Source organism: Lactuca saligna, chromosome 9 (assembly GCF_052625555.1).
Source record: "Lactuca saligna cultivar CGN05327 chromosome 9, ASM5262555v1, whole genome shotgun sequence".
Lineage (NCBI taxonomy): Eukaryota > Viridiplantae > Streptophyta > Magnoliopsida > Asterales > Asteraceae > Lactuca > Lactuca saligna.
The window spans coordinates 9809620-9881708 of record NC_136425.1 but is presented as its reverse complement, the minus strand read 5'-3'; the positions used below and the strand labels follow the sequence as shown (position 1 = coordinate 9881708).

Sequence of the window (72089 nt, the reverse complement as noted above, 5' to 3'; positions counted from 1 at the left end):
TATAATAGTAATAATAGCTAGACTATTAATTAGTCTCGGCGAATAATAGACTAAAATCTATTGGTGATAATACTAGGTTTCGTCGAAGGAAATTATTTTAAAGTAAACGAAGCGTTGTCCGAGTACCGAGTCACCACCTTCTCAGGTGAGTGCATGGTCCCTTTCATCTTACACATAGATATGAAGTATTTATTATATAATTTACGTGTTGTGAGTGCATGGTCTCTTTCATATTACACATAGATTTGAAGTATTTTAATATAAATTACGTGTTATGTGTGCATATTGTCTGAATACTTGTTGTCTATGCTGGTGAAAGATTTTTATACATGTTTTAAATGATGTAAAATATATAAAGTATTTTATATCTACAAAATATGTTGGGTAAAACATGGGTAGATGAATGATGATGGATAAAAGCTGAAATAGAGGAACATTAGTAGTACAGACCTAGTGCCCTCTAGGTATACATTGGCAGCAGTGGACCTAGTACCCTATAGATGAGCACTGGCAGTTGCGCCACAACCCGTAGATGATTTAGATCTACGGTAAACATCCTAGCAGCTGCGCTCAAAGGATAGTATCGGCAGCTGCGCCTAATAGGGAGCCTTATGACCATGACAGTAGTGTTTAAAGGTCAATACCGGCAGAAGCGCCTCATAGAAAATGTCCTAATTCTGGCAGCTGAGCCTAAGTGACAATATTAGCAGTTGCGCTTGACCAATGTGTCATTGGCAACAATGGACTTCATGTTGTTTCCTTAGGATGATCCTTAGGAATGAATGAATGAGAAATAGCTGATTCTTAGGGTAGATCCTTAAGAATAAAGAAGATAATGGGGATGGGTAATTGGGTTGATTGTTTGATTGTTTAAACATAATAATTATATTATTGTGGGTTGAAAACCCTATGTACTCACCAGGTTTTCCAACCTGACCCACTCAGTTTATTTATATCACAGGTGTTGATATGAAGTGACATTACACTAAGAGATTTAAAGAGATGTAGATCACTAGTGTAAATAATTGTAAGTTCTGTTTATGCTTATGTTTCTGTATTAACGATGACGTCCCAAACGTTTTACAATGAAATAAATACGTTTCTTCGAAAATGTTTTAATAACGTATTTACCATGTTTTTCTGGGAACAAATTCCGCAACATTTTTATAAAATGAAGTACTCTGATTTTTATAAAGCATAAACAAAATCGGTCTTTTCTGGCCGTGAAAATGGGGATGTCACAGCCTCATAGGGAATGGATTTGCATTTTAAGCTTAAGGATGATGGAACTCGTTATTTCATGAACAGGATCTGGACACCAAGGTTTAGTGACATTAGAAGCTTAGTCTTGGATGAAGCTCACAGATCAAGGTATTCAATACACCCTAGATCTGACAAGATGTATTTGGATCTGAAGAAATTATATTGGTGTCTGAATATGAAAGCTGAGATACTGCTTACATGGGAAAATGTCTGACTAGTTCTAAAGTCAAGGCAATGCATCAAAAGCCCTTGGGATTACTATAACAGCCTGATATTCCTGAGTAGGAACGGGAAAAAAACTGCAATGGACTTTATCATAAAGCTGCCCAAGACCCCTATTAGTTACGATACTATTTGGGAAGTGATCGGCATATTAACTAAGTCTACCTATTTCTTGCCAATCAAGGAAACTGACAAGATAGAAAAGCTTACGAAAACGTATTTTAGGGAAATTTTCAAGTTTCACGGAGTTCCAATTTCTATTATCTCTGATAGAGATAGTAGGTTCACTTCTAGGTTCTGCAATATCTTCAAAAATTCCTACTTAGATATGAGCATGGCTTATCACCCCTATACTGATGGTCAAAGTGAACGAACCAATCAGACACCAGAAGATATGTTCCGGTCTTGTGTGATCGGCTTTAGCAATTCTTTGGGATACTCATCTACCATTGATTGAGTTTTCCAATAATAATAACTATCACACCAGCCTCAAAGCAGCACCATTTGAAGCTTTGTACTAATGCAAATGTTGATTGCCTATATGTTGGGCAGAGGTCAGAGATACCCACTTGGCCCGAGAACACATGAATGACACACTACATACTAGGCCAGAGATAATCCATGAAACGATAGAGAAGATCATTCAGATCAAAGATCGACTTAAGGTCGTGTGTGACCGTCAGAAAAGTTATGTTGATGTAAGGCGTAAACCTATGGAATTCCAGGTTGGAGACCATGTGATATTAAAAGTATCACCCTGGAAAGGTAGGATTCGTTTTGGAAAAGGAGGAAAGCTAAACCCAAGATACATTGGACCTTTTGAAATACTTAACATAATTGGTCCTGATGCTTATCGACTAAAGCTACTTCAAGAACCGAGCAAAGTGCACAGTGTATTCCATATGTTAAACCTGAAAAAGTGTCTATAAGATGATACCAATGTAATACCTCTTGATGAGTTTCAACAAAACACGAAGATCCACTTCGTCGAAGAACCTGTGGAGATTATGGGTCGAGAAGTAAAGCGTTTAAAACAAAGTCGTATCCCTATCTTGAAAGTACAATGGAACTCTCGGAGAGGGGCAAAACTCACATGAGAATACAAGGTTCAAATAAACAAAGAAATAACCCCATTTTTTTAGTGTTATCCTATTTTCAAGTTGAATTTCGAGACGAAATTCTTTTAGGGGGGGAGAATGTAACAATTGGCAAAAATACAAATGATTGTAGGATGCCATATTATGATTTTTAAGAAATTATGAGTATTTTATAAAAAAAATGGTTTGAGGAATTTAACACAATATACTTAGAAAGGGTCTTGTGAAAATAAAACTAGTGACTAATGATAAATTTTGTTACGACGTATTATTCTGAACTAAAAACGTTCGTGAAATCTAGAAAATAACGTCATTCAAACGCGAAATTTAATTACTATTTCAACATGTCTCCGGTTGATGAGTAATTTAGATTCTATATTCAAACTTGTGCCTAACAGTTGTGAGGGGTCGGAATCTGACAAGTGTACGAACCAAAACAACAGAACATGGTTAATGATATTTTTCAAGCGGTTAAATATCACAAAATTATACATTGGTCAATCAATCTTATATTTAATTTATGAAAATATAAAATAGATTATTATGATTCATAATTAAAATGTACCCAAATGTTTATAAATAAAAGAATCAAATATAAACATTTAATTTCCAATACATAAAAACTACATTGCTATTTTATATATGTACACATACATACATACATACATACATATATATATATATATATATATATATATATATATATGATGTAATAGGAATGACAAGGTGTAGGAGCAAGACTTGAAATGATACCATGTAAGGAATAATGTGTATAACTCCATGGGATAAGATTAAAAGGTAGAAATACTTGAGGTAAGTATCAAATCAATCAATTCAAAACTTATCTTGTTAAGACCTTACAACATCACTCTTTATTGCACTCTCATTTTTGTGACCTCTCTTGACTCTCCTAAACTATCACATTTAACTAATAACTAACTAGTAACTAGTTAGTTATCAATATCTATCTTTAACTAAATAAGACACCAAGTTGAAAGAGTAAATCTAAATCAAATCTTCAATGATCACATCAAATCATACTAAAGATTGGTTCTTATCCTCACCTCTCCTCTTATAAATCTTGAGCTCTCCTCTCTCATTTGTTCCTTCCTTTTTTCTATCAAAAATTGTCAAGAAACGCTCTAAAGCATCATCGTTTTTCAACCCCATACACCCCCTTCGAACCCCACTAAAACCAAGAGCAAGATGAGGTTTGCTGCCCCTTAGTTTTCAACCACCATTTCAGCTCTTTCCACCTTCCTTTTGCTAGGTATTTTCCCCTCAAATAACCTCTAAAAGTTAGTGGTTTTTCTGCACCAAAATGGGCTCTCAAAATAGTAGCTAAACCACACTTTTTCTTACTTTTTGCTGGAATTTTCGAGATAGCAACCACCTAAAACAGTGGCTATTTTCGAGCATCAAAAAAACCCACAAAAGTCTTCCATTTTGTCGGCCATTTTTAGAATAATGGCAACCTATAAGTTGTTGTTTTCAAGTACTTTAAACTCTAAATAAAGTTACCTTTCATCCCTCAAAAAGCTTGAGTTTCAACCTCCTTTTGGCAACATACTATAGATCCAAGTAAAAGCTAGGTAATTTCTTGATTTTACTCTTTCCTATTGTCATAAAACTCACTTGCTTTAAGTGAGTTACGGCTTGATAAAAGTCTAACTTATTTGTAAATGTATGTATGTATGTGTTAAGACATCCCCAAAAGTACTCATATCTGAAGCTTGGGTTGAATTGGAAACCTCACATATCCTTCTCAAACCGAATAACTTCACGCGACAAAAGTGAGTATCTACGGCCCCATTCTGTTGTTTTTAAACATTTCGAGGGGGGGGGGGATACACATAAAAAGTCGATATAAGCTTAAAAGTTTACTATTTAATATATATATATATATATATATATATATATATATATATATATATATATATATGATGTCATATTGGGGTTGTGGTAACTTTGTGTTTTGCATGTAAACTTTTGTATCAAATAATACCCTTATTTATAGTTAGTGCATGAAAAACCATCAAATATGTCATGAAAACTTATGATTTGAAATCAAACATTTCATAAAAACTTATAAGTGATTATAAGTGTTTAAATACATAAATAAAGACTTGTTATAGATAAGAGAAACACAACTTATCATCTTGTTCAATCCACACACTTTAAGGACATAAATGTGTTAATTATAATAGTTGTTCATAAAATATCATGTAAAAAGTCTTATGGTATAAATGATTAGAAATGTGTTGGTTATGGTTACTTACAGCCGGACTGCTATCAAAATTTGGATATGAAACAATTTTGATTTACTTTAAAAGTAACTAAACTTTTAAGACAAGTTTCTGAACATAAACAATTAAGAGTAGTAACTAAAATGTGGGATTGTTGTGGAAGTTTCTCATTCATCAATCTAAGGCACCAACTTAGTGAAGTCCTCTATAATAATAATTAATCTTTTGTGAGCGAAGAATGTGTGTATAGATCTATACGGGTTGACACATCCGTCTATGGTTGCTAGCTACAACTTAGTGAAGTCCTCTATAATAACAATTAATCTTTTGTGAGCGAAGAATGTGTATATAGATCTATACGTGTTGACACATCCGTCTATGGTTGCTAGCTACAACCAGCGTTTGTTGAAACAAAATTTGATGACAACTTTTTTTTTTTACTCTTTTTATCACGACGTCGATGAAGCATCATTAGGACAACAAGCACCAATTTTTTTTTCATTGTACTTCACGGAGGTGGGTTCAAGTCATATAGCTCGGTTATTGTTCAACAAAATCTCGGATACAAAAATACTAATACAGACTAAGATAAGGTTGTATGTAGTATAAGGATTCACATGTAGAATGTTAAACAAATTGTTAGTGTTTATTTATATAAAATAAACACTTAATATTGCACTTCACGAAAATATGTTAATTTTTACTTGTTTATTTAAAGTAAATTAACATGAATACTTGTATCAGATTACAAGTATTGGGTCTCATACAAATCATATCGGTAACATTGTTGTCTATGATTTTGCACAAAATTTCCCGTTTAAACATTCTATGTATTACAAACGTTTCTTTTTATAAAACTCATGGAGTCAAAACTTGTGGAACTCATCAACAATTTATATTGGTATATTTTAAAACTTATATTCTCAGGTAACTAAGAAGCTGGAGGTGGGACATCGATTCTAAGAAAATTATATTTTCTCTCTTTTGCGATAAATTTGATATGTTTTATATTACCATTTTGTGTTTGAATTATGATGATCTAACTAGATTACAACCCGCGTTAAACGCGGGGAACGCATAAAAGCATACAAATGTCTACAACATAATAATTATAAAAAAATTATTGTTATTGGTATTATCGAAATGTATGGAAGATATATTGAAATCAATAAATATATATAATCGTTGAAGGACCTCTTTGTATATAACATTTTTTGTTTTATTAGTTGAATGATTTTTCCTCGTCACATATGATTTTGATATTGTTGTACAAGCATAAGTTTTCTAATGATATGTTCCTTCATAATAAAGTTACTTAATTTAAGTCTATATTGACAACCAATATACCGTTTTTTTCACTGCATCAAATATTGACAACTATTTCATTTATTCAAATAAAGTCATAGAGTATAATTTATGAAATGTTAAATGTTATATAAATTTAATTTTAGTATATCATTAATGGGAATTCTTTTCTAAATCGTGATTGATTTATTTAAATTGATTATAAATATAAGAGCCAACTTTTATGTTTGTTCATATTTATTTGGTGCTCGCAAGAACTTTGCATTGGTCTTGACGATATTTCGAATAATTTTAGTATATCATGAATGTAATTTGGTATATCTTTCAATTATATGAAATATCAAATAATGACATTTCATTACTATTGTGATAACTTAGTTTATATATTGCATTTTTATTAATCTTAACGATTTTATTTTTTTTCTAATAACTGTAACGCTTTTACTAATTGTACTTACAAATCTCCTAATATCTTATATTTTTTATCTTACTTTATAATTTTTCATAACTATACTATTTTCAAGATTGACTGTCTTAATAGTTTTTTTTTTCAGTCTATTCAATTTTATATTTCATTGTACAACATCATCTTTTGTATGTATTCTAAAATTTCATTTTAAAAATGTTTAATGTTTACATCTTATTTTTTTTAATAAACTCATGTAATAATTATGGAATATATAATTTGTTTGAATTAACATTTACTTCCTTCACTAAATTAAATTCCTCATTAAACGGATATATTTTGGAAAATAATAATTATAATGGGGCAACATTATCTAAGATATAAATGTTTGATATACTTTTGGAGAGAAAAAATCGGGATCATTAAAAAAAATTATATAAAGAAAATACAAATTTAAATTAGGTGGAATTATGGATGAAATTACCGATGCAAATTATTTTGAAGAGAATTGTATTTTGTAAAGTATAATACTATGATAAAATTAGAAATATGTATATTATTGTGTAAATTTATTTATTTTATTGTTACTATATAAAGATAAAACAAAGTATCTTGGTATGTTAAACAAAAAAAACAATTTCAATGAACATATGTAACTAAAAAATCAAATTTGAAGATACAAATTTAAAACTTAAAAGTATAAAGACATGTGATAAAAATGTGTGAAAGAGCTCTAACCACATTTGACCAATTTGTTAGTGAGAAGATCATAAATGAACTCTCTGATAATTATCAACGAATTATTTCATGTATGACAAAAGGTAAATTCTATAATTAGTGGATTCGAAATGTTTTAAGTAATGCTAAAATAAACATGTATATTGAAGTGTAGATAAACATGTCCTTGTCATGTAAACGACATGTTTCATGGTATCATGTAGAAAAATCCTTTAGTAAATAAAATGTTTTAAACACATATACTTAACTTAGATCCTGATCAACCAAGTTCATCAACCGTTTCTCCATTGAATTCTCAATAATCACTTTCATGGGATTAGTCAACACAATCTGACCAAGAAAATCTAGAACAAAAAAATGGTTGTTGTATTATAACTGTGTAATACAAGAAATATTTACGTATAGATAAGGTAGAATGTTAAAATAAAATCTTACCAAATGCAACATGAGTGTCGAGATTCCTGACTATAAAATCCTGAAAAGTCACAAAGTTATAAGGATCCACCATAACAGCAAAATCATTTGATATACGAACTTTGATTGTTTTGTAGAAATTATTCTTATGCTTATGATTAACCAGCATGTAATCTTCTTCATTTCTGGTCATACCAAATTACATACCCTTACAGATTTTTCAACAAAGAGAGCTTCAAGCAAACTAATGAGATTTCTTTTATTGTTGCTTGTATTTTAGTGCCATGTAAGTGAAAAAAATTGGTTAAGTTTAAAATTTTATAAATTAAAAGCAACATAATAATAAAAATAAAATTATGTACCTAGTCGTCAATTAAAATCATGTCCAAGCTGCTAAACGTGTTTGAGTTGTTCTTTAAGTTTGCTTCCAAAGCAAGAGTACTTGAACACGAATGCTTTTGGTTTCCTTGGATGCATTGATGTCAGCAACCTTATTAAAGACAACCGCATCACGATAGTTTTGTGCCATAGGTGTAACATGAAAGAGAAAACAATTAGAATTAGAAATAACTTTTATATGAAATAAAAAATACGTATACAATGTATTTATCTATAACGAGGTTTGATTTATAAAGATGTATGAAAGCTATTATAGTTGAAAACAAAATTGTTTACATACTTAATTTCAAAGGATGCATAAATAGATTATATATTATTTCCTATTAAATAAACCTAAAAGTGTAATACGATTATACCAAAATATTTTAAAATCATACCAAAATTAAATTGGATTCTTATGACATAATAATTAAAAAAAATCATAATCATCTCTAATATATAAAAATAACATTTTCCTAATTAGTGTTAATTCCAAAGATAGTTAATTTTTGTTTTGTTAAAGGTATGAAATATCTTTTCCTGTCTATTTGAAAAGTTTCAGAAAAGTAATTAACCGATTTCATGTAATTGTAACAAAGAAAGTCAAATATATGAATATATATATTTGATATAGGAACAATAATAATAATAATAATAATAATAAATATAAAAACCGAAAGAAGGTACTAACCTTCTACGACACAACAACGAAGGTTTGAAGCAGAGAATGATAATGGAAGTTATAAACAATAAGAATGATGTTGTAGAAAGAGATTTGAAGAAAAACAACGATTGAAAATAAGTGTGAGCTGCGAATTAAATGATGAATCATATATGTATGTGATAATTTAAATCTGATTTTTTGGTATGAATGATTTCCTAATAAAAATGGATTTCCTATTAATGGTTTACTAATATAAACGTTGTTTATATTAATGGTTGATATTAATACCTTAATCGAAATGGTTTGTTACTAATATGTTTTCAAAGTTGACCATACTAAAACTTTTATAACCGGAAATTCAAGATTTAAAATATGGGAAGATTTTATTGGAATTAAATACATTCTATTTCAACGGATGTAAGTTAATTTTGTTTGACAATTGGAAAGCTTTTATTGGAATTAAATACATTCCATTTGGGAAAAATGATGTCAACAATTTGATCTAAGAGTTGAAAACATTGGATTGAAATATAATCAAGGACCTAAATCGTTTAAGATGATGTCATAAAGTTTATTTTTTAATAATATTTAAATATTTGGTTTCCAAACATAAAAGTTTGTAATATATTGATTTAAATATGTTAATTGTTCTGTGGTTGATTGTGATTTAATTAACGTCGTAATCCTAGCGGAAACCGTTGGACGGGGTAATATATTATTTATCACGGGACTTGTTAAAAAGCATTTGCATACCCATAATCTTTCTTAATAAATGTATATTGCATGCACGTGATTGTCAAATAAAAATAATTATGTGGGGTTTAACTAACTTTCTGTAATTAGTTTTTTTTTGGAAAGGGAACTTCCCTAACGAGGGTTTCCGGGTCAGTTTTCGCGCACCGACTAATCCCCGCTGCAAACATAAAGCTTTGCTTTATGCCCTGAAGTCACTGCAGGCGAACCTCCATGGCCACAAGGGCTAAGTGGTGCTAGGATTTGAACATGGGTCAATAGGTTATCCACCATATCTTCCACATGCCTTACCAAGTCACCACAACCCAAGTGGTTAACTTTCTGTACTTAGTTAAATAACCATATAGTGTATATCGTGTCGTTTTACTTCAAATCCCTTGATTCATCTTGTATTATTTACTTCAAATGTGTTCCATAAATTAATCAAGCAAGCTGAAAGGTTTAAACAAATATTTTAAACCATGTTTCGTTTTAACACTTTTGACATTTTTTTTCTTATTTATGTATCCTACTTTCTATAATGAATTTACATATCTTTTGGATGTCTTACAATATATTATACTCTTAATCTTTTATCAATACCTAGATTGCAAAAAATCCTATCTCGCCCCACTTTATTCTCAATTTGTAGAATCTTACTTCAATATGGTCACACATATGTAATTATGATTTTAGATGGCATTCCTCATTTTATAATTTACATATTGTTAGCCTCTTCCAAAATACATGTTTTACCATTTTTAAGCCCTTTTTTCCTTATTCACTTAGGTAGTGTTTGTTTTTTGTCTGCAGATCTGCGAGACGTCTTCTGTCTGCGCCGCGCAGACCACGCGCAGACATTAGTCTTCGCAGATTGTTTGTTTTTTTGAAGACTGCAGACCTAAAAATGTCTGCGCGCCCTCTTCTTGGCGCAGATGTACACCAGAGTCTTCTAACATCTTCAGACATCTTCTAGCTTAAAAAAACATATATATCTTTATTTTTTTTAAGTTTTTTTTTTTAATTTATATTTTTTCCAACTTTATTAATGATAAACAATATGAAAAAAAAAATTACAAAACTTAAAAAAAAAACATTTGACGATACAAACATGATATTTTTAACAAATTTATAAATAAAAATTTATTATAATAATAGTCGTTGAAATTGTTTATATAAATATGAAAAAAAAAATCAAAATATATTCTTATATTTTTTTACCAAAATTTTGTAAAACTTTATTTAACAGAGTATCATCAATTTGTCGAGAAAATATTTATCGTACGTTTTTAATAGATTTATTTGAAAAAATCGAAGTTTATTTCTATCTATTTATGTACAAATTCTTTGATTACTAATTATAATATTTAGTTATAACTTTGCAATCAAAGTTGTTGGTTTTTATCAAATATGTATATGAATTAATACCATTTTTATTTTTATTTTTTATATAATAATACATAAAAGTTGATCTAGATTCGTTATATATTTATAATAAAGTCGTAAAAAATATATAAAAAATTCGCTTTGAAGTTCTAAAAAATCAGTTTATTTAGATTTCAGTTTATTTTAATAACCCGCAGATGTTAAAAAAACAAACAGTCTTCTTTTTTCAGATTGCAGACGTTTGATCCACCTCTTCTACTGCAGAGGTCTACAGATGTGATCCGCAGACTGCAGACATTTTGCCTCAGAAAAAACAAACAGCAAATACTTGTATCCATTCAAAAAACCAACTTTTCATCTCCTTACCGTTAACATGTTTCCAACATATTTAAAAGTTTTGTGTGTACCACTTCGGGTACTCTTTTTAATTACATATAGACTAAAATTTTGTCCAATACAAGAATTTCGCTTCTTTATGAAAACTTTATCCTTTAAATGTATATATGCGATCTAAGCACATTCCATCATATTCCCATAAGTGTGCGGAAATTCTTTGATTCATCCTGCATATTGCAGTTCTCAATAAACATTATATAATGATGAATGGAATGTAGTTAAAAAAAAATCTGATATTATTGTTATGTAATACTTCAGTGATAAATAAAAAATAATCATTTTTAAAATTTACATAATTATTGAAATACATCGTTGACATGCCAACGATCTTCATCTTCCTGAAAAATGTGGCTCGTTCTAAATAAATTGTGCGCTTCATGAGATCTAATGCAAGTATCTTTGTCCAACAGCTTGGTATCAATATCTGGGTCTCACATATTTCTGGGGTTCAAGAGAAGCGTGATCCCCTCGATCCCTAAATTATGCAAAGTTCCTGTGAGAGTTTTCTTCCGATCCATAGGTCTTACATAAAACACAAAGCTTTACTCATTTGGGTACCAAATTTTGGTAAGAAATGAAGCAAAAATAATCTTCAATCTTATTGCTAGAGCCTAGAGTTGAAGATTGGGCATTCAGTGTATTACAACCCATAAGTAACCAACCCTAAGTCCCATGCATATTACTAATGAAGAAGTTGTCTTTTTTCATCTTTTCACCCTGTGCACTCATGAGGAGGGATAGGATACCTACCCTTATCGGTACAATAGTCATAATTCATATACTTTTTTCTTACTTCGTCGTAAGCTTTCTGTTGTTTTGTGTCCAATTGCCAGTAGGTTTTGGTGTTCCACCAATAGTTTTGGGCAAAACAATCTTTATTAGGATTATTAACTGGCGAGAGGCACCCATCAATCTTAAAATCTTGAAAATGGGCTTCAATTGGTCCATTTGTCCAATTGGCCTTCGTTTTGCCCCCATCGGTAGCCCAAGAAGACCCATCCCATAAGCTCACTTTCACTTGCATTGTATTGTTAGGGTATTCTACACCTTTTTTTATGTTGTTCTTATATATCCTTATTGGTGTGTCGTCCACAAAAAATCTGAGAAAAAAAACACAATCGTTAGGTGTTATTCGACAATCTTTATATGTTTAATGGAAAATTAAATTGAGAGTAAAATCCTATTATTATCAGGTAACAAAGTTGTTTTATTAGTCGAGTTCCTTGAATTTTTTGTTTACTTCCTTACTAGTCAATTCTTAATACTATTCTTTTGGGTGCTATTAAAAACACACAATTGCTTTATGTTTTTTTTTCTCTTTTTGAAAATGGGACAAAATATGATATTTGGCAAACCAATAATATTTTGTTCAATGTAAAATTGTGATTAAACTTAGAGAAAAAACTTATCGAGTCGGTCCCCTTGATCAACCCTACAAAGTACAAAAAATACAAATATTATGGACGATGCTATTAGCGGCGAACACGAGAAATACATAATTTTGTGCTATGGATATAAACCGGATTTCTTGTAGTGCAATGCACAAAATCAAACAAAAAAAACCGATATTGATGTGGTATATTTATCTTTTTTTTTTTTAATGACAAAGTTATTGAAGCATGTGAGATTTATAGGTTAATTTTAATTTGAAGTGTTTTATACGGGATGATCACTATTAGGCCACATTGATGCATCAAGATGGCCTAGTAATCATCAAAAACTCCAAATTGGACTTAACCCAAATTCGAATCTCACATGTTTCAACCTTAGGGTGATTTATACCGTGATGATGATGCATATATTTTTTATAAGATAAAATAATTAAGTGTATACACAATCTGATGGTGGTTCCATAACAATTTGTAGTAATGGAAATCAGTTGCGGGATCAAACCAAAGAGTGAATTTTTGCTCTCTACCACCAATACTATTCGCAAATACATTTGTTTGTAAAGTAATAGGTTTGCCTGGTCGATTTCCCAAGAACTCGAAGTCCAACTCATCATGCATAGTTGTATTTAAAAACATCTGCATCGATCAAAGCAACATAATTAAAGAGAGACATATTGAAATATGTATGTAATTAACTAATGATCGACACTTAGGAGTTGAGAATGGTGCTAAACATTTAGAACTATATATTTCCAACCTTTATATGCATACATAATACATATTAAAATACACACATATAAATATAAACTTCTTTTTGGAAATCCAGGGTTGGAAAATCAGTACAAAGACCAACCCCATTTAAGTGTTGTTATCGTCAAACCAAGTCAAGCTTGAAATTTTATTCTCCCTCTCATTTTGCTTCACAAGGAAATTAAATCAGTTTTGATTTGATCCAAATGGTTGATTTTTAAATAGCTCATGTTCATCATATATATTCACACTAATCTTTAATTATACTGCTTTGTTTAAAAATATATAAAAGATCAATATTGATCTACAAGTTTCGCCCATGCATACATAAAAAGCAGTAATCACACCACCAGAATCCTTGGTGGGTAGCTTAATCTTCATCTGAAAGTAACCAGATCCATAATAAGATTTCGATGCAAATCCAGCACCTACAAATTATATATTCATCATGAACACACACATTATAAAGTAATCAATTGTACGCCATATATGCATACATGGACATGAACATACTTGCAATAAAATGTTAAGATTAACGTAATCAATACAATTTTCTTATACAAGAACATGCATATCTACATATCAAAGATGGTCATTCATTTATTATGTTTTACAAAATTTTGATTACAAAAACGAATTGGTATCATTACAATTAAAATAAAATATTATATATCATCAGGGTTGGTAATCAAATAGTAAAAATATAGAACCTAAATATATAAAAATGAGAAAGAGATAGAAGTATATATAGAATACCTGAAGATTGATCCAACGACAATTGAACCTCCTTTCCTTGATTAAGTAACTGAGCGTGATGGTTTCCCCAAGTTACATTATAATTTTGATCAAATGCAACATTCTTTTGATCAAAACCTCCAATGGTTCTTGTTGCATCTGCACTAAGGAAGAAAAAAAAGTCCAACAAAGCGACCATTACCGACGTCGTTATCATCCATGGAGGAAAACTCATTTGACTAAACCCTGAATATTGCGAAAACAAACCCACAACAAATTAATTTGATTGTATATATATATGTATGTATCAACTATTGGATTAATGGGTCGTCAGAATTGAAAATGATAAGACAATGCAGAGGTTGTTAATAGAGAGTTCTAACATGCATAGACATATTTAGAAATTAAATGTGAAAACGCGTAAATATTGGTAAATTCACAACTACTATTAACCAATAATTTTTTAGCGGTAAAGAAAAAGACACATTTGGACCAGAAAAACTTGTGCTCAAAACTATCTTGTTTTTTTTTTTTGGAATATACAAATTTGAACGGTATAAATTCAGCTCACGTACTTTTTAATGATATAATGAATAAACACCAAATTGACCACGTTCTATAAATACAAATTTCGAAAATGACCTTTTTTTTTTTTTTTTTTTTTTTTTTTTGCAAATTTTGGGAATGGCCATTCGATTAGACAAGTCGTCTATGTTAAGACTCAATTGCTATGGTGCCCACCGAAGGGTTATTTGTATAGGTAGATCCGACAATTTGTTATACAACACGAGTTTTCTTTATATGGGTTTTAAAAATCCATGTTTCTTGGTGACAAAAATTTTAAATTCGTATTTTTTGTCTTATGTGTGTCAAAAATGAATTTATCTGTAACACATATGGATATAAATTAAATTAGTGGTTGACACATGACACGCATAAACACGTGACAGATGACACTTGCAAACATGTATAAACACATATAAACATGTATAAACACGATTGAAATTAATGTAAGTTTGTGTTTATTTGTGTTTTCGAGTAACACGGTTAAAAACGTGTATATTCGTGTTGTGTCACATATCACACATATTAATTATGTATCATGTTCGTGTTAATATTTGTCAAATTCGTATCATGTAAATTCGTGTCTGACACGTAGTTTTGAACAATGGTGATGAATAATAAGTTTGTAACATTGCATTATATCATGTTCTAAATTCTGTTTCTAACAATTTTTTGTTGTAATTTATGATTAATTGTTATATATTGCTTTGTAAGTGCCATAACATGTTATGTAGTGGCATATTGTTTACGTGTTACTACTCTAAAAAAGAAGTTTAAAAAATTTTGTGATGGTTGTTTTTGAGACAACTAATGTTCACTTATGGGCAATTATATGTTGCATTTTCAGAGTTAAAAGTAGAGATGAATTAAAAATATTGATTTTAGATATTGACGATAAACTTAGCAATATAACATCTAATGTTATTGTTAGACGTGTCAAACCCAACTAGGGATGAGTGTGGGACGGAACTGGTACCGACTCGTCCCGTTTCCGATTTCCCGAATACCGAATTTGATTGAAAGTGAATCCCGAGTACCGAATTGAATTAACATTACTGGTACTGGTACTGGGAATGGTACCGATATTCGGTACTAATACCGGTACCGGCGGTACCGATTCCCGAATTTCATGTATTTGGAGTATCAAGTATCGTCCCGTATTTTTAAATTCGGTACGGTTCGGTACCGGTTCCAGTATGGTACCGGTATGGGATCGGGATTTGGGACAAACTGCTCATCCCTAAACCCAACAAATGATAGGGGTACGATATACTCCAAAAGAATCCCACTATATTTCACTAACATGTAGTACAAGGCAAGTAGGGTCGATCCATAGAGACACGGGCCAATCTGTCTAATACCTCTTTGCGCAAGGTACTTGTTCACAAAAGATTAAAGAGGGGGGTTTTGAATGCAATGATTAAACAAACAAATTAGAAAGACAAATAGTCAGCTAAATGAGTGAATTAAATTCAGATTTTGTAAGGACTCCAACTTCATGTATGACAACTTAGCAATGTGACTCAAAGATGACACAACATTCGTTCAGTTCTATCTAAGTCAGTACTTGAAAGTGTTAATAAGCTCTAACACTTCCCATTCACCACATTAATTAACCAAAACAAGCTCTTTGATTAACCCTAACCTTACTAACCTAACCTAAACAAGCTCTTAGAATTAGATTAAAAGATTGCATGAAGCTTTATGTGAATGTTCCCAACAACACCCAATACTCCTCACAAGCTCGGTAGTGTAAAAGTGTGTGAATAAGATTTACACTAAATTCATTCAATAGAGATCAATTTAATGCTTGTTACTTGTTCAATTTCACAAAACAATTACGGATTTTGTAAAAGAGATAACTTGAATGACCTAACCCTAATTCAAATGGCCAATAAAAATCACAATTAGAATCAAACATTCGATTAAAGCAAAATCAAATTCACTAGATAGAAATTAAGAACAAACATCATGTCATATGATTGAAGTCACTACCAAGAAGTCAAAAATTGAAATTGGAGAAACTAAGGTTTTATCCACACATGGCTAGAACAAGATCACAAGTTTAAAATATGGAAATAATGTGAAATTACAACTTATAAATACTAGAAATAATGTTTCCAAATGATTACTGATCAAACCCTTGCAAAAACCTTCGCTATCCCCTCTGAAAATATGCTATGATATGTTGTGTGTGTGTAAAAATGACCCTCAACCCGTAATATGAAAGATAGGAAAAACTGTCAAAAGTTGGTTTTTGGGTCGAACACGGCTCGTGTTGGACATAAGGTAAAAATGACACGGCCTGTGTTCAGCATGGTCAACATCTTCTTCTTTTCTGGTCAACACGACCCGTGTTCCTTCGTAGTGTAAATCCAACACGGCCCGTGTACCTCTCTGACTCCAATTCCAAACTTGATTTTTCCAACTTTTTCGTTCTTCGTCCGATCATCCCGAAATGTTCACCAATGCTTCCCCGACACCTCCCAAAGCGCATTTCAAGCTCTGGTTTACCTAAAAAAGAGATGTAAGTATGAAAATAAGGTTGTTCTAGAGACTAACATGAATATAATGAAATGCAAGAAAAAAGAAGAACAATTATGCTAAATAGATGCATGAAATGGGACTAAAAGGTGTGCAAAAAAGTGCACAAATTGCATCTAACAGTTATATTCAAATAAGTTTATAGAAATTTGTGATTCATAACAATTATTTACAATATGTCAATAATCTTTAATTACTTTAGATTCAACTATCCATTTATTCATGTTTTTATTGTATTTATTTTGAAAGCTTATTTTAAAAAATATTTAATTTTTACACATTGATAGTCAACAAAATTATTTAAAATATATCAATAATTTGTTTATTAGTATATATTGACATAGTTACTTATTTATTCATCATTTCGTTTGTATTTATTTTAAAATTTTATTTTAAAAAATATTTAATATTTACACCTTATATTTATTTATTTTTTTAATCAACTCGTTCAATACATAGATTTCACAACTATTAGAATAAATAAAATACATACAACCATTATAGATTTATGGTTCATTAATATTCAAGTGTATTTTTTTTATAAAATTAACAAATCAAAACACATTATTATTTAACATAAAAAAACATATATAATAAGTATAATTAATAAGGTCAGATAAAAAATAAATAAATAAATAAATAAAAAAAGGTCAAAATTCATGATTTTTTTTACAAAATAAAATCCGTCCACGCATCCTCATAGCTAACCTAGATATCATTTTATCTCCCGCATTTATTTATTTATTTATTTATTATTATTATTTATTAATATTTTATGTTAAACAATCAAAATTATTAGCCATTAAACAAGGAAAAAAAAGGGGGCGAAGTGTGGTGCGAGTGACAGAGAAAGCCGGCGGTTTCCCTCGCCATTTGCGCATATTCCGACGACAACTTCTTCTATTGTTTTTCACACTTTTAACTTTTAAGGATCATATCATTTCAAGGCACGCTTATGCTTATGATTACAGCAGGAAGAAGAGTGTAGTACTGAAATTATATCATTGAGTTGCTTGCAGTTTTAATTATTCACCGAAATGGACCACAACAACAATGACAAGTACGTGCTAGCGCTACGTTCTGCTTCTTGCAGTATTTTATTTGCGGGATTACATTTATAATACATTTGTTGTGATTTTATACTATTTCTTATGTGTTTGGGGTAAACTTCAGACAAATTATGCAAATTTTGTGGTGTTTTAGGGCATTTAAATGAAGGATTTGGGACTTGATTTTTGCTTGATTTCGTTAATTTTGCTTGCTAGCTTAGGGATTTTACTCTACTATTTTTATTGCTTGATCGTGTTTTCAAATGCAGTTGTTTGTGAGTTTATATGGTGTCTTATGTGTATTGGAAAAAAATACAGATGGATTTTATGTCAACTTTGTCTTTGTGGCGTTTAGGGCATTTGAATGAAGGAGCTACCTTAGGGATTTTGCTTTAATTGCTTGCTTATGTTCAGATGCATTTGTTTGTGAGTTTGTATGGTTTTTTATGTGCTTTGGGGAAAATGCAGATGAATTTCTTCTACCAATATCGTGTTGTTTACTTTAGGCTTTTAGAAGAAGAATCTGGGACTTGGATCTTGTTTAATTCCATGAATCTTAGTCTAATACTTTTGTGGATTGGTGAAGTTTTTCCTTTATTTTTTGGTGAATTGTAGCACTGAAATGTGGGATTGGGAAGATGAAGATTATGGTTTGCAAACAAGTGAGACTCAACACACAATTCTTTATCTTCCTTAACCATGATATATATACTATATAGGCTATTGACATTTATTATTTATGATTTGTTAAAATGGTTGTAAGCAGTTGCTTCTAACAGCCTATGGAGCAATGCAAATGAGAATGAAGATGATCTTACTTATGTGTTTAATGAAACTACCCCAGCAAAGTCCTTTGAGGATTTGGCTTATCAAGTCACCAACAATGGTAATCTTATATCTTTCAAAGAAAAAAAAAACATTCATTTTATATTTTTGTTGAATTTGTGATATTTATCACTAGGAATGAAAATGCAGAAAACATAAACAAGGGAAAAGAGCCATATAGAGAAGCCTATTCACAAGCAAAGAGACGCCGAATGCTGCAATTTGACAATGAAATTGTGGATGTGGACATGATACCCGTTTGTGGCAAGGACTTCTCATCCACATATCTAAAGTCAAAGGTTAGTCAAACATTCCCATTCCCATTTCAAATAATTATTGTAAGTCAAATGAATTAAATTTATATTCTTTTAGTCCCCGTTTGTTACACATGACAAGAGAAAGACAGAACAAGTTGTACTGTATTTGACATGCATCTGACTGATGTCAATGGGACAAAGTATTAAGTTTTATCTTTTAATTTCTTTTGACCACCAGTTATAAAATGGTATCCTTTTTTATTTTTTTTATTTTTTATGATCAGGAGAGGGAAGCTTCTTTGAATGGAGCTTTATCTGATATTAATCAATGGGTTGATGGATTCACAGGTTTGACACTTATAAGAACCATAATCCAAATATATGATAAAGATTATTGTATTAATCTGTGAAACTTTTGCATTGTTTCTCAGATGATATTCCTGCATCTGGATCTGGTTACGAGGGTTGGCTACATGATTGTCTTGTAGATGATACAGAGATGCATTTAAGCACTAATGATTTGTATGTTTTTTATCAACTTCATTAATTAACTACCAAAAGGATTTCGCTAATTTTTAAATGTTCATAACAGGAATCCATCTGTTCAGATTGAGCTTACAGGTATGGAAACTTTTTACTATTTCATAATTTTAATATTTTCACTAATCACATATATTTTTTTTTGTTGTTTATAGAATCGAAGAATTCCCAATCTAAGAATGATGAAGAGATCCCCACTCCTACTCGTAAAAATATCATCTTAAAAGGTGTGTATTGTTCCAAAAAAAAAAGTTGTTTTGATCCTTTCCAAATGAATAATACCATTATATTTCTAATAATTCTTGTAATGTTTAGGGAAAAAGTCTTTTATTAAGACTCGAACAACAAAGATAGCTTCATCGGTTGTTCTTCCATTTGCATTTGTAAAACCATGTGGAATGCAAGGAGCAGTTACTCTAAAAGATATAAACCAGAAAATACTGACTCCACCACCATCAAAATCAAAGAAATCCCATGAAAGTGAAAATGAAAATCCTGAAAAATCATATCCAACTTCAGCTTTCTCAAGGAAGCCTGTTGTTGGTAAAACCAAGATTCGTACAGAAGGAGGAAAAGGTAGCATTACAATCATGAGAACCAAGGGATGATTTATGTAAACTTATTAACCCTTTTTGTTAGTAATTTGCTCTTTCTTTTCATGGTGTCATCTAGAATTATTAGTTAAAAAGAAAAAAAGACAAAGAGCAAAAGTTAAGGGAGTCGATGGATGGGTAGTGTTTGTATCTTGATGGAGTGGTTTTATTTGGTAGATTCCTGTTGTTTTTAATATCTGAGATGACTGGAATCTATTAGGATCTTTTTTGTCTGAGATCCTTCTACCACCTTTTTTGTCTCTAGAACAACTTGTAATGCTAAAGTTATGTGTTCTTATTGTAATTTTGTATTGTTTTTGGTTTTTTCAGTTTGGTTTACTGGTTAAACCAAATAATACAATGTGAAAACAAATTAACAAGAACATTAGGAAAACTAAATCAAATAAATTAATAAGAAAGTCATGATTTTTTTTTTTTTTTTTTATAATTAAAAAAAAAAAATAGACATTAGATAGCACAACAGAGGAATTCGAAGCTAACTAGATAAGTGGGTTGTCCTATTTGGGCTTTATATGCTCAAAATGATTTTTAGAAACTAATTTAACATTTTAAATATAAAATATTAATTTATAGAAAAAATATATATAATTAAATAACTTATTCGATTTAACCAAAATAATGAAAATTTAACAAAACCCAAACCGGATAAGGTATGTATCCTTATTTGGCTAATCAAACCAAATTAACCCAAAACTGAATAATCCAAATCAATTGAACCAAACATCATTCGGTTTGATTTGGGTATTTGATTTTGGTTTTTTCTCACACCCCCCTTTATGTTAGTATGAGTAGCTGGAAGAAAATTGATTATCGAGATAAATATAAAAATAGTTGACAATTCGTAACTTCAATAAACTGTATATCCCTGATTATCTGTTTATGATTATTCAAGTCATCGTAGTTAGTTTATTGAAAAATCAGTTAACATCTGGCTCCAAATTGGAGTAGCTCTTTGTTTACTTCTTGTTTGCAAGGGTAAAAAGGGAAAGTGGAAAAAGTTGAATTAAATTCTTGATGGATGATGGATCATGGGTGTCTTTAAATGTTCATAATGGCAGTTCATGGATATTGGTATTTCTTTATTTAATAAGGTAAGTCCTTAAATTTAGTGCAATGTACAATTTGTAACGCAATAAAGTCCAAACTATTATTATAGGACTTGACTTAATTCGAACTAGTAAAACCCCAGCAATGGGATCGGATTTTTTTTTTTCATATTATTAACTGTTTTCCCTTAATGAATGTTATTAGAGAGGATCAGTACTTAAGCGACACCAGTTTAGTAATAGACAGGGACAGAAGCGACAATCTCCAGAAAGTGTGTAAAGTATGTATAATATACTGTTCATAAGGCGTTTTGTAATTTAATTGTATGTATAATATAATTCACTTATTTTTGGATGATGACAATTTGATCTCTTTTGGGGACAAAATAATTTGGTTGGGAAAAGTACACAAATAATATAATTGTTGTGCACAAATAAGCTCCCAGAGTAATAATGTGATATATTCATATACTGATTTATTTATTCATATACTGATTTAATGGGTAAAAGTTAAAATGTTTTAAGAATGTTTGGGTTTTCTAAATAACTATAGTTTAAAAGCTTGAGGAGAGAATATTGGTGATTTAAAAGTGAACACCTACATCCATTTCTCATAAGCTTGTTCTATGGGGAAAGAGATGTTGCTAGGCATACAATCATACTTCCACTTACTTCCCTTGAAGAGTAGAGATTGTAACACCGAGTTCTGATTGTGTTTTCCTCCTTTGATTATTGATCTTTTAAGTCTATCGTACGTTGAAGCAATGAGAAAGCCTTGATTGAATTATTTTGCTAAGGATTTAAGAATCAACATGGTTTGTGACACGGCCTATGATTCTTGTGGTGTGATTCCACTGTGGTCTGTATGAGCTTAAGCCTTAGGCCTCTGGATTTGGAAATATTTAAGGGTATTAAACCTAGGGTTCAGCATTTGCAGCCTCCTTGAGTATCTCTAATGAAACCCTAGCCTCTCTTGAAGCTTTCAAGCTCATCCTTTCTCCAAACCTCATTCTTGATGTTGTTTTTATGCTTTTGAGTGAAGAAAAGAGGAAGATTGATCTTGGAAGCATTTCAATCTGGAATTTTCAGCCTTCACATCATCTTTGGACCTTTGTAAGTTTCAAGATCCAAGCTTTATGTGCTTTCATCCATAGATCTAGTGTTGGTTAGTGTTTTTAGTCCCTTTTTGTCCAGTTTTCTTTGTGTTCTTGGAGTTGGAAGAACTCCCGAACCTTTGAAACAATTTTTTGTGCTTTTGGACTTGTTAGATGTTGGAAAGATGGATGTTCATGCATTCCCTTGGTGTTATGCAAGAGTTTTGGCCTTTTTAAAGTTAAGGTCCAATATTTGATAAGTTTGAGGCTTAGATCTGGATAAAGTTGGAAACTTTATCCATTAAGATCTTTAAGAGACCCAGATCTGAAAGGATTATCCTTTGGTTGAAAGGATTAAGGACTTAAGAAGGAAGATGTTAGACAGGATGTTGCAGCGCGGTGGTTTAGAGTATCACAGCGTGCTGACTGGCATATTCACGACTATTTTGTTGCGTTGTGGTTCGTGGCGCGATGGGTTGATTTTCATAACGCGGCCGTTGACTTTTGAGCACTTTGACTTTTGGTTAAACTTGGGGTTTTGAGCTATAGACCCAGGGTTAGCCTATGGTTGATTAGGCAGTTCGCGTAGCTGATTCGTTGGGCTTCGGGTAGTTGACTTCAGCTCTTTGATCAGGTGAGTCTTCTCACTGAGTGTTAATGTATGCTAATTGCTTGTATGCTTAGATGCTTGTTGGGTTGGACCCATTAGGCTAGGCATGCATGGTTGGATTTGACCCGTTAGGTTAGGCTCATTATTTTGTATTGTATGTGGCATCTTGTGGAAATCACTAAGTTTTGTGCTTATGATTTTAAGTTGAATGTTGCAGATTGTTCTAGTAGCAAAGGGAAATGAACAATGTGATTGCATGACATCGTTGGATATGTTTTGAGACTTTTGCACCTTTTATTTACAATCTTTATACTATGATTTATTGTTTGAAACAAATGATTTTTATTAGATCTTTAAGAATGGAACTGGAACAAATGCTTTTGATCTTAAATGAAAATTATTTTGAAAATTGGAAAGTTACAGAGATGTTGCTTCAATAAAAGATATATGGCATGTTGATCATGTCATATACAAAGAGAAATAATTAGTAAACGAAAAAAATACTAATCACGACATATACAAGAACACCCTTTCCCCCACTCGAATGTAAGGTATAATAGGAGGATATGATGCATACAATAATTTCTCCACATGCAGACCTTTTTAGGTCCACGATATTCAAAAAAACAAATAGTCTGCAAGCTAAAATGTCTTCCTGCCTACACACATAAAAGCTTAGAAGAGTTTAAAAGAGCTTCTAAACGAAAAACAAACATCATCATAGTCTACAATGGCCCCTACATATAGAAGTGGACATCGTACTCTGTCCCTAGATACACTTGCAACCCCACCCCCACCCACTCTCAACAAAAAATCGGTATCAACTGTGTAGAAGAAAATTAAAAAACACATGACACATCCTACAACAAATACCTCACACCATCTCACATAACCTAGATAATACATTTATGATTCCACTTCCTAAAAATTATTTTTGTGTTCTTTTATAGTTGATGTGTTCTCCAAAAGTATCAACTCATTCATTTCAAACCTCAAACTCTCTTCTCACTTCATTCTCTTCTCCTCACTCCATCAACACTAGTCACTAACAGTCTCGACCATCCTTATCATAATTTTCATTTACCTCATTTTGCTATGTCCAATCACCAGAATCTTCATCTCCTTAATTTCAAGGTGATCGAAAAACTCTCAACATAAGTGACACACTTATCGCAGATGTCGGTTACTTCCTTTTAATATGTTATTTCAGTAGAAATAAGTGACACATTCACCATGTCTACAATATATGGTTGCATATGAGATTATACTAAAAATAAATAAATAATCAAACATTTTTAGTTGTTAAAACATATAATCAAGTCATACGTGAGTAATTTGTGAAGGAAAAAACCTACACTCCTCAATGAATGTTCAAAAGTCGCGTAAAGTATATCTTAAATGTAGGCCTCAATCTCTATAAAGAAGAGTTTGTGTTTCAGTCTTAGGACACTACATATGTATACCTCAATCTCTATGAAAACTCGTGGTTGTAATCTTTTGTAAACAATATTCAAGTATTTTTTTTCTTGTTAATCAAGTATTGTATTATATATTCATTCAATTTCGTTTGTTTTGTTTATGTTATTTTGTTGATTGTATACTTCTATCATAATATAGATAATATTATAGAATTGTTGAGAGGAAAAATGGAGTTGTAAGAATGGTTTTAGTTTTACAATGTCTGAATTCCGTAAAAATATCAAAAGGGGCACTATTAAATAATATCAACATATCCAAAGTGTTACCAGTCAAAATTTTTATTCTAATTTGAATGTTTATGTTTATTTATGCTTTTATATTTGTTTGTTTATTTTTGTTTGGCACCTTAATGGATATAAACGAACAAACTTGAACAAAATAATGTGTTAAACAAAATGTAAGAAAAAAAAAATTGTGTGTAACCGTTCATGTTCATTTGTTCTCATTTATAACTCTAGACATGGTGCTCATCTCATGTATTTTGGAGGCAGTAAGAAACTTTTAGTTAATAGTCACACGCCAACCAAGATACTAAACTAGAAAATTTATAAATTACAAATATAAAAAGGAGAGGCACATCTGTGTGACTGTGTGAGCAATTGATATCATCTATGTAAGTATGAGCAGAAGAAGTTAATCTAAGATAACAAAGCATCAACAACAAGAAAATTCTTTTTGGCAACTTTTTTCCCCTTACTTAACATATCACTTATTTATTATTGGGAAAATATTCTGGGTAATTAACTGTTAAGTTTGTTTCTATTTGGTCCCTTTCTTTTTTTTACCCAATAATCAAATATACCATCGAACTTGTTGTTTGTATTAACCATAATCCTTTTGACCGGCTTTTGACCGATTATCACATGTGATAGTCGGTCAAAGGGTTATGGTGAATACAAACAACAAGTTCAATGATATATTGGGTACAAAAAAAAATCAAATGAAAACAAACTCAAATATTACTTACCGTCCAGAGTCATTTTCACTTTATTATTCTTCTGCAAAAATAAACAAAAAAATCTACTAATCCACCAACGCGACATTTAATCCATAATGATGCTTCCTAATGATCATAAAAGACAATAATAATCATGATGACGAGGATACCTTTACAAAAGACAAGATTAAATAATAAATTATAGATGGATTAAGTAAAAGGAATATTTGGACCATGGTTTGTTTTTCAAATTGTCTGTCAGGCCGGTTGAATTTATTCTTTATTTTTGTACAATTGAAAATGTCAAACCTTAATAAGAAATTAAAATTGTTTTCATTTGTTTTTTTAAGAGTTATTTAAACAAGTTTGGTAATATTTATTTTTTAACTAAACTGAAATTGAACATTCCGTTTCTTGGATTCTTTTCAGACGGATTTTTGTTTCTTGAAAAGCAGTAATGAACAAAACTGGTGTCCAGTTGGACCCACTATCACCCCACCCTTTTACTTTTGTTTCAGTAAACTAAATCAGCATGCAAAATCACTAATTGGAAAATATGACACTATTATCTCAATAACATAGAACTCATTAGGGTCAGGTATATGTTGATTAACAACGGATTAGTGATGGATTAACAACGGATTAATGACAGAATCATGATGAATTAAAATTTTAGACCCCTATGACAATTGACACAGACCCTATACGATCACACACCTGAAAACCATTAAATACTTATTTATATAATTTCTTACTTTAATCAATTTCTATGACAATCTTTAATTTTTACCTATTTAAACTATCATGAATTATAAAATCGTATCTCACCTGGCTCCATAAACTACAATTAACATATTATATCTTTTGGTTTAATTTGCGAAGAATCACATGTTTTGTTTAAAAAGTCAATTTGTTGTATATGTTTAAAAATGTCCTTAAATAAATAAACATTGAACAGTGTGAGATAAATGCTTTACATAATTGGACTAAATGTACCAGAGATATTGTAAAAAACAAAAATCACATGAAACAAGAATTTAATTTTCTTGTTTTTGTATTTTTTGAACTAAAAGATATCAAGAATTTCCAAGATCAGATTGTTGCATAATGGACAACTAGCCCTTTGAACAAAAAGCTCCCTTGAACAGAGTCTGCAGAAAGTGTGCCCACAGGGAATAAATGCTGCGCCCTTATGTCTTACCATGCACACGCAGCAGTTGTTGTACTTGTATCCTCCTCCACCACCACCGCCTTCTTCCACCTCCTCCTCCTCCATCTCGTCCGCCTCTTTTTCTTCTTCATAATCCAAATACGCGGATCCATCCACTTCCAACAGCGACATCAACGACATCCTCGCCGCCGCCGGTTCTCCTTCTCCACCGGCGCCCCGATTTTCCTCCGTCGAGGTTTGCTCACTTTCCTCCACCGGCGAGTCAGTTTGTACCCTGGCTGTTTGCGCTTCCGGTATGTTACTAGAGTTAGTTACCTGCGGTGAATTCAACTGCCACGTTGACTCGTCGGTGGAGTTCCGCTGAGTCGAACCATGTCGTGTCAACAGACGATTGCTCTCTGTGGTAATGGGGATAAGAGAGGCGAGAGTAGGGGCGGTGGTTGTACAGACTGAACCAGCGAGTTTGAGCCGGAGTTTCTCCCTAATCATCTTCCACGTCGTCTTCGGTTCTTTTCCACAAGTCTGATCATCGCGTATAAGATCCAGTAGAGTACGATCTTGGATCCGATAAGGCGGCGTCTGCTTGATCGACAGGATTCCACCGAGCGTTAAACTGGCTGGTGCAGGTGGAGCGTTAGTTTCTTCATCCAACTGGTTATGCCGGCTCCGACCACCACCGCTGTCTTCCATTACAGAAACGCCTCAAACAAAGAGAAAAATGCCGCTACCAATTGACACTGTTTGTGCAATAATTTCAAGAAGAAATCATGATTAAGTGAAAACAGATCTGAAATAGGTAGTGTAGAAGAAGAGGAAGTAGAGAGACAAAGAGACAAGAATTCAGATAAAAATTTAATTAGATGGAGAAGAATGGAAGATGAAGCATATACCAGAATCAATTGTGTGGTGAAGAAAACTGTAGGAATGGATACGGATTTTGGAGGATTTGCTTCTTTTTGTTACTTTCTGTTGTTTTTTTTGTCTCAGTTTCCTCTCGTTTTTTCACACAGTTCGTTGGAGAGAGAGAGAGAGAGAGAGAGGAGAGACAACGCAGCGAGGGTTATGGAACGGCTTTATTAAGAAGAAAATCGGTCACTTGAATTACAATTTACACATTTCTTTCGATTTTTGTAATGAACATTTAAAAGGTGATAATCACTAAAATAATCAATGTACGATCATCTTTTGGAAATTATTGAAAAGTGATTATTTATTGTAAATAAATTGTACAAATACTTTTGCCTTTACCAGATTAATTTATGAATGGTCTTCAATACGAAATAATGTGATGAAGTTCATGAATTTATCTAACGAAATTTTGTAAGGATATGATAGTATTTGGCAAAAATATTGGGGTTTTATTTATAACATCTCCAATAGTTATACTTTCAAATAAATGATCATTAGTTATCGATAATTAACTTTGTAAAATTTTTGGGCAAGGAGATGCTAGATGTACTAAAATAATTCTTTTATTAAATATATTAAAATGATCTTTTATGATATATAATATTAATATATTCTTATTTATCTACTATTTAAAAAACTTTTATTTAACTAGTCAATTTTTAAACATAAATCGTATTTTAATACATATAAATACAACTATATCGGTTATATATATATATATATATATATATATATATATATATATATATATATATATATATATATATATATATATATATATATATATATATATATATAATGCTACAGTTTCAAAATAAAATAAAAAACATTGAAAATATTATGTTATCTTTATAAAAATTATATTTTATAAATAAGAAGCCCTTAAATATTTAATAAAAAGAATTTATTTAGTAAAGATATAAAAATATTAAAAAGTAAAGTATACTTAAAGAGATAAAATAATATATCATTAAAATAAAATGGGTTAGATGTACCACTTAATAGGATTGTTCGTTTGGATGGATCGGTTTGATCCGATCCGATCAAGTGAATCCAAATGGATTTCGGTTTTCAAAACATGGATCCGAATAGTATAAACTAAATTTAAATCCAATCCGATCCGATCCAATTACAATTCGGTTGGATCAGTTTTTATAATTCGGTTTTCAAAAACCTAAACATTTTAACACGACAAATAATTCTAATATTACTAAACTTTACACAAGAAGCAAAAACAAATTACTTAGTTGTGATTTGAAATTAATAAACAACTAATAAGAAGATATCTTATAGTTAAATATTTTATAGATAGAAAAGTTTTGAATGAAAATGCATATTAATGTTTTTTTATCGGGTGAAAAGTTCCATAAGAAAAAATAAACTACAAAATTAATAAAAAAAAACAATAGGTATATATTATAAATAGATAAATAATAAATGTTTATTCGGTATTTTGGACTATTCGGTTCTAATTTTATAAACCAAAATCAATCCAAAATCCAAAATAATAATTCGGTTTTGTTGAAAACCAATCCAAAAATCCGAATATCCGAACCAAATTGTTCAATCCAAATTGTCCAATTGGATAATTTGGTTTTATCCGAATAGTGAACAGTCCTACCACTTATGACCATTCATTATGTATGGAATGGTTTAAAAAAAGCTATGTAATCCAATAATATTAAGTTGTTAATTAAAAAAAATCATTAAAATTGTGCTTAGTTATGTATAAAAATCATAAAGTTAAAAGAACTTATGCAAAAAAAATATTTTAAAGTTCGATAATAGACTAATATGAATTTATATCGAAACATTCTCCTTAATAAATAAAAATCTTATTGTCACATGTTATTCTTTTTCTTCAATTTGTCAAATGTTAAATTGTGGTAATTTAAAGATATTTGTTTTCCACTTGTCATTATTTTCATTTTTTATTTTCCATTATATCATTAATTTAGTTTCTAATTAAATATATGATAATAACTATATTAATTTCAAATTTCAAATTCTAATAAATACAATTTAAACCTTCGTATTTAACATTTTGTTATAATTAACCCGTTTACTATACGGGTCTAACAACTAAACACATAATTTTTATTTATTTATTTTTGAATGTTTTTTTAATCAAATTCTCATAATTTTCACTTTTTTCATATTTCAAATACAAAATAAACTTTTCGTTTACTCCTTCGTGTTTAACATTTTGTTTTAATCATCCCGTATAATATACAGGTTTCACAATTAGTGTAATTATAAATTGTGTGACATATTTGTCTAAAACATATTTTAGTAAAACTTAAAAATGCAACCTCGTAAATATCATGTTTCACCCATTACATTATTAAGTATGTGTTTAATCTAGTTGATAGTTGCAACTGAACATACTTGATACCCCATGGACGAACGTTCATCATCTGACAATGATAAGACTGACTGTGAAGAAGATGACGAGGATGGGATTTCGGATACCTTTTATGTAGAAAATAATGAAGACGATTTGGAGGAGGGCGATATCAGATCAAAGACTACTGAAGCGGTCATAGAATCGAACCTGGTTAAGGAGACTACGTCTCTGACGGACACCCCGATGGAGGTGGTTGACCGTAGAATCGAAAGCGATAGTCGTGGGGAACCTCAAAGGTCGGGAATTAACGCTAACCTCCAATCGGAATTTGAAACCTTGGGTGTAATGAGAACATTAATGTGGTGGTTCATAAAGATGGATTGGAAAATATATCAGATAGAGACGACACAGATATGGTGGCGAATAGTAATGGGGGTCTTGGTGGGTCACCTAGTGGGATTCTAAAGAATCTAAATAACCTTGCTAAAACTGGGTGCTTTGGGCCCTTTCCAAATAATATGGGTTTGAACGTGATCCAAACGGGTGGGCAAGATGTTAACTTTGATAGTGCCCAAGATAAAAAGAGAAGAATATTTATAAATGTCAATGATACTCCTATCGCTTCTTCTGACCCTTCTGTGCCTCATGCCTCCTTAGATCTAAATAAATGCCTAAGTCCTACCCACGTTCCTCTCCCAGACACTGTGCCTAAGTCCTACCCACGTTCCTCTCCCAGACACTATGGTTGATTCTCCATGTCCTACATCCTCTTCGGAAGTTAGAAACACTGTGGTGGTGAGCAATATCTTGGGATTTGAGGTTGATGTTAATAATTCGGTTCTTAAGGAAGCCCTTGGTGAAAATGGCGAAAACCAGATCATTCAATGAATATTATGACTCTAAACATAAGAGGGCTAGGAGAGAAACACAAGGTCGACTGGGTTCACAGGCTGCAGAGTGAGCATAAGTTATGTATGATTGGCATCCAAGAATCTAAATTGGGAGAATCTTCCGCGCCCTTAAATACTATAGGTTGTTGGGGTGATTCTGATTGTAGATTTGAGCAGGTTTTCACTACGGGAAGATCTAGTGGCCTGGTAACAATATGGGATATCAAAGCGTTTTCTTTGGTCGGGACTATTAAATCCAGGCATTTCATTGCAACACTGGGTAACTTTGTTGGCATTACCGATCTTACTGGAATTGTAAATATCTATGGTCCTCAATTGGTACACGAGAAATCAAAATTATGGGATGATTTGTTAGCCTTAAGTAATACCTGAGTGGAAATAGGAAATGATTACTATGGACTTCATAACCAAATTACCTAAGACAACATACGGATTCGATGCTATCTGGGTGATTGTCGATAGATTAACCAAATCTGCCATTTCCTGTCAATAAAAGAATCGTACGAGATGGTAAGATTAACACGAATCTATATAAAAGAGATCGTGAGACTTCAAGGAGTGTCAGTATCTATTATCTCAGATCGGGATAGTAAATTTACTTCAAGGTTTTGGCAATCGCTCCAGAAGGCAATGGGAACATAACTAGACATGAGCACTACCTACCACCCGCAAACCGATGGCCAGAGTGAGAGAACCATTCAAAGACTCGAAGACATGCTCCGAGCCTGTGTGATCGATTTTGGAAAATCTTGGGATACCCACTTGCTTTTAATTGAGTTCTCGTACAACAACAACTATCACACGAGCATAACGGTTGCTCCTTTTGAGGCTTTGTATGGTCGCAAGTACAGATCGCCTCTCTGCTGGGCTGAGGTGGGTGACACCCAGCTAGAAAAAGGGTAATCGCCCAACAACACTCTTACAGGCCAGAAATCATTTGAGAAATGTAAAGCCCGTAGATCCGGGCTAGTCAATTTAGAGGCAATAGGGGTCGAAAACGACTTTTCGACAAAAGATTATTTAGAATAAATAATCTTAACCAAGTTGTGGAATATGTCTCAAGGTTTCTGTACATATAAAGAATGCTGAAATCCGAGCTATAACGAAGAAGTTATGGCCCGCCGAAGTTTTACGGCAAAACCGGCACGGCACCGGGAGACGTAAATAGTGAATTTACGATAGAAGAATTTTTAGCCTTAACAATCTAAACAAAAGTCGTAGAATATGTTAAACTAAGAACATCGATAAAAAGAACGCCCAAATCTGACTTCGTATGAAGAAGTTATGATTTTTCTAAGATTCGGCTTAGCAGTGCACGACCCGAAACTCGAATTTTAGTTCGAGCGGTTTTTGGCTTACGCGACCTAAATGAGAGTTGAAGGTCTCATTAATAGGAACTCAACGGTAAAAAGACAAACGAAAACGGAGTCCGGATGAAGGAGTTATGAACTCTTCGCGGTCATTTAACAGTCTAAACGCCTCCTACTGTTAAATTTGAGATCGGTCGAGATTTAGCTGACAGAGTCTAAACGAAAGTTGTAGATCTTGATTTTACCTACGCGTGGATATAAAGAACGTCGAAAACGGAGCTCGTATGCGAAAGTTATGATTTTTCTAAGTTTGAAGGCTGACACGCGATAAAGGGTGACGTGGCACCACCAGAATTGGACACGTGGCACCACCAGAAGGCCGCCACATGGAGCAAATCGACGAGTCATGACTCAGACTTGACGAGTCCATCAGATTCCTCCCCTATAAATAGAGGTGTCGGGTTCCATTTATTCTCACACCTTCCAAACCTTCTTTCTCTCTCTAAACTCTCTCTCTAAGCCTCCCTAACCCCCTAAAGCCTAGGGTAACTCCCTAGCACGAGGCGGAAGCCCTGGAGCACTCGACGGCTCCGAGAAAAGGGTCTTTCGGCTCGAGAACGCTGCTCCAGCGAAGCCCGGTTTTCAAGAAAACCCGCTGTAAGTGAGCTACGCCTAACCTATCTTTAGTTTAGCTTATGTTTTAATATAGGAATGTTATTAGGTCCTTAAAATAATTATTTGGGCTATTATTATGAGTTATATTGAGTGTTATTAACTCTTATATAATAATAATAATAGTCAGACAATTAATTTGTCGCGGTTATCGTTAGACTAAACCCTAGTGGTATTGGTACTAGGTTTTATCGAAGGAATATCGTTTCGAGAGTATCGAAGCGCTGTCCGAGTGCTGAGTCACCACCTACTCAGGTGAGTGCATAGTCCCTTTCATGAACATGATTTTAATACAAGTATTGATTGAAGTATTAATTATATGTTTATGTGCGAGTTAATTGATGTTGCTTGAAATTCGTGCTAAAGAACATACTTGATTATATTTGATAATTTAGGATAAAGAGTAGACCTAAATTAAATATGAGGAATATTGGGTAGTATATTCTTACGAGTACAAGTGAGTTAAACTCAGAGAATAGAAGTTAGTATATGTCACTTATCCGGGAGTATGGATTAGACATAGTCATTGTCCCTAGTCCGAGAATATGGATTAGGCATAATCATTCGTTATTAATCCGAGAGTATGGGTTAGTCATTGTCCCTAGTCCGAGAGTATGGATTAGGCATAATCATTCATCATTAATCCGAGAGTATGGATTAGTCATTCTTCCCTAGTCCGAGAGTATAGATTTGGTAAATTCGTTCATTTCTGATCCGAGAGTATGGAGTAGGTAAAACGACTAATCTTAGGTCCGAGAGTATGGATAGCCTCGTTGCGAGGATCGACGGGGTGGGATAAGAGTTGTTTATATATATATATATATATATATATATATATATATATATATATATATATATATATATATATATATATATATATATATATATATGGTGAAATTGTATATTTTGTGAGTTTTAAACTATATATAGGTATAACATTGTGGGATTGAAATCCCTATGTGCTCACCAGGTTTCCCAACCTGACCCACTCAGTTTATTTATATCACAGGTGTTGATATGAAGTGACATTACACTGAGAGATTTAAAGAGATGTAGACCACTAGTGTGAATAATTGTAAGTTCTGTTTATGCTTATGTTCTTGTATTAACGATGACATCCCAAACGTTTTAAAATGAAATAAATACGTTTCTTCGAAAATGTTTTAATAACGTATTTACCATGTTTTTCTGGGAACAAATTCCGCAACATTTTTATAAAATGAAGTACTCTGATTTTTTTATAAAGCATAAACAAAATCGCTCTTTTCTGGCCGTGATTTTGGGGATGTCACAAGAAACAACATAAAAGATAATTCAAATCAAGGCTCGACTCTAAGCATCGCGAGACTGACAAAAGAGTTATGCTGACAAACGACGAAAGCCTTTGGAATTCCAAGTCGGAGATCGAGTACTATTAAAGATATCTCCCTGGAAAGTGATGATTCGTTTTGGGAAACGGGGAAAACTAAATCTGCAATACATCGGTCCATTCGAGATTCTTGCCCGAATTGGTCCAGTAGCATACAAACTGCAGCTATCTGCGGAGCTTAGCAACGTACACCCCGTGTTCTACGTCTCGAATTTGAAAAAATGCTTAACAGATGAAACTATTATCACTCATCTGGAAGAGATCAAAATAAACAACAATCTTCTGTTTGTCAAAGAACCGGTCGAGATAATAGACAAGGAAGTGAAGCATACGAAGCAGAGTCGTATTCCAATTGTGAAGGTTCAATGGAATGCTAAGCGTGGACCAAAATTCACATGAGAACGCGAGGACCAGATGAAGCAGAAGTACCCTCACTTATTCTCTGGTTCATGATCCTATCTTTCAAAAAAAATTCGGGACGAAATTCTCTCTAAACTAACATTTTAATTTTTAATGGTAAAAATTAAAATAGAACATAAGGTAGGTATTTTGCAACTTTACATCAAACAATTTGAATTAAAAGTTATTAACTCCATATTAAAATACAATACATGTAAGAAATTAGAAGATTCCAAACCTGTCTTCTTCTAATTCTATATTTATAGTTAAATTTTTAATGTTTAATATAAAAATGGTAATTGGTTTGGTTTAGTTAAGTTATCGGTGACCGGTCCACTGTGGTTTGTTTAGAGTGGTTCGGCCGTTTGACCCACTCTCTTATTTTTGTTCACGTGTATTGGTTTAATAGTAATAATATATTTAAAAATAAGAAAGCTGATTAAAATAATTGAAACGATAAGGAATTATAAATTTATATGATTGTTACAACTAGTGTAAAGTAAGAGTGATTGTGTTTTGTTAAACCCTAATAAATCGCCAAGCCGAAGCAGGTTGTGAGGTGAGGGTTAAGAAAAGTATAATTCGAGGCTCGAATAAGAAAAAGTTTTGTTTTATGGTACGTGTGAAATAATTTCATCTTAAAACAAAAATAATCATAATCCAAATTCAATTTTTAGCAGATTTTGAAAGTTTTATGTTTTATGTAATTTTATTTAGTTTTCTTTTTCAAAAGCTTAGAATTATTTTTGTTTAACAATTTTACACGGCTAAAGTAATAGCTCTTTCAGTGCAATTGTATATATAAATTATTTTTGTCAAACGTATCATTAATTTACAATTCGATCGGTTTGTAGTTTGAAAAATGGATAATAACTTAAAAGAGTAATATATTTTTTGATTTGTACACATTTGGTCTCTGAGTTTTTTTTCTGTCCACATTTACCGTTTCAACTTGTTAAACTGTACACATTTACTCATTATGACCGACTACTCTAAGTTAACCGGAAAAAATAACTTAATAGGTTAATATATTTCACATTTAGTCCTTAATTTTTTTTGCTTGTACACATTTTGTTGGAAATTTAGTATAAATATTTATAATTTTTACTAACTTTGGACATATATAAATATATACATATGCTGTATATATAACGAATTCTAAGTAGGTTTATATTCTCCTCCATGAGGACTTCGAAACGATATATTATATGTTCAAAATAGAGTATAACTGAATGAAATATCGATACTCAAAGATGGGTATTTGAGAATAAGTTTAGCAAAAGAGAGGAATGTGGGAATGAATCCCACATTGGTAGAGAGACCAAACTTAAAAAAGTTTATAAGCTTCATTGCATGGAAGGCTTACAAGTTTGTGTCTATGGTTATGCTACAATTCCTACCTGGGAGGGGGTACAGATCTTGGTTCCCTACGCCATAGGGGATGCAGAACACCGATCGATGTGAGATACATTAACAAATATGTTCGATGAAAATATGGTGATGACTTTATATTTATTGGAAAATTTTCATAATTATATAAGAAATAGTTATTTTAGTTGTTATTATATTGAGAAAGTTGATTTTGGTGGATCATAATAGTATGTGCCATTAAAATAGTATTGTGACAATTCGGAAGGAGATGGACTCTTTTGTGACATTTGATATTACTTGTTTTTATAACAATCATTTTGTGACTAATTTGAAGGGTCATGATTTATGCAAGTCATGGTTACTTTTTTTTAATTGTTCTTTGGATGTTGGGAGTGGTTACACTCAGTCTATCGAAAAGGTGTTGTCATTTCTACGCAACGTCAGCTTCACCACCAACCCATTAGTCATTAAAAATGGTTACCACTAACAATATTTATTTTTTAATTTTTTTTTATATATATTTTTTAATTTTTTTGTAACATTATATTAAATAAATAACATAATTTATAACATAAATAAATTTTTTTATTTTTTTTATTTTTTTTGTTACATTATATTAAATAAAAAAAACATAATTTATAACATAAATAAAGTTTTTGAAAACACAAAAAAATAAAACCACATTTCATTAATTAAAAATATAGACATTTAAAACCTAAATTACTAAAATAAACATAAAACATAACAAATAAAACATTACACTACTTAAAAAATATAAAAATTTTAAACATAAAAACCATAGACAAATACTACTCGTCGTCGTCACCGTCCTCATCCGCCTCATCGTTGCCGTGCGCATCCGCCTCGTCATCATCGTCCTCATCCTTATCGTTATTTCCCTATTGGAATTGTCTTTCCCATAAGTGTTTGGTCAAATCGTGACGTAGATTGTGATGTGTTTCACGGTTTTATATTTCCAAAACCCTAGATAAGTATGGCAGTCTACCAACTTGTATACTGCAAGTGGATTAAATATATTGTTTCTGGTATATGAACAAATAGTCATGCTATCTTCTTCTATTATCATGTTATGTAAAATAATACAAGCAGTCAACATCGTCGTTAGTTTTTCCCTATCCCATGTTAGTGTCGGATGTTTGATTATGTGCCGCTTTTGTTTTAGGACTCCAAATGTTCATTCCACATCTTTCCGTGCAGATTCATGTGCTAACTTGAACAATTTTTGTTTTTCGTCTGCTGGAAATGAATATGACTTGACAATTGTAGCATACTTTGTATATATCCCATCACCTAGGTAATACCTATACTTATATTCATTTCCATTCACAACGTATGATATGTTTGGTGTTTTACCCTGTAAAATATTGTTAAATAACGGAGACACTTGAAGCACATTCAGGTCATTGTTGGACCCCGCCATACCAAAGAATGCATGTCAACACCATAAGTCATGTGAAACAAACGCCTCTAATATAATAGTCGGGACCCCATAATCACCTCGCATAAATTGATCACGCTACGCATTGAGAAAAATTGTCCACTCCCATTGTGTACAATCAATACTACTAAACATCCCTGGAAAACCATGTTTATCTTGATGTGTGGCATACAACTCTTCGACATCACTTTTAGTCGGATGTCGCAATATGTCACGGTAAAGCTCTATAACATACTCATGAAAAAGATATGTATATTCTCAACTCATCCTCTCAGACATTTTCAAATACTCATCTGATGAGTCTACAGTTATGCCATATCCCAATTGTCTAAGAGCGGTCGTACATTTTTGTATTGTAGTCAAACAACTTTTACATCTAGCATCCCATTGTAATTAATAAAGCTCATAATTACATTCGAAATCTCTAGCTATATGTAAAATAAATTTCTACTAATACGAAAACGTTCTTCAAATTTTGATAGATCATATAAACTATCAGGGTCAAAATAATCACGTACCAAAAATTCATTTGCTGCCTCTCGATCCCAGTTGATCCATTTTCTATGCTTTTTCTCACCATGTGAACTTTCGTCTCTCTCACGAACCATGTCTTGTACCGTAGACAATAGTGTGTGCAATACCAACTCATCATCATAATTGTCATCCATTTTTGTTGAATGTGTGTGTTTGATTTGAAAGAGTTTGTGTGTTTTGTTTTGAAAATATATATGCAAAATGGATGTATATATAGAAAGAGTAAATTAAAAATAAAAAACATATATATTTTTTATTAAATGCTTTTAAACAGTCAAAATTTGACCAATCAATCACTTTCTTCGTCTTCTTCCGTCCTCGTCTTCACACCACAACCAACCCACCATTAATGGGGGTGGTGGTCACGTGTGGAGAGACCCTCCACGTAAGCATCTCACACGTGGAGACTTCTCCACTTCAGACAGTCTTATGAGGTTACGATGTTGCATGTAAAAAAAATATTGTGTAAAATTCATTTTTTATTTTAAAGGCTAAAGATATTAAAGGGTTTTTTTTTTTTTTTTTTTTAATTTACTGTTTTGCACATGAAAAATCCATATAAAGTATAAACAATCTTTTAAATTTTGCTTTTTGGTTGACTAGTTTTGATTATTTTAGATAATTTCATACACCAAAATCAACATTTCTTTAATCATATTACTAAAAAAATCAGTTAGAAATCTACCATTTCCAAATTTAATGCTTACAAAAGGGTTGATTTACGTCTTATTATACACCACATAGTTTTAAAGAACTATAGATGAGTGCCACGAATAGAATGACTGACGGAGGTTGGCAAGAGGCTACGAATAGAAGACGAAGGAAGACAGCGGCGATAGGAAATCAAAAAAGTTGGAATCATGCAGGGGTAACGACGCTGTTTGTATCTAATATTCCTCAGGAGACCAGGATTGAACCCTTAAAAAGTTTCTTCACCAAATACGGGGTAGTGGTGGACGTGTATGTGGCTGCGAAGAAAGACGTAAACAAAAAGTCTTTTGCTTTTGTGCGATTTAAAGCGACGGGAGATGAACGGAGACTTGAGGAGTCCCTTCAAGGCTTAACTTTTAAAGGAAAATCGCTGGAGATCAACATAGCAAGGTTTGCAAGAAAATCGATCGATTCAAAAGGGGACAAGTTTACGTGGAATCAGAACCAATACAAAAGACCACAGGAACATCGATGGAGAGGTAGAGATAACAGATCCTTCGCTGAGGTGGTACGAGGTAGTAACAAACTTGGGAGAACTACAGCCTACCAAACCCAAGCGGAACTTTTATCTCCAATTAAAATCTCAGATGATTCACCGCTTAAGGGATGGTTGAGTAGTAAGTTAACTTTGATTGGTGAAATACACAGCTTCGACCATCTCGAAAAGGCGCCACTTGCATTCAAGAACTGTGATGGGTCAGAATGTGAACTAAAATACTTGGGAGGGCTACGAATGGGCGTCAAATTCATAGATGACAAGAGCAGAGATTCGTTCCTGGATAGGTGGTCGGAATGGTTTCGGTCGATGGAGAGCGGCGATATCGCGACTTATAACTTCGAAAGGATAGCATGGCTAAAAATCATTGGCCTCCCACCAAAACTATGGTCAGAAGAGAACTTCTCGAAAATCGCCGGACTGATGGGCAGGGTGATTGTTCCATTCGAAGTTGATACATCCAGTGCGAATTTAGTCTATGGGAAAGTCGGTGTCATCACAAGCTCGTTATCATCCATCTCAAGTGAGCCGACAGTAGAGATTAACGGAAAGACAATTAAAATCCGAGTTGACGAAGTCGATCTTGACTGGACTCCATTTAAGCAGCTTGATCGCTCATTGGAGGATACTTCCTCGTCAGACGAAGATGAAGACGAAGTGGATGACTTGGTCGGATCGGACGATGAAGATCATGTATCGGATACCCCTCCAATGCAGTATGAAAAGGAAGAGTCTGAAGAGGGTGAGATTAGAGAAGAGGATGGAACGGAAATAAACTCTCACTTGCATGTGGTCGGTAAGCATAACAACTCGGAGATGGGGCCGCCTCCGGCGATCATGGTACCGGCAGGGACTGACGGAGGAAGTGAAACCGAATTGCGTTGGGAATCCCAAAGGGCGCAAATTAATGCAAACGTTAATGAACCGTCGGTTATTGGAAAGTCAAATGGGAATGCAGGAAATATTGCGCCGTCTAAAAACCTGGAGTCTACCAATTTGGGCCATATGGACTTGTCAAATGGGCTCCTAAACGCGTTACCTTTAACAGGCTGCTTTGGCCCTTTTCATAACAATATGGTTCGAAGTGAACCAATTCCGGGTCGAACCAACAATAATTTTAAAGGATCCTCTGATAAAAGAAGACGATTATTGACGCCGATTTTTGAGTCGCCCATGGAAAATCAAAATCAAATGGTGTCTTCAGATCAATCCCCCATCGACTTAAATTTAGAACCGATCCCTTCCCATATCCCGCTCCCGGAATCGGACGACGAGTCACTCTCGACTTCATCGTCAGAAATCAGGAACACGGTGGAGGTAGGTAAAATGCTGGGATTCGATTTGGAATGTGATAACGAAGTCCTCAAAGATGTAATTGGTGAAGAAGGAGAAAACCAGCTAATATAATGAACATCATGTCACTAAACATCAGAGGTCTGGGAGAGAAACATAAAACAGATTGGGTAGGAAGACTAAGGAGAGAAAATAAACTATGTTTGGTCGGGATTCAGGAAACAAAATTGGGGGAAGAGTCTCCGCTTTTCAATCCATCTAACTGTTGGGGTGACGCAGACTGTAACTTCGAGCAAGTATTCTCTACGGGAAGATCGGGAGGAATAATAACAATAGGGGATAGTAGAATGTTCTCGTTAGTAGAAGTGATTAAATCAAGGAATTATATCGTAACAATGGGGAACTTTGTGGGAATAGATGGGCTAACGGGGGTCGTAAATGTCTATGGCCCTCAACAGGAACGTGAGAAAGCTAAAGTGTGGGGCGAACTGTTGGCAATAAAACTATCGAGATCGGCAACCTGGATCTTCATGGGGGATTTCAATGTGGTAAGGCGCCAAGACGAAAGGATTAATTCTGAATTCTGTGCTCGGAGTGCAAATGAGTTCAACAAATTCATCCTCAACGGTGAACTGACGGACTTGAAGATGGGAGGCCAAAAATTTACATACTTCAGAACTCTTGGTGGGAAACTAAGTAAGTTAGATCGTTTTCTGGTATGTTCCAATTTCCTTTCCGTGTATCCTCTTGCTTCCTCCTTTGCAATGAACAGAGACCTTTCAGACCACTCCCCTATTATATTGAGAGCTAGTAACGTGGATTTCGGTCCGCCTCCGTTCAAGTTCTTAAACTCATGGTTACTTAACGACAATCTGGATGAAGTTATTAAGGAAGCGTGCTCAGAGTTCAGGGGTTATGGTACACCTGACATGATTCTCTTGAATAAATTGAAGCATCTCAAACTTGCGATTAGAAACTGGAAAATAAACGCAATTGATAAGGAGAAGAAGGAAGTAGATGAATGGAAAAAGAGAATAGCTGAAATCGAGATGGGGCTGAATCTAGGCCTATGACTATTAATGAGATGAAAGAAAGATCAATTTTAGGAGTTAAGGTGGAAGATCACGCTAGAAGGTTGGCCATGAACCTAAAGCAAAGGGCAAAATTAAAATGGGAAATTGATGGTGATGAGAATACTCGCTTCTTCCATACCTACGTGAACAACAGAAATCGTAAAAACCATATACATGGGATCATGATAAATGGCGCTTGGAGTACTAACCCGGTGAATATAAAAAAGGAGGCAGAAAAGTTCTTTGGGAATAAATTTAAAGAAAGATGGCCTATTAGACCAAAATTTTGCAATCCAGGTTTTAAAAGACTTTCTGGAATTGATGCTAGATTCTTGGAAGCTGGAATTACAACAGAGGAAATAAAAAGAGCAGTTTGGGCATGTGGGGATGAAAAATCTCCGGGACCGGATGGATTCACGTTTAAATTTATAAAAAAGTTTTGGGAGCTGTTGAGAGAGGAATTGGTGGGGATGGTAAAGTATTTTGAAGTTCACGGAAAGCTATCGTGTGGATGTAACTCCTCTTTCATATCTCTAGTGGCGAAATCTAAGGATCCAACGCACTTCGGAGATTTCAGACCAATAAGCCTGATTGGATCGATATATAAAATCATTGCGAAGTTGTTGGCGATTAGATTAAAAAACGTGATTGGTAACATCATTGGAGAGGTACAATCAGCGTATGTGGAAGGAAGGAATATACTGGAAGGACCAATGATAGTTAACGAGCTTTGCTCGTGGGCAAAGGCTAAAGGCAAAAAGATACTACTCTTTAAAGCTGATTTTAATAAAGCGTTTGATTCGATAAATTGGGCGTTCCTGGACTCTATCATGGAACAAATGGGATTTGGATTGAAATGGAGATTATGGTTGAACGGCTGTCTGAGTTCTGGGAGGGCGTCTGTAATAATCAATGGTAGCCCAACTAAAGAATTTCCAATGACAAAAGGGGTCAGACAGGGTGACCCACTCTCTCCCTTTCTGTTTTTAATCGCGATGGAGGGACTCAATCAAGCCATGATATCAGCAGTGGAGAAAGGAATATTTGAAGGAATTAAATTCTCACAACCTAACATTTGCTTGTCTCATTTATTCTATGCAGATGACGCGCTATTCATAGGCGAATGGTCAAGGAGAAACATTGCGAATTTATCAAGAATATTACGATGCTTCCACGTGTCGTCCGGACTAAAAGTGAACTTCACAAAGTCAAAAGTCTATGGGGTGGGGGTACCTAATTTAGAAGTTTCAAACTGGGCGGCTCCTCTTGGGTGTGAACCTTCATCCATTCCCTTCACTTATCTGGGAGTTCCGGTGGGCGAAAATATGAACAGGAAGCGAGCATGGAGACCGGTTATCGAAAAGTTCCAAAATAAGCTCACGACTTGGAAAGCGAAATCTTTAAGTTTCGGTGGTAGAGTAACCCTGGCTAAGGCGGTCCTTGGCAACTTGCCTATATATTACATGTCAATCGTTGCAGTCCCGAAAGGTGTGATTGACACGCTAGAAAAAATTAGAAGAAACTTCATTTGGAACAAGGTGTACGAGAAAAAAAGTATTAATTGGGTGGCTTGGAATAAGCTCGTTTCTCCAAGGACGATTGGGGGGATCGGACTAGGTTCGATTAAATCTATCAACATTTCACTGCTAGCAAAATGGATGTGGCGTTTGAAATCTGAGAATTCATCACTGTGGGCAAAAACTATTCGATGTTTGCATAAGTTAGATGGAAGGCATTGGTCAGTGTTCGCGAATAGATCGAGTACGGGGGTATGGAAAAACATAATCAAATCAAGATCTTTTCTGCAAACGATCAACATTGATCCCAAAGATATAATATCGTGGAACGTGGGTGAGGGTGAGTGGAAATCAGAGTTTGTTTCTGACGGACGATTCATGGTGTCTCGGATACGGGAAAGGATTGAACTAGCCGACTTTGTTGTATGTGATGGACCGTTCGATTGGGGGAAATGGACTCCGTTCAAGATTCTCTCCTTCATGTGGAGAGCAAAACAAGGTAGACTTCCGTCGGCGGTGGCACTTAGTAGGCGCGGGATCACTATCCCATCAACTAGATGTAGTGGTTGCAACTTGGAAGAGGAGACGTCAGACCACATTTTGATTACGTGCCCAATTGTGATTTCCGTCTTAAATTCGATAACATGCTGGTGTGAACTCAATTGTGGAAGATTTACGTCGGTAAGGGAGTTGATACTATTCGTCTCAAGGTGTTCCGGGTGTAATAGAAAAAAGAGGCTTTTGAATATGATTTTTAATGGAGCATTATGGTGCTTATGGTTAGCCAGGAATAAACGGGTGTACGAACAGACTCACACTTCATCGGCGGTCATAACAGAAAAGATAAAAGCGATGACGTTTACTTGGTGCAAGCATAGAACTCCATGCAAAAATGTAGATTGGAGAGTTTGGAATTTATGCCCCACTCTTTGTCTGTAGTTTTTGTTTTTGACTGTCTTGTACTTTTCGTTTTCCCACATTAGCTTGATGTGGTTTCTTTGATTAATATATTTGCCGATTTCCAAAAAAAAAAAGTTTTAAAGAACTAACAAAAATAGGGTAAAACCTAAACCTCTACCCATTTTAACTATGGGTGTTGAAAACCAAAAATCCCAAATTTCGAATATTTACAAAATAACTTTAAGCACTTTAAATTTAACCTTATAAAAGGTTTGTATACATATACGATCCCTTTTAACCCATTCGAAAAAATCCAAATCATTCATTTAAAAAATATATATACATATAATAAATCCAAATTGTTCATTTTTAAATTATAAAAAAAATCCAGTATTTTGAATGAACCCATTTTAACTTGTTTTCCAAATCGTTCATTTTGCACACCCATTGGAATTTAAAATAAAGTTTTTTTTTTTTTTAAACCGACAATATATTAAAAAAGATCAACCTCTAACAAGTGACTAGAGGAAGGGAAAGAACAAAATACAAACATTAAGATTATAGATCACAGACAAAGCAATGGGGATTTACTGACCAATCAACATTTCTATTTTTGATTTTTTTTTCCCTATTTTTGATCCACACATATGTTGTGGATTTGATGATGTCCACACAATTGAAAGCGGGAAGCCGGTTTTTATTGAAAATTTTATTATTCCTTACTTTCCATATGCTTCATAATGTGACGTAACAAATTCCCGTGAGCAACGTTTTTTTGGCAATTGGATCATGTATGGGTATATGTGATCACCTCATTTACTGTTTTGAGTTCGTCGGGTGGAACTCCACACCATTTGAGAACCCAGTGTATAACTGTTTTTGCATATCTACTCCCAACCAATGTGTGATCTGCACATTCCACGGCTACACAGTGGTTGCATAATGAATTTTCCAAAGCTACCCCTCTAGATAAAAGGCCCATAGTTGAAGGTATTTTGTCCATTTTAACCCTCCAAATGAAACAATTAATTTTAATTGGGATCTCTTTTAGCCATGTAAACAAACCCATACATAGGTAGGGGTTAAAATCCAATTTTTTTTCTAAGAACTTTCACTGAAAAAAATCTATCATCAGTGAGATTACACTTCCTCGTATCACCGGGATTACACTTCCTCGTATCACCGGTGGGACATGGTTGTTTGTATAACACCCTTTCAATTGGAATATCCTTTTTCTGAAGGTACTTTCAAATGCTCGCGATATTTTTCCACACACCTGGTAATATATTTGCTTGCATAATAGTCGTCGGGTTTATTGTTTAGATTATTCATGCTATGTATGGCTTTGGTCCAAAGAGAAAGGTTTCATAAAAAACACTTCATACAAGTGTGCTTAAATTAAATTTAAATATAAGAGTAAAAAAATAAATATGTTTATAGATAACAATACAACACCTTTGAAAAAATTATATTTATGAAAAACCAACATCAACAATGCAACTTAATGATAATAATAATAATATAATCATAAATCACGTAATACATTTCTCCTATTGCTAAATAAATGCTTGTATTTTGTTATTATCGAGCCCATTTAAAAAGGCTTCCAAAAATTGACGGACAAGCCCACCTAAAGTAGAGCAGATTCGCTCGCCTTTTAAATTTGTGTTCGTTGTCTTAGGCATCGGCACGACCCACCGTCTCTTGACGATCATTGATAGGTCGCCTCTCACCCTGACAGGACGGGTTAAACCCTCACCTCCCCCTCGATACCCTTTTATCCTTCCCAATTACCTCATCACATTGTCCACTTTCCGATGTGGGAACAAAGATCCACCGTAATTTCAACCACCATTTTTGATTTCTTTCATTCCATAAATTACCTCATGTGATTCACAATTAACCCGCCGAATTTCAGTAATACCAGTGGCAGATTATAACAAGATAGATGAGAAGCATCTATAAATCACCAATTCACAGTTATTTCCTCCATCTCCATCTGCATCTGCAGTTGCACAACTACTACAACTTCATTTTCTATCTTTGATATGTTTTTTCATTTACAAGTTCAAGTTGTTAGGTCAATCCATACAAACAAATTGTGTACTTCAATTTCGAGACATCAGTTGCACATTATTAAATAAATAGATAGTTATGACTAGAAAGATAATTGGGGCACAAGAATTATTATTATTAAGCTGTTCACAGTGGAAACGGTGGAGGGCTGTACTTTATTAGCACTGGTTCGCTGTTAGGTTTTTTATTCTTATTTTGCTACGACTTATTGGCATTAATCATGTTGTAACAATTACTGTTAGACTGTTTCTTTTATTGTGATTATGAGTTCATAGTTAATTTGGTCAAAGAAGTTCTTGAGTTACCTTTTTCTCGAATTACAACGATTTGATACATATAGAATAAAAAGTCTGGTGACCAAAAGGGGACAAAGGAAAAAAAGTAAGTTACTATTATATGACATTAACCTTTGAAATAAAACAATTATCAAGGTTGTAAGAATGTAAATATTGTAATACACTTTAGTTGGCTCATTTCATATATAGGTAGATTATTTAACTTCGAGAAATTAAATTACCTCCTATCTTTTATGCTTACTATTATTCCTATCCATTTAAATTATAACAAATCACCATTCAATTTAATTTTATTTAATATATTCTTAATATAGCTTTAATGAGTTAGTTAAAAAAATATGAAATGATAACACTTGTCATAATCTTATTGGGTATGAACATTTGCAGGCATAACAAATAGGAAGCAATTTAATTTCTCTTTATATTCCTATGAGTAAATATAACTTTGTGACAAAATTGCAAAAATGGTCAATGTGGTTGGCAAAATTTTGTGGTTTTGGTTCAAAAATTTTTGTTGGTGCATCAGTGGTTCAATTTTGGATACTTTTTGTGGTTTTGGTCCTTATTGTTGGTATTTTTGTGTGGTTTTGATCTATACCTCACCTAAAATGACAAATATACCCTTACATATTCTTTTTTAAGTTTTATTATTTTATTTATTATTATTTCAATTTAAAGACAAAGAAAAAGAAATCACCACCCCTACACCCCACCATACTCTCTCTCTCTCTCAACATAATAGTCTATCATCTCCTTTTCTTCTACCAATGCTCAGAAACCACCACCTACACCACCATCGTTGCCCCTACTTGTGCAACACCTCCCCCTAGTAAACTCTAAGGATGATGGCCTGCGAACCAGATGAAAACTCCAGAGATGTGACCCACCTCCCACCGCCCATTCGTCATATTTGGAAGCATCATCGTAATGCCAACAGTTTGTTTCCGGATCTGCAAACGAGACTAACATACCAGATCTATTCTTTAAACATGTCGATCTACAGATGCATACCTGAGGAAGAAGAGAGACGTGTTGAACCCTTCAAATCGAAGACATCTTCTTTAAATCTGTTGATTTTCCGTCGTTTCAGGTTTTTGTGGATGGTGAGAAGATGGTGCAGCTCGACGAAACTTTTGATTTGATTTTTCCAATGAGATCTGGGAGGGAGAGGCATCTAGTATGGTTTTCTAGAAAAAAATCCGATGAAAAGTGGTTTGGTGGTCAGTGGTGAACGATTATCAGATTAAGGAGGGAGAGGTGGGGCGGGGGAAATGGAGGTGGTTAGCAGTGAATAGTTGTAGGGAATGACAAAGTGGCAGAAGAAAAGAGAAAGAGAGATTGTGTATGTTTGTGTGTGTTTGTGTGTGTGCGTGTTCTTGAAAGGATGGTGGAGAACAACGACGATAGCAGGCAAATCATGATGGTAAACGATGATGGTGGGATATGTTGGGTGTTCTTGGGAAAGTGGCATCTGGTGGGTGTGTGTGTGTGAGAGAGAGAGAGAGAGAGAGAGAGAGAGAGAGAGAGACTTTTAGTATATTTAATTATATAAATACATCAATATAAATATAAAAAATAAAAATACAAATCTAAATGGTATAATAATCATTTTAAATGTATTGAGACTAAAAACACTAACAATATGCAAAATTAGACCAGTTATCCACCATCAAACTTTTTTGGACCAAAATCACATAATTTTACCAATCATAGAAACCATTTTTGCAACTTTGTCTAACTTTGATTAATATGTTCTATAAATGAAGTCTCTCTATATTGTTAATTATGAAGTAAACAAGTAGGATGTTTGTGGCAAGTTTTTTTTTTTTTTTTTTTTTTTTTCACAGTAAATATAATATAATCATAAACTACTTTTAAATCTATTTATGTTTCATACGAAATTTAAACCCTCAATTTTAAAAAGGAATGAAAGCACATAATACCATTGAGCTAGAAGTGATTTGGTTTGCAACAAATTTATTAATTATATGTTTTCGACAAAGTTTTTATAATGTTTTGTTAAATACCGATTATTTTATGATTTCGTTATTACACAAAGTCAATGATTGTAATTTTTGTTTTACATATGGATTGTTTTTTCGATTTTTGTATTACATAGAGACTATTTCTATAACTTCGCTGGAAAACAAAGAACTATTTTTGTGATGTCTAGGAAAAAAACAGGAAGGACAATATAGCACCATTCTTTTCTGCATTGCCTATTCACAATGTAAGTTTTTTTGGTTAAATACTTTTTAAAAACAAGTTTGGCTCTCTCGAGGATTATTGTTTTTATAACATTTGTCTCTGAAGTTACAAAATCTCAAAAAGAGTTTTTCTTTCTTTCTTTTTTTTTTTTTAAATTTTTTTTAGTTAAAAAGAAGGTTAAGGTTGTCATAAAGAAAGTCATGAAAAAACTCTTCTATCATGAGTAGGCATAACTCGTTATCTCAACTTTTGATTTTTTTTTCTTTTGTTGAAAAAGATCATTTCGCTACATTATTTTACAAATAGGACCGACCTAATTGGGTGGACAAACGGAGCGACGGTCGAAGGTATCATCACGAAACAAGACAAACTTCCCAACATCACCATTTCTCATATTTAAATATGGGATGTAGTCAAAATCTGTTGAAAAAAACCCTAGCCGATCACGTCTACATTGATTTATCCTCCCTCTCGTTTTCCCAGCATTGGTCCCTGCTATTCAGCGGGGTTTCAGAGGCTTTGGGATACCGTAGAAGGGGAGATGTGCTAGAGGTTCGATCAGAGGGCAGGAGGGGTTCCGATGGGGCAAAGAAATCAACGATGAAGTCGAATCTTCATAGGCCTTGATCAATGAGAACAGAAGAGAAAGAAAGTGATGGGAGGAGGTATCGATCTCCGATGAGTGACTAGACTGAAGAACAAAAGGAGAAGCAGTGGGGCGGGGCTGTTGCTCCGATCGAAGCAGGTAAGGAGGGGAAGAGGATGTGGTGGTGGTCGTTGATTCTTCTTCTCCGGTGAAATCTAGGTATTTTTTTTATTCATGTCTTTCGATTATGGTTTTGGTTAATTATTTATATGTTGATAATAAATTCTACTAGAATTTTTGTTGTTTTATTTTGATAAAATTTTAATATTTTATATGTTGATAATGTATTCTAACAAAATTTTGTTGTTGCATTCTAACAGAATTTGTGATAGAAATGGCTTGAAGAACTGATGGGAAAGGTTTAAAAAATGATCAAACTCAATGTTTAAGAATGTTATTATTTTTTAAGGACTAAACTGCAAAATTGGTCCCTGTGGTTTGTAAAAAAATGTGGATGGAGTCCAAAAACTTTTCAACTTGCACCGTTAGTCTAAAAACTGAAACTTTTTGTGGTTTTAGTCCCTAAAAAGTTTAAAATTACTTAGAATGACCATTTTGCCCTTTTAATTTGTTTTTCCATTTTTTATGTATTTTAATAATTTAGTAATTGAAAAATAAAAACAAAAGGAAAATATTTGCAACCGCATACACCTATAACACCCACCTCCCTTACTGATTTAATTCACATACATACACGAATGAACTTTATCAATGAAGTTCTGGGAAAATCTGATGCAGATTCATCACACATACAAGCACACATATCTCTTTCTCTCTCTCTTTCTCTCTCTCTCTCTCTCTCTCTCTCTCAACAAATACACACATACAATGATACAAACTCTGATAAACCAGAATTACCCTTCACCCAGTTCTCATCCCTCTTTCCTTTATCCCAAGTTATCATCATCAAGACCTCCTGTAATGTTCTTTCATCTCAATATCGCTTTTTGTTGTAAAAAAATGGAGCAAGAACAAAGTAAACCTGTTAGAGCTGAAGCAACATTTCAATATCTAGGTTTTTTTAATTTAGTGTGACCGTGTTTGTGTTTTATTCTTCGATTCTATGGCACTAGATTAAGCCCGCTCCACCAGGGAAACTCCCTCCCTACCTCTAGCGCTCAGTGCCCACCTCGTCCATGGTCGTGAGGTTACACACCAGAAACCCATTTCCTTATCATTGCAAATGGAAAGACGATTTTGACCCTTTCATGATCGCGTTGGAGAAGGTTAGCGAAGAACAAAAGTGAATCAGCAAACTTGTAAATCAATTGAAGAACACAAGTGAACCAACGAACCTGTACAGAATCAAAGACGCACAAAATCAAGTGAAATTTTCTCAGGTATGCTTCTGGAAAGAAGGAAACGAATGAAAAAAAGAGAATTCATGACAATATGGAAAGTAACTTGAAGAACTGTAGAAGGAAATAATCGAAGAAGGTGGAGATCAATAGAGTGGAAGGGTCAAGTACTTATCGGAAAGAAGGACGACGGTGTTGCTGGTTGGTTTACCGGCGGGAAATGTAAGATAAGAGATGGAGAATATGAAGGGGTCGATTGTTAAAGAGAGGGTGTGGGTTTTGTGGGGCTAATATCTATTTTTAATTTTATGAATATTATAATAAAGATTAATAAATATAAAAAAAATTAGAAGGGTATAATAGTCTTTTCAAGTTTATCAAGGACCAAATCCACAAAAAAGATCTTGTTTTGGACTAATGGTGCAAGTTGGAAAGTTTTTGGACCGTATCCACAATTTTTGTCTAACCACAGGTACCAATTTTGCAGTTTTGTCTTTTTTAAAAATTATATTTGTTATTCTTTCAGAATGTTGTTATTATTCAAAGAATCATAATTAATTGTTTGGTATATTATTAGTTCAAGAATCTATTTTGTGCATTCTTTTTCAAAATGTATTTAGTAGTTTATGATTAATATTATGTTATTCTGACAGAATATATTATAATGTAGTTATTTTTCAACATCAGATTTCAGAACTTCGTTATTATTCAATAATATTCTAATAGAATAAAACTATGAAAGAGCATCATTCTAACTAAAAAAATATTATGACAGAATAAATCGGTTATGTTTACAAATTATGTTAGAATTAAAATTGAATTAATTAAAAAAATCATATTTTTAAAATTAAGAGAATTAATTATCCATAAATATCCAAAAATTTCCTTTTATAATCGTAGTTAATTATCCAAATACCCTTTTGCTAAAATTTGTGTGATTATATGGTACATGCTATCCCATTGTAATATCATACACTTTCAAATCATGTCCATTGATGAATTCCATCCGTTGGTCCAGATTTGTGCATTCTGGCACACAATAGTTAGTAAAAACAAAATAACCTAAATATATATATATATATATATATATATATATATATATATATATGTGTGTGTGTGTGTGTGTGTGTGTGTGTGTATGTGTTTTAAAAACTGAAAAAAAAATGTTACCAATTCATGGATTTTAAGAAATGAAAGAAAAATAACTTGGCTTACATGAAAAATAAAAGGTAAAAGATAAATGTCGTTCTCTCACTTATCTATATTATACACTAGGTGTGAGACCCGTGTATTACACAGATTTATTAAACGGATCAAAAGTAATGATATGAACAAAAAAAGACTAATTCATGTAAGTTTTGATAACCACAAAGACCATGATAATAAAAAAATAAGTAACGACTGAATTTGTGACATTTGATAGACCATATGGACTATTTATGTAATTTGGTAACAAAGAGTTTCTAGTCCAGCGGTATACGGTGTTGTCCTCCCTCATTGAGGTTGAGGGTTCAAGTTTCGTTGTCGACATATGTTGATTTAATGAGTAGTTTAGGAGTAAATTAGATTTTCCGTTTCAAATATATATATATATATATATAATTTGATTTTAATTAATCTATACTAATAAAATTAATTAATATGAATTCACAAATGGAATATGCTATCTACATTAATATACATATACATTAATTAATATATTAATAGAAAGAATAATTCATAAATAGAAAGTTATTATGTACATTAATTAATATATTTACAAAATTAATTAATATAAAGTGGCATTTAATAGGTGTAATTTGAATAAAAAAGAAAAAAATACTATAAAAATGAAAAGTGGATATTAAATTATTCAAATAAATCTAAGAAATAACAAGTATCAAAACGAAGGAGAAGAAGACATGTAGCAAAACCGTTCTTATTTATTAAGCTAGATTTGATTAGTGCATATAATTAACTTTAAAGTGGTGTTCTTACAAATACTAAACTTATGATTGTTTTTATCTCCATCATATTTAAAACATCGAATATTTACAAATATTCTGACCCACTTAAAAAAATACACATTTTGACCGAAATTTGTTTCGTCACGTCCATCTATATTCCCGAGCCATACAATTTAAAATTATCTGCATAAAGCCATGAACTTTATGGTGTCACACCACCCCATTGCATGTCTAAGGGATAATGACTTGATAGGGTAATATACTTTTTGAAATGTACACATTTAGTCTTTATTCTTTTTTTCTTGTAAAATAAACTCTTATACTTTATTTTTTGTAACAATGCAGTCCTTGTGACCGGTTATACCCGGTATACCGGTCATATATGAATTTTCTTTTAGGGAAAATGAATTGATAGGGTAAGATACTTTTTGAAATGTACACATTTAGTCCTTATTCTTTTTTGTAAAATAAACCCTTATACTTTATTAATATGTACACATTATGTCATTTTCACCGGATTCTACAAGTTTTGCTGATGTGGAAACACAAGTGGCACTAAATAGCAGTTATTAGCTTAGTCACCAGAGGTGGGTGATCCTCCAGCAACAAGAAAAGGGCGGCGACCCTTCTCTTTCTCGTCTCTCTTCCTTCCGGTCGAACAACAACAACCAAACACCCTTTACCTGTTGTGTTTCTCCGATTTGTCTCTCTTTGCCTCCATCTTTGAGATATGTTGCTAGAAAAAGAAGAAAGAATCGACGAGGGGGCTACCAGAGTAGCTCCTCGCCGCCAACTACCGTCTCTACTTCCTCTCCCCTCCCCCTTCGACCTTGTTGTTTTTGCCATCATTTCTCCTTGGTACTAGTGATGTGTAGGAACACACAAAGGAGTCGCAGGAGATCGGGGTTCTCCCTCTTTTTCATGATGAATAAAAGTTGGAAAAATCACGTTGTGGATATGTGGATGTCACCTGGGTATTTCATTTCAACAAAATAAAAGAAAGGGAAAATGATTTGATAGGGTAAAATACTTTTTGAAATGTACATATTTAGTCCTTATTCTTTTTTTTTTTTTTTGTAAAATAAACTCTTCCACGTCAGCAAAACCTGTAGAATTCGGTGAAAAGGATTTAATGTGTACATATTAATAAAGTATAAGAGTTTATTTTACAAGAAAAAAAAGAATAAGAACTAAATCTCTATATTTTTAAAAGTATCTTATCCTATCAAATCATTATCCGTGTATCTAACTGTCTTATTCATAATCTTATATTTGCATTTGTCATGAGGAGTCATTAGATATATTGTTTTTAATAAAAACATCGACGTCTTTCACAGCTGATCCACCTTTCTCAATACTCACACGACAAACATCCCGAAGATTTTTCACCCGTTCCACCATTTCTCTTCTCTCCACACTTTCATTATCCATAAACCGACTCACAATCTCTGCAATTTCCCCCCTCTTCACCAGATTATTTCTACGCAGTTCCTTCTTCATCTTCCATCCATTCCTCCAATCATCTACAACCACCTTGCTATTAAGTGGTTGGTCTGCAAATATCGGAAAAGTCAACATCGGAACACCAGAATACACACTCTCCTTCACTGAATTCCACCCACAGTGACTCCAAAACCCTCCCACCGAAGAATGCAACAAAACCCTAATTTGATCACACCATTCCACAACCAACCCTTCATCACCAAAACTCTCGTTCAACCTTCCTTTAGCGACCCATAAAAATTTCACACCGCTTTGCTTTAAACCGGCTGCGATTTCATCCATTTGGGAAGTGGAAACCGAAAGAAAGCTTCCCAAACAAATGTATAGAACACTGTTTGGAGGCTTGGAATCTAGCCATGTCATGTATTTGGATTTGGATTCGTGTGATTGGGGTTGGAGTTGGCGTATGTTTGGTCCAAATGTGTAGATGGGTTTGTTTAATTCGGATCTTAGTGCATCCACAGCTTCGTGTTCTAACTCATAGATTGTGGGTAGGAGAAGAGATTGAACTCTTTTCATCATTGCTATGAGATTAGGTGAAACATGAAGTTGTTCCCTGGTGACTGGAGACATATCTGCAACTTTCGTGGGAGGTAATCCAGGGATGTAATCGATCCATTCTTCTTCTCTTTCTGTAAGTTCATATCGATCATTACATGTGATGTCAGGAAAATGAAAACAGTTTTTTCGAGAAATCAGAAATCACGCACCTGATAAATCAACAAAAATGTGGCGATGCTGTTCAAGGAGGTCGACATGATACCACATAGTAAACATTGATGCAGACATCGCCCAATAGGCTGCCACCGGAATATTCCTCCGGTCAGCAACATCTAGAATCCAGCTCAAAAAAGCATCGGCGATTATGAGTTTCACCGGAAGCTTTAACTGATCAAGCACCTCTTCAAATGGAGCTTCGATTTTGGTTTGAACAGCGGTGAGGAATCCGATCATGTCGGAGCCGCGGCCATGCTCAGATGGAATTACATTGGGAATGGTGGCGAATCGGACATTATCAGGTTTTGGATCAGATCCGATGAGTCCTAACCACTCCTCCGTGACGACGACGGTGAAGATGGTGGTGCCGTCTGATCTGGAAGAAAGCAAGTCACAGAGGCTCATTAGAGGATTCAGGTGGCCTCTAGCTGGGTACGGCATCACCACCACTTGATTCATCGCCATCTCCGATAATCACTGCCTAATGGTTGAAGAATCAAAGGGTGTTGTAAGACTTTGTCGGATCGTTATTTATAAAAATGCTGAATTTTTTTGAAAGTGAGAAATTGGTTGACTGATGGAAGTTATCATGCTTTCAAAAATGGCGGGCCTGTAAACTGTTCACGAAAATCCGTTGATTTATCTAGAAGGGTGGAATGGTGGATTGAATCGATAGTCCCTAAACGTATGAAACAATGTTACTTATAGTCCCTAATAGAGTTTTGTAAATTTTTACTAATATTATGTTGGGTCAAATGCAAATATTAACAGCGTTAATAATCATTTTAGGCAAAATAATTATGTATTTTTTTTTCAAGGAGATAATTTTCTGTTCTTTTACATAACATATTTAAAAGCTTTCTATATGCATTTTGATTGGTTATTAAAGCACATTAAAATTTTAATGGTTAAACTCGTTTAAGCTAATAAGGTATAGATTGGTACCTATCATAAATAATAATTCTTTAATTAAAAAATTATGGATGTGTGTAATCTTAAGTGTTGAACATGATAGATCACTATGTACAAGTTATTACATTAGATTAGTCGGGTTTTTTTCCATTGAAACTTGTATGGGTGAAATAATCATGGAACGATCGAATATGTAATGATGCGTGCATAAATATTATGTATTATGGACCGATAAACCGTCTCAATGAAACTAAATGATTATTTTATTGTAACTCTATCAAATAATTTTCATATTAAGGATTAATTTTAATAAAATTTATCAATTCCAACACGTGATGAAATTTGATGAAAAATATAAGAAGGGAAAATAGATAAAAGTTGACATAATATTTTTTTGGCTTAGCTCTTTCATTCATTCCGTCCATATTAAATCTAAAATAATCATTCATGTATAAATGTTCATATTAAAATGCTTAACCTATAAAGCTCATTAATTAGAAAAGAAAGAACTATTAAGTTATGTACTTGAAAATTTGTAACCACTGAAAATGATTATGCATCAACAAAGAAAAATATTTTCTAAAATGAAAATTGACCTAAAACTTTTCATTATCTTATGAATTTACCCTTAAAATATAGGGGTGTTTGTGGTTTTGTTAGACTCACAATTTTGAAAAGTGAAATCTTCCATAAAGTTCGAAAATTTTGATATTATTTATGAAAAAACATGTCTTATTTTTTAACGACAAAAGACCGACAATTGTTTTCAGACAAAAATTCGGCAAATGTTTACATATGTTTGGCTCGTTAGCAATAAATTCATTGATTTTTTATCCTTAAACATCAAGAGGATAAGCAATGTACTTTCCTTAAATTTATCCATTAATCATTATCTGTAACTTGATAAACAGCATGGGTTCAAAGTTTTCAAAATCAACAAAGAGGTCGCTGACGTTTTTCTGCATTAACAAGACTGACTTTTGGTGAACTTTAACGACCAATCCTTTACACTATAAATCAAACAATTTGAAGCCATTAACATATATTAACAACCACCACGAAAAAAAATATACATGATACATCTATAGCCAAACTACAAGTTACAGTCACAAGTTACAACAAATTGTCCGGTTTCTATTGTTTTTGTTTTCTTATTTTTCATTTTTCTATACGGAGCTATTATATATATCACTCCCTGCACAATGTAAACTATCTATCAACAAACATCCACACCTCTTAACACATTCAGAAGACCATCAAGAGCACATCCTGTAATACAAACAAAAAAACAAAAAAACAAATTGAGCAAATGATAGTGTTTGTAATGTGTATAAATAAAACAGCTAGTATGGAAGAGATTGGCAACACCTTGAGTTTTAATTGTCACTCCTTATGGCTGAATACAACGTATCTCCAACAATAGCATGGTGGAAATTGTCTAAAATTTAACGAAATATTGAAATGTAAAAAGCCAAGAATTCAAACTTCATCTTGTTCCACGCAAAGTTGACTTGGGACGTCTTACCCAACATGAGTTTGCTGCCTATTATTCCAACTTAAGATTGTCAGCGTACTTATTTCATTTTTTTCTTCTTATTATTAAGGCATCGTACTTTGAAAAGTCTACCAAATTATAGCTTTCTACTTCAATTTTTTCTTACAAGTCTTTGAAAAATCTACCGAGTCATAGAAGTGAAAATTGCTTTGTATTTGGATGATATTACTATAATTGGGTGGATATGTAATGTGAAGAAATGAAAGTATGATGCTATAATAAACAAATCAATAGAAATACTTTGATTGTTGTTTCTAGAAATTAAACCTTGTTGAGTACTTACTGTTATGGCACCCTCTCGTAAAGTCTCGAGTGATTCCTCAAGCTCCATCTGTTTTGAAGCCGTAGCAAATAAGGCCTGCAAAAACAAAACAATGAAACAAGGGCTAAATGCAAGAAATAGCAATGTACTTCCATTTCTTTCTATTACAACATTGTACTTTTTATTTTATTTTTTTCTTATTTAGCCATTTTACATCGAAATTCTACCCATTATAGTATTGTATTTCCGTTTTTTTCTTATTAGCATATTATGTTGTGAAAGGACTACCTAGCTATAGCAGTGAAAATTGTTTTGTATTTTGGATGAAATTGCTTTGGTTAGGTATATTTTTCAACAATGGGATTAGATTTTTTTTTTTCATTTAAACCGAGAAAGAATAAAAATCCATACTTTCTTTGTCTTTTGCAAGTCATACTCCATTGACCTTATACGATTCAAAGATTCAACAAGAATTTCATCTTTCTCTTGAGGAATTTTAGAAGGTTTGCTAGAAAGAACTAATACCAACTCTTCTAATTGTTTCAACTTCTCTTCAAATGGCTGCAAAAAGTCCTTCTTTTGAGGACTCAAATCATCCACAAATCGGGGTTTATCTTTCCAATTGCACCATTTTTTTGTTATAAATCCCACTAAAAACTTCCCCAATTCAACAAGAAAAAATATACATCCTACTACTTTGTAAGCGAAATCAACCACATTTTTAATGCTTCTTCTTTGTATCAAATCATCTGCTTCAAAAAATGAAAACAAAAAACATCTTAAATATTTTTTTGAATTTGTACATTATGATTGTTTGACAATACAATACAAACTAACAATCACTTACTTGAGGGAACAATGTCGATCTGAGTACTAGAAACTATCCGTTCAAATCTAGGGCTATTAGATACAAGATTATTTATATAGTCCTATAACAGAAGAAAAAAAAAACTAAATTAGTATGTTAAATGTTTCCATTGAGCATGTTATTTATTTACCTTATAAATTAACAAAGACTTACCCTGTGGCTAAGAGACGTTGATCTATCGAATCCTGAATTAGATACTAAATCCTCTGAAAATTTACTGCTTGGTGTCTGCATCAAATAAAATAATTATAAAAATGCGATAATCACGAATAATCTACACAAGATATGAGTCAAAACCCCACCTCTGAAACAATTGACTTGACCTCTAAGTCAACATCCTCATAGTAGCTACAACTTCTCCTCAAATCTCCATTGTTGACCACCTGTAAAAAATCCAAGTCAACAAAATAAACACACATTCACATAGAGAGATAAAATAAAAAAAAGAATGAACATACCTTCATGAGTTCTAAATCATGCCAAGGTCCTTTATCTGACCTAAGACATCCACCTTCATTTGGACATGAACATGTCCCACCAAGAAAATCGGGTAATTGACTACATAATGAAATAAATATGCAAGTTTTTTTTTAGTAAATGTAATGCATTTAAAGCAAATAAAAAGTATACACTAACACACATACCTTGAGTCTATAACTTCCAACAACTTATTCTGATATTTATTACCAAGAACCTGTGAAAGACGTGAATGCCCTCATCCTCATAATTGAAAATAGCTTTTACATAGCAATGAAAATGAAGTAAAATGATTTGAAAAGATGGGTATGGTGAAGCATACGTTTATTTTTGCTGTTGTTCTTGGATCAAGAAACCCTTTTGCTGTATTCCATAGTAATTTAAATCCACTTCCAGCATTTACTATGAACATCTGATGCAATGTCTGATTAGGAAAAAAAAAAAAAAGAATCAGTAAAAAAAACGATAAATGTAGAAGAAAATTTGGCATTTGGGTTTGCACCTCAGGATAGTTGTCACCATCTATTTTCTGCATACGCATGACCAAATCATTTGCAACTTTTCCAAAACTCATCCAGTTCTACATAAATCAAGAAACCCTCAGATTAATACAAAAATTAATATAAATCAGTAGCTTTCTCATAGTAAAGTGCTATAATAAACAAATAGATGAAAGTGAACTGCTATTTAGCAAGAGAGAGAGAGAGAATAAATAAAGCTAACCATGCCATGAACATCCAATATTGTGGTAAAAGAATCGATATGTCTTCTTGCTGAAACAGAACATGCTGGAAATTTCTCAGCAAAAGCTTTCTCAAAGCCTTGTACATGATACCTTAAAAACCTTTCCACTGTTGTCACACTCATAAGCTTACTGGGTTCCACTTTTCCAAGTCTTTCAATATAAACAGGCCTTCCCTCTTTATCCACACCATGATAACCATGAGGATAATACCCTTGAACCTCTTCATACTCTTCATAAATGAAATCCTTTCAAACATCATTTCATTATAATCATTGTCAAAACATTGTAATCGCCTCTCTTTTTTTGTTCATTACTCAAGAAACAACTCATACTTGATGCTAACCATCAACACAGTGACAGTGACTGATGTCAATAGGACAAAACTTGCAATTTTGTATCCTACCCAAAAAAGTGGGACAAGGACTTGTTGGAGATCTCTTGTATGTGCAAAAGACGTGAATGCCCTCCTCGTCTATAGCTAATAGCCTGATAAAAACTTGTCAAGTCCCTTCCATGTAACAAATAAAGCCATAAAGTCCATGTTTAGGTATTAATATTTCTTATGGAAATTTGTAGGACCCTTATTGATTTTGATTTGAAGTTGAAAAGTAATATATTTGACCTTAAAGTCAAAATAAACTTGTTTTGAAATGAGACGTGTTGCAAAAGTAGTTGTAAAGATAATATGATATGATAGTTACAAGAAGTACCTGTCTGATGGAGTCTGCACCATATTCTTTTCGCCAGTTGAGCATGTCTGCCCACATGTTGACTGCTTTATGAAGGTCAAACTTTCTTGCCTTCAAGAATCTGCAATCATATTTAAAAAAATCAGCATACAAGAAGGCAGGATTAAGAAAAACCTTATAAAAGCTATAAGTTTTTGTAGTTTTTGTGTTTAGAGCAATTACTTCATATGTTCTAAAAAAGAGATGATATCGATATGACTTCAAAAGTCTGATTATAATTTTTTTTTGAAACTAAAATTTGATAAGGGAATATCTATCTTGGCAATAACATTTTTAAGTGTTTTGATTAATCACTATGTATCTTAAATAGGGTTCTCAAATTCTTCAAGTGAATTTGAAGAACTCTTATCATTATTGCTTGCAAATGGAAATATGTTGACCTCAAAAGTCAAAGGGTGTCACAATAACAAATCAAAAGGATAACATTTGACTTTTAGGTCAAATTCAAATTATGTAACAGTATTGTAATGATTTTGGCAATAATAACTTTGTATTTTACTATTTATCATCTAGCTCAAAGTGGTTCTAAATTTGTTTTTCAAGTGATTATGAAGAATCGTCATCATTATTTGCTTGCAAACGGAAATATTTACACCACAAAACTCCAATCACAAAATATGAAAAACAAATATTGGCTCATTAACTTTCTGACGTATTGTAGATATTTTCTTTTCAAACAAACTACCATTGTTGTGTAAAGACAAAAAGAAAAAAACAACATAGTTTTCAAGAACATGCAACTTTTGACAAGTTCGAAAATGTAACTGCAATGTGAATCTCATATTTGGCAATTTTTTGTTCAAAACAGATCTTTTTCAGAATGTATAAGCATAACAAACTTTTGGAAGGCAAATAAAATAAAAAGGATTTTACAAAATCAGTTACGTACTTATGTGCGTTTTCTTTTTGACTTAATGCATAAATAACGATGATAAAGTGGTTGAAGGATAATGATGTATGTCTAGACATAAGGTCAGGTTGTGTTTGTTTGTTTTCTAGACTTAATAAGTCATCTGAATAAGGCTAAATGACCATTTTACCCTTACATTAAAAAAAAAATCATATCATCATATGTAACAAATTTAAGCATGAGAGGGGTTCCTAAGAAAAAGAAGAAAGACAAATAGGTAAAAAAGGTGGCGTCTGAATAGGCTAGTTTTCTTGCTCAATCCGTAGTCATTCTACGTAAAAAAAAAAAAAAAAAAAAAAAAAAAAACAATCCTAATACCCTATAAATAAACAGCCCCTTTATACAGAAAGGCGAAAGCTAGGAAAGAGGCTTTTATTTGTGATTTTGAAAAAAGCACTTATGAAAGATCGATCAATCTACCTCAATAAAGTGTGGTAATCATCATGACAAAATGGAAGCAAATCTTTCTCAATCAACACCTGCCGGAATGCATTAACGGCCTTCTCTTCCTCCTCATCTCGAACATCATCAATGGAAACGTGTGCAAATTGGCAATTAGAAACCCGTCGTTTTCTGAGGGAGTTTGACAACCTTGATGAAGCAACCAGAGCTTTTTTCTTCAAAGATCGAACCCTAATCCTTCTCTTCTCTTCCTCAAATTTCCCCAAATCATATCTTACTGCTTCAACATGATCAATTTAAAAATCGTTGTTCCTTTAGGTCAAAATTCAAATCAAATAACTTCAAAATTCAACAAAATCGACAACAGATTACCTGGCATTGTAAATAAGGAATGACTAATTGAACTCTAGAAAAGCTCAGCATGAATCGCAAAATCTTCTTACAGTCATGGAAGAGATTGTAGTGAACTGAGATCTCCACTTAACAAACGAGTCAACAATTTGAAAACGTCAAAACCTCGCACAATCACGCTATCGAAGATTCTGTCACTGGGGAGGACAGAAGTAGATCGAATCAGTCGAAGAACAAAAAGGTAATAAAGAAACCAATAATCATACAATCAAAATCGGAAATTAGAATTGCACATGGAAACTATGAGTTGTATGTACTCTACCGAATCCACATGCAACAATTAAAGAAGAATGAAAGGTCTTTACGTCGGTATGATTAAACCCACAAAGCACACTGCTTTTAGCATTGTTTATATGATCATGATGAAAAAGAATGGGGTAGGCTTAGTTGGGTATTCACAATTAGTTAAAGGGATTGCTTAGTGATTACAACACTCTTGCTGTAAAGAAATTGCTTTTGTATGAACGGTTAACTTTAAAAAAATCTTCCCGGCAGAAAAAAGATTCGTGGAACATACATTTTCTTTTCTTTTCTTTTCTTTCCCACAAAAAGTTCGATAATCCTTTTACGTTTATAACATAACAAACGAGTTTTATGAGCATCGCATGTTATTGCATAATTTGCATTCTTAAAAAATAGCCATGGGAATAAAATATTCCATTTTCTCTCTCTAGTTTTACTAACACCATCTTTTACGGGTACTAATTATATGATTTGGCAATTGATATATTTTTATTTAATACTTATTTTTTTTTCTTCTACTTTTGCATCCTAATTTTGTAAATATTTGATTTGATATTTTTAAATTTTATTATTGAAAAAATCTAGTATCAATTCAACATAATCTTAATAAATCTTAAACCAAATCTAACACTTATTTGAAAATGATAACATTGAGAACTTTCTATTGGATAAAGATAGATATCATTTTATGATTCTTAATAAATCTTAAACCAAATCTAATATTGATAACTTTTTAGTTTATTATTTTTATTGATGGTAGCTAATGTAGTAGGGCGACTCAACCAATTTGAGGGCTCTAAACGACATAAAAATATGAGGCTTTTTGACGAACAATAATAAACTAAAAAGTTTATAAATGACAAAGTTATTTTTTATTTATTTATATGTTTTTGTGAATCACAGACACAAAGTTTTATTAATATTGGGTTAAATTTGAAGAAGATGTGAACCTTTAGAATTAGAGGCCCTAAGCCCTAACTTAGAAAAATATAAGGTTGAACCGTCCCTACTGTGTAGATACGTAGTTATGTAGATACATGTCCATATTAATTTGGTGATGATAAATCGATATTGTCTTATATTAATACCAAAAACATAAAAGTATAACATGACATATATTAAGCCAAATTACTTGATCATAAGTGATAGTTCAATAAGGTATGTCTATAGAAAAAATAAATTTGTATAATTTATTAATATTGCAAGCTACATATAATGGATGAATAATGATCAAGTATTTTAATAATTAAAATCAATGGTTTCAATAATACATTATTCTAGATTACATTATACTAGGTCTAGTTTTAAACGCGTATCGAACATGTTCTATAACTACCTTCGATAGTAGGCCTTTTGTAATAGGATCCATTAGCATATTGTTAGGATCAAGATGCTCGATACAAATATTATTCTCATATGTTCATTCTCTTACGAACATGTATTTGGTTTATCCCTCGGCGACATCTCCGTTTTTTTTTTCAAATGAAGAATAAGAATAGTGTGTAGTGCAAACAGACAACAAGTATGTCTTTTCATTGATGGTGGATGATGAAAACAGTCTCGGGTGGTAGGGAAGATAGGAACGAGAGAGAGAGAGAGAGAGAGAGAGAGAGAGAGAAATTGCATAAAAAATGACAACATGGATAGTATTCGGTGGAGTAAATTTATGCGCTTTTGTTTTCTATGCATTTTTCAGGACACGATCATAGCGTTTCTTGTTGGTGATTTTAGTGTCACCATGTCATTTTAAGTAACTGGAACTAACATGTGAGTTAAGGGGCTTCATGATTTGTACTCTAATACATGTACGGGGGTTGTGCGGTGTAACGACCCGTTCCCGGTATGTTAATTTATTAGTAATTGTTTTAAAGATTTGCAAGAGGGACTCGGCGAGTTCATAGCCTGACTCGCCGAGTAGGGTCGCGACTTCGAGCACGTGTTAGCTGGAGACTCGGCGAGTCCATATCCCGGACTCGGCGAGTCCATCCGTCTGGGTGAAACCCTAAATCCCCGGGTTGCCCACTATTTAAGTCACCTTATAGCCCCATTCTTGCCTCCTTCACCCTGAGAACACTGTGAGAAAAACCCTAGTTCATCCTTGAGAGTTTATAAGTGATTTTGTGTGATTTGTGAAGGCTTGAAGAAGGAGAAGAAGAAAGGAGCAAGGAGAAGAAGAGTTGTGCAAGATCCAAGGGCAAATCTGAGTTATTTGGAGGTATTTTCGGATTCCCCTCTTGTTTTATGCTTTAAACCTCCATTAGAACTCTTCTAAGAACTAGTTGATGCTTATTCCAAGCCTTGTGCTTTCATGAACGCCCTAATAAGCCGAGATAACCTTGGATCTATTCATTGAGAAGTCCCATAGTCCAGATATATTGCCTTTATGAGGATACTTTGCATATTAACCCTAAATCTATCCCTTTTATGCATCTTTTAGCATTATTTTCCCTTATTCATGTGTTGTACACGTAAAGTTGGAAACTTTACGTGGTAAACCAGCTTATTGGACTCAGATCTATCATTTGTATGTGTTGGATTCAAGCAAAATCGGGTGAAAAACAGTTGCATGGCGGCAACTCGGTGAGTTGAGTCGCGAGTTCCCGATTCCTTCATTTTTAGCAGTGTTGAGTGGAACCAGTGAGTTAGAGAGTGGACTCTGCGAGTTGAAGGTAGACTCAGTAATGGAGGGACTCAGCGAGTTGTTCATACAACTCGGCGAGTCCAAGGCAATCTTCCTAAGATCAAGAACAACTCGGCGAGTATGTTCATTCGGCTCGGCGAGTCGGATGAAGATTGTCTGAGTTCTTGGATCAAGAGGGTACTCGTCGAGTCGATGCCATACTCGACGAGTAGCAGCGAGTAGGATTGAAAAGTGAGAGTAGGACTCGGCGAGTTGGGTGGCCCAACTCGGCGAGTCAGTCCAAATGAGAGTAACTTTGACCAAGGGTAAAAGAGTCATTTTACCCAAGTGCAGTGTTTAGTATTTGATTGAGTGTGTTTATGGACTTGTAGCCGGGGAGATACAGGAGCAGCAGCCGTTAGCTTCCAGAGCCACACACTCAGCAGCCAGTTTACGAGGTGAGTTTCCTTCCAGTAGGGACGGGTCTAAGGCCACAATGCAGGCCCATTCAGTTAGCAGTAGTTTCCGGACTTTGGTCCGATGCAGTAGCTAGTATGTTTGATGCCTTCGTGGCTCAGACAGGATTTGTATGCTATGTTTTATGTGTTAAGAGTTATGTGTTCCGGGCTACGGCCCGATGTAGTATGCAGTATATGTGTTCATGCTAGATGATGTGTTATGCTATGCCATGTTCAGTCAGTCAGTTCCGGACTTCGGTCCGATGCAGGGGACAAGGTCCCAGTCGGTTCCGGACTTCGGTCCGATGCAGATAGTTTCGGACTTTGGTCCGATGCAGTTAGTTCCGGACTTCGGTCCGATGCAGGGGACAAGGTCCCAGTCAGTTCCGGACTTCGGTCCGATGCAGTTTTCGGGCTTCGGCCCGATGCAGTGGGCCAGGCCCAATATGTGTTTATATGATACGGTATGGTATGTGGTAGTTTGGGGGAGCTCACTAAGCTTCGTGCGTACAGTTTCAGTTTTGGTTTCAGGTACTTCCGCAAGCAAAGGGAAGAGCTCGGGGTGATAGCATCGCACACACCACAGCTTAGCTTTTATCCTGGGGATGGTTTTAGTTGTCTTGATTTGATATAGTATGATACAGTTTTTCCGCACAATATTTTATTATGATTTGGGATACATCGCGTATGTTTTTATGTTATGATGCTCAGATTATGGTTTTGATTACATTGAAAAACGAAATTTTTGGGTCGTATTTTTGGGTCGTTTCAAGTTGGTATCAGAGCCCTGGTTTGAGGGATTTGGATACACTTCCGGGTGTATCTGAACTCAAACTAAGGGAAATAAAAGATTTTATTTTAAAAAAAAATAATAAATAAATAAATAAATAAATAAAAACGTTTTACAAAAAGAATTTTGAAAGCACTTAGAAGGAAAGAAATCGTTTTTTTTAACGAGATAGAGGTGTGTGCATGCGATCAGCTGAGCTCAAGTAAGTACTCCCAAATTACCCATACAAGTTATTTGTTCAGTTTCAGTTTCAGTAGAACAGCATGCTAATATAGGACTAAGGATCTAGGAGAATGCCTTATGTGCCTGCTTTATGTATTACAGCTTTATGAGTATTGCATGCTAGAATTGAGTAGACAGCAGTAGGATAGCCTGATTAGGTTATGCCTGATAGTGGGAGCTTAGCATCCTATGCTAGTGCAGTTTCTTGTTACGAGAATAGTTTTGCTTGAGTCTGTTTCCCTTGTCCGAATGTTGCTTGCTTCGTGCTTTGTGGGAATCTGAGTGATGGGAGTTAGCCATTAGGTGAACACGTCACACCACATGTGATCAGGGTTGAATAATCCCAGAGTGCTGGAACTGGCCCTATTGCGCAGCTCTTGTTTGACTCCAACCGTTATAGGGACGGGTCTTTTACTTGAAGGATTATCTGATCCTCATCACATGTGATGGTGTTTAGGTAGTGGCTAATTGGCATTATGAGGAGACCTTCAGCAGCTGAGGACCAGTTGTGTTAAGTCTGAGGTTTCCCTAGGGCAAGCCTAGGATGAGAGTAGCAGAGAATAGCAGTAGTAGAAGTGACTTGGTGGAGTCAAGGCAGTCCTTGAGGAAAGTATGGATAGATGTGGAAGGTAGTATGGGCCCGTACTACTGAAAGCATAGGATCCGTACTCGAATCAAGGAAGGCCAAGACAAGACCAGGAAGCTAGTAGTAGTATCACGATCCCTTGTGATATTTCAGTGTTTTGATGTTGTTATGATATGTTTCAGAATGGTAGTTTTGCGCCCGAGACCAGCAGTCGGCAGCTCAGATGCCGGAGGGGGATCAGGATCGGGATCAGGCCCGGAGGTCGGGCAAATGGATGAGCAGACCAGAGAGTTCCTTTCTTATGAGGTTACCCGCATCATACTGGAGCAGACTTCTGTGATCTTCGGTTCGATCAAGGAGGGTATTTTAGAGCTGATGGATGAGAGATTGGGTGGTTTTCGTGCTGAGATGGCGGCCATGATGGGGTCGCGCACACTTACGTTCAGGGAGTTCAGGGCATGCGGAGCTCCAGACTATCATGGGGCGCGGGACCCCATAGCGAGTACCAGATGGTTGGCGGATGTGACCAACGCTTTCCGCACTAGCAGGTGTCCCGAGGGGGACAAGGTCAGATTGGCGTCCTGTCTTCTGAAGGACAGGGCACGGGATTGGTGGGAGGAGGTTGGACATGCCATCGGGGATGATGCAGCATTGGATGCCATGACCTGGACTGATTTCTCTACTAGGTTCAAGGCGGATTTTGCACTGGTCATTGAGGTGCAGCAGCTAGCTAGGGAGTTTCAGGACCTTACCCAGACTACAGAGATGGTGGCGGAGATCACCGCCAAGTTCAGGGAGAGGGCTCTTCTTGTTCCTCAGTATGCAGCCGATGAGGAGATGAAGAAGGCCCGTTATCATGAGATGTTGCGGAGTGATATCCGCATGTTTGTGAGCCGGTCCAGTTGTAAAACGCTGGACGACATGATTGCTAGAGCTAGGGAGAGGGAGATTGATCTCGAGATGGAGAAGAAGAGGAAACCGGAGGCGGTTTCGGGTTCAGGCAGTGTGGGCAAAAAGCCCAAGGTTTCAGATCACAGGTCCAGGAGTCAGCAGAGCCACGGTCGGTGTGGCAAGTGTGGGAGATTGCACGAGGGGGCGTGCAAGGCAGGGAGTTCCGGCTGCTACAAGTGCGGTCGGATTGGGCATTTGAGCAGGGATTGTACGGCCCCTGCTACTACGGTTACAGCATCAGATCTGATTTGCTTTCAGTGCAATCAGAGGGGACATAAAAAGTCCCAGTGTCCCAGTTTAGCTGCAGCGGGGAAGGTGGTTGCACCTGCCCCTGCCACCTTGAGGATTACGGATGGCCGGCAGGGCCGATCTGATGCGCCAGTGGCGAAGAGCAGGGCGTTTCAGATGACAGCAGAGGAGGCGCGAGCGACTCCTGATGTGGTGACGGGGTCGTTCTTGGTGAACGGCATCTCTGCTTTGGTATTGTTCGATTCGGGGGCTACCCGATCATTCGTATCGCTTGCGCTTAGCAAGAGATTTAGCAGAGCTCCAGGGGAGCTGGATTGTCCATTAGAGGTTGAGATAGCAGATGATAGGACCGTGAGGGTCGGCAGAGTACATAGAGGGTGTTCCCTTCAGATATTTGATGAGCAGTTTTCAGTGGACCTGGTTCCTATTCCCCTGCGAGGGAATAAAGTTATTGTGGGTATGGATTGGCTAAGCCCCAATGGGGCGATGATTGATTGTGAGCTTCAGCTAGTGAGGCTTCGCACTCCCAATGGGGGAAAGATAGTGATTCAGGGCAAGAGGCCCCAGCGAGGACCGACCTTTTGTTCCGCCGCAAGGGCGAGGCGCTATGTTCAGCAGGGTTGCGCCGGTTTTGTAGTTTACGTCTTGGATGCCCGGGAGAAGGGCAAGACGACGATTGATGATGTTCCTATTGTTCGGGACTACCCGGATGTATTTCCCGAGGATTTGCTGGGGATACCTCCTGAGAGACAGGTTGAGTTCAGGATGGACCTAATTCCTGGTGTGGCTCCGATAGCCAAAGCACCGTATCGACTAGCTCCCCCTGAGATGCAGGAGTTGTCTACACAATTGCAAGAGCTGTTAGACAAGGGTTTCATTCGGCCGAGCAGTTTGCCTTGGGGAGCGCCGATCCTGTTTGTGAGAAAGAAGGATGGGTCGCATCGTATGTGCATTGATTATCGGGAGTTGAACAAGGTAACGGTGAAGAACCGTTACCCACTTCCGAGGATAGATGACTTGTTTGATCAGCTTCAGGGAGCGTCTTGGTTCTCCAAGATCGATCTACGCTCCGGTTATCATCAGATGAGGGTTAGAGATGAGGATGTACAGAAGACTGCTTTCAGGACCCGGTATGGTCATTATGAGTTCGTGGTGATGTCATTTGGGCTCACCAATGCCCCAACCGCGTTCATGGACCTCATGAACCGCGTGTGCAGACCGATGCTGGATCGGTCGGTGATAGTATTCATAGATGATATCTTGGTATATTCCAAGACACAGGGGCAGCACGAGGAGCACCTGCCGGAGGTGTTGGAGACCTTGAGGAGGGAGAGACTCTTCGCAAAGTTCTCCAAGTGTGAGTTCTGGTTGCGCGAGGTGCAGTTTCTTGGTCATCTCGTCAACCAGAAGGGTATTTTGGTAGATCCGGCCAAGATAGAGGCCGTGATGCAGTGGGAGGTCCCGAAGTCTCCATCCGAGATTCGGAGCTTCCTAGGGTTGGCAGGGTATTATCGGAGATTTATTCAGGACTTCTCCAAGATAGCAGTGCCGCTCACCCGACTAACCAAGAAGTCGGTGGTATTTCGTTGGGGGCCTGAGCAGCAGGCGGCATTCGAGACTCTCAGACAGAAATTGTGCGAGGCTCCGATCCTTACCCTGCCAGAGGGAGTAGAGGACTTCGTAGTCTATTGTGATGTTTCGATCACAGGTATGGGAGCAGTATTGATGCAGCGAGGCCATGTGGTAGCTTATGCCTCGAGACAGTTGAAGCCTCACGAGGCTAATTATCCTACCCACGATTTGGAGCTGGGGGCAGTTGTGTTTGCCCTCCAGATTTGGAGACATTACCTTTATGGGGTCCATTGTACTATATACACGGATCACAAGAGCTTGCGATATCTTATGGATCAACTGAGTCTGAACATGAGGCAGAGGAGGTGGTTGGACGTGCTGAAGGATTATGATTGTGAGATCCTTTATCATCCAGGGAAGGCTAACGTGGTGGCCGACGCCCTAAGCCGCAAAGTGTCGGCGGCCCCTATTAGAGATCTGTGTATGAGGATGACAGTGATCACTCCGTTGTTGGAGCGGATCAAGGAGGATCAGATGGAGGGCCTCAAGGAGGAGAGGCAGAAGTGTGAGAGGATAGTGGGCCGAGTAGCTTCGTTCGATTATGACAGTCGGGGTTTGCTGACGCTTCATGGGAGGGTATGGGTACCGTACTGGGGTGGAGTGCGGCAGGTATTGATGGACGAGGCTCATAAGTCTCGGTTTTCTATCCACCCAGGGGCGACGGAAATGTATCGAGATCTTCGACCTGATTATTGGTGGCCCTGCATGAAGCGGGACGTCGCTTGGTATGTTGAGAGATGCTTGACCTGCCGGAAGGTCAAGGCGGAACACCAGAGACCTCATGGCAAGATGCAGCCGTTAGACATTCCCGTGTGGAAATGGGAGGACATCACCATGGATTTTGTCACCAAGCTTCCCAGGACCACACGCGGAGTGGATTCGATATGGGTAGTAGTGGATCGGTTGATGAAGAGTGCCCATTTTATTCCGATTCAGGAGAGTATATCGGCGGAAAAGTTAGCCGATATCTATGTGCGAGAGATTGTGGCACGTCATGGAGTGCCGGTATCGGTGGTGTCAGACCGAGATGTCCGTTTCACATCCAGATTCTGGAAGCGGTTCCACGACGAGATGGGTACTCGTCTTCATTTCAGCACCGCTTTTCACCCCCAGACTGACGGGCAGAGCGAGAGGACGATTCAGACTCTTGAGGACATGCTGAGGGCATGTGTTCTAGACTTTGGGGACAGTTGGGATACGTATCTTCCGTTAGCGGAGTTCTTGTATAACAACAGTTATCATGCGAGTATTGATCGACCTCCTTTTGAGATGTTGTATGGGAGGAAGTGTAGGACCCTGATTTGTTGGGGCGAGGTTGGTCAGCGAATCATCGGGAGCACAGAAGTGGTGCTCAAGACGACTGAGTTGATCCAGCAGGTCCGTAGTAGGCTGCAGACTGCGCAGAGTCGGCAGAAGAGCTACGCTGACAGGAGGCGTTCGGACTTGGAGTTTCAGGTGGGAGATATGGTCCTTCTGAAGGTCTCACCTTGGAAGGGTGTCATCAGGTTCCGGAAGAGGGGCAAATTGGGCCCCAGATTTATTGGTCCTTTCAGGGTTTTGGCCCGGGTGGGTCGGGTTGCTTATCGGTTAGATCTTCCTGAGGAGCTTAGTCAGATCCACAACACCTTCCACGTGTCGCAGTTGAGGAAGTGTTTGGTGGATGAGTCAGCAGTCGTTCCCCTAGAGGATATTCAGGTTGATAGCAGCCTGAATTATATCGAGAGACCGGTCAATTTTCTGGATCGGAAGGCCAAGACTTTGAGGAACAAGGTAATTCAGCTAGTGAAGGTACAGTGGCAGCACCGGAAGGGGTCTGAATGGGCGTGGGAGGCTGAGGAGGAGATGAGAGCGCACTACCCGGAGATATTTGCAGATCCAGCCGTAGCAGACTTCGAGGACGAAGTCTGAGATAAGTAGGGGAGAATTGTAACGACCCGTTCTCGGTATGTTAATTTATTAGTAATTGTTTTAAAGATTTGCAAGAGGGACTCGGCGAGTTCATAGCCTGACTCGCCGAGTAGGGTCGCGACTTCGAGCACATGTTAGCTGGAGACTCGGCGAGTCCATATCCCGGACTCGGCGAGTCCATCCGTCTGGGTGAAACCCTAAATCCCCGGGTTGCCCACTATTTAAGTCACCTTATAGCCCCATTCTTGCCTCCTTCACCCTGAGAACACTGTGAGAAAAAACCTAGTTCATCCTTGCGAGTTTATAAGTGGTTTTGTGTGATTTG

At 34.7% G+C, this 72089-nt stretch overlaps 5 protein-coding genes across 17 annotated transcripts; 1 reads left to right on the top strand and 4 right to left on the bottom strand.

Moving 5' to 3' along the window:
- Positions 1–11494: 11494 nt before the first annotated feature.
- Positions 11495–14505, bottom strand: LOC145017345 (xyloglucan endotransglucosylase/hydrolase protein 2-like). Its single transcript, XM_078975390.1, has 4 exons — positions 14145–14505; positions 13716–13816; positions 13081–13274; positions 11495–12347 (listed from the first exon to the last, which is right to left on the bottom strand). Exons 1-4 carry the CDS (start codon positions 14356–14358, stop codon positions 11960–11962), a joined length of 897 nt encoding a protein of 298 aa, XP_078831516.1. The 5' UTR covers positions 14359–14505; the 3' UTR covers positions 11495–11959.
- A 3535-nt stretch (positions 14506–18040) lies between these two features.
- Positions 18041–20799, top strand: LOC145014004 (protein XRI1-like). Of its 3 annotated transcripts, none has more exons than XM_078972352.1 (9): positions 18041–18291; positions 18896–18942; positions 19047–19166; positions 19256–19404; positions 19647–19710; positions 19794–19884; positions 19955–19983; positions 20058–20129; positions 20218–20799. In XM_078972352.1, the coding sequence occupies exons 1-9, from the start codon at positions 18269–18271 to the stop codon at positions 20508–20510; spliced, it is 888 nt and encodes a 295-aa protein (XP_078828478.1). In that variant the 5' UTR covers positions 18041–18268; the 3' UTR covers positions 20511–20799. The 3 variants fall into 3 exon arrangements, with proteins under 3 accessions (XP_078828478.1, XP_078828481.1, XP_078828480.1); XM_078972355.1 differs by having other exon boundaries at positions 18867–18942; XM_078972354.1 differs by having other exon boundaries at positions 18749–18942.
- Positions 20800–26617: 5818 nt separating this feature from the next.
- Positions 26618–27917, bottom strand: LOC145018324 (uncharacterized). Its single transcript, XM_078976217.1, has 2 exons — positions 27744–27917; positions 26618–27590 (listed from the first exon to the last, which is right to left on the bottom strand). Exon 2 carries the CDS (start codon positions 27541–27543, stop codon positions 26749–26751), a length of 795 nt encoding a protein of 264 aa, XP_078832343.1. The 5' UTR covers positions 27544–27590; positions 27744–27917; the 3' UTR covers positions 26618–26748.
- A 25791-nt stretch (positions 27918–53708) lies between these two features.
- Positions 53709–55614, bottom strand: LOC145015832 (UDP-glycosyltransferase 87A2-like). The gene is made up of 2 exons (XM_078974306.1): positions 54808–55614; positions 53709–54729 (listed from the first exon to the last, which is right to left on the bottom strand). The coding sequence occupies exons 1-2, from the start codon at positions 55277–55279 to the stop codon at positions 53876–53878; spliced, it is 1326 nt and encodes a 441-aa protein (XP_078830432.1). The 5' UTR covers positions 55280–55614; the 3' UTR covers positions 53709–53875.
- Positions 55615–56786: 1172 nt separating this feature from the next.
- On the bottom strand, positions 56787–62640 carry LOC145015299 (phosphatidylinositol/phosphatidylcholine transfer protein SFH9-like). Of its 11 annotated transcripts, none has more exons than XR_013665825.1 (16): positions 62623–62640; positions 62067–62242; positions 61713–61974; positions 60344–60443; positions 59612–59878; positions 59391–59468; positions 59211–59312; positions 59056–59105; positions 58870–58969; positions 58714–58794; positions 58565–58639; positions 58391–58472; positions 57955–58295; positions 57565–57639; positions 57095–57269; positions 56787–56995 (listed from the first exon to the last, which is right to left on the bottom strand). XR_013665825.1 is itself a non-coding variant. In XM_078973756.1 (16 exons), the coding sequence occupies exons 2-15, from the start codon at positions 62071–62073 to the stop codon at positions 57117–57119; spliced, it is 1554 nt and encodes a 517-aa protein (XP_078829882.1). In that variant the 5' UTR covers positions 62074–62242; positions 62368–62550; the 3' UTR covers positions 56787–56995; positions 57095–57116. The 11 variants fall into 11 exon arrangements, 2 of the variants coding, with proteins under 2 accessions (XP_078829882.1, XP_078829881.1); XR_013665828.1 differs by lacking the exon at positions 62623–62640 and adding an exon at positions 62368–62548 and having other exon boundaries at positions 58069–58295; XR_013665823.1 differs by lacking the exon at positions 62623–62640 and adding an exon at positions 62312–62545.
- Between the last annotated feature and the right edge of the window lie 9449 nt (positions 62641–72089).

What these genes read in the sequence shown, in the direction of transcription:
- LOC145017345 (XM_078975390.1), bottom strand. Translation starts at nt 14,358, where the DNA reads ATGAGTTTTCCTCCATGGATGATAACGACGTCGGTAATGGTCGCTTTG. An exon ending in GTGTGATTACTGCTTTTTAT is followed by an intron (nt 13,275 to 13,715) that starts GTATGCATGGGC and finishes TGATCGATGCAG; the next exon opens with ATGTTTTTAAATACAACTAT. An exon ending in TGGAACCACCATCAGATTGT is followed by an intron (nt 12,348 to 13,080) that starts GTATACACTTAA and finishes TTTTTTTCTCAG; the next exon opens with ATTTTTTGTGGACGACACAC.
- LOC145014004 (XM_078972352.1), top strand. Translation starts at nt 18,269, where the DNA reads ATGGACCACAACAACAATGACAA. An exon ending in TTATCAAGTCACCAACAATG is followed by an intron (nt 19,167 to 19,255) that starts GTAATCTTATAT and finishes ATGAAAATGCAG; the next exon opens with AAAACATAAACAAGGGAAAA. An exon ending in CCACATATCTAAAGTCAAAG is followed by an intron (nt 19,405 to 19,646) that starts GTTAGTCAAACA and finishes TTTTATGATCAG; the next exon opens with GAGAGGGAAGCTTCTTTGAA.
- LOC145018324 (XM_078976217.1), bottom strand. Translation starts at nt 27,543, where the DNA reads ATGGAAGACAGCGGTGGTGGTCGGAGCCGGCATAACCAGTTGGATGAA.
- LOC145015832 (XM_078974306.1), bottom strand. Translation starts at nt 55,279, where the DNA reads ATGGCGATGAATCAAGTGGTGGTGATGCCGTACCCAGCTAGAGGCCAC. An exon ending in CATTTTTGTTGATTTATCAG is followed by an intron (nt 54,730 to 54,807) that starts GTGCGTGATTTC and finishes ATGAACTTACAG; the next exon opens with AAAGAGAAGAAGAATGGATC.
- LOC145015299 (XM_078973755.1), bottom strand. An exon ending in TATTGGATGTTCATGGCATG is followed by an intron (nt 59,469 to 59,611) that starts GTTAGCTTTATT and finishes TGATTTATGTAG; the next exon opens with AACTGGATGAGTTTTGGAAA. An exon ending in TCAAGTCAATTGTTTCAGAG is followed by an intron (nt 58,640 to 58,713) that starts GTGGGGTTTTGA and finishes TATTTGATGCAG; the next exon opens with ACACCAAGCAGTAAATTTTC.